Below are 72,089 nucleotides of genomic sequence, written 5' to 3'. Positions count from 1 at the left end.
GAAAACTGTTTAAAAGGCGAGTCTCTTGGACTGGAAAGCAGAGTCGACCACTGGAATGAAAGAACCGAAGAAGAGCTGGAAGAGGAGAGCTGCTGCAACTCCTGGACTGTTGGTTAGTCTGGTGAAGCCCTGCTGCAGGTCCGAATTGCCAAGTTCATCTCGACAGAGAAGCCCCTTCAAGGACGACTTCATCCTTTGAGTTGGTGGGACCAATCAACTATTAAGCCACCTGGATACCATTCTCGGAGCTGGTTAGGTTTAACCAGGGGGAAGGACACCAGCTTGTGTGCTTGACTACAGCTACTCGAACTGAAGTGACTCAATGTTTTCAGCGTTTTCCGATGATTCCGTGCAGTGCAGGAGTCCCCCGACGTCCTCCCTCTTGTCCCCATGACTGAGGCTCAGGAACAGTGAGATCTGCAGGAACTGCCAGGAGCCAACGTCTTCAGCTGCATCTTGTTCTTTATATTAAGGTACTGTGCCAACCCGATTGAGAGAACTAACCTCTTGCGGTGAAAGTTTGTGGAACTTTCCCAACTTGCAGGCCTAATCAGCTTGTGACCCAACATATGATTCTTTTTCGTACAAACTACTTCTGAGAACTTTTGCAAAGACTGTACCGTTGACTACAAGAACTTCTCTTTCTTAGCCAAGACACTATCCCATTGACTTTGGCCTAGCCCTATTGAACTGAATCTAGGCCTTTAGTGAACTGAAACTATTTGCACTGCCTAAGAAAGTATTTGTGATCTAATCTATTAACTTGTGCCTTATACCCCCCTTTAAAGTAACTGAAATGGCATTTTGCTCCTATTTCAGACGAGTCTAATTTACTCTGAAACATATTGGCTCAGTACTGAAGTCTGTTTGTGTATAATGTTAAGTTGGCGCCTTCTAGTGAATGTTTTCTAAATGATTGTGTAATACAGTAATAAGTATTTTACCAAGAAACCTTGAGCGTAAGTGTTTACTTGAACCACTATGATTGTAAGACCTCTGTGTAACATCCTTGGTCTGCTCACATACCCTCTTGAGATAAGCCTGGCTGCTCAACTCGCTACCAGAAACTGTGTAGTACAGACTTACACCAAAGGTTTGTTTTGCTTACATCTGCAGTCCGAATTTTATGTGGTGGTCTCAGAGGGTACTGCATCCAATTCTGCCTAACACTGGTGGCAAGTGATGAGGATAAAGTATAGTTGTTACATTGAGAGTGCTGCTCTTATTTGTGTTCAAATAACCTTCACAGGGCTAAGCACCACCAGAAAAGCAATTGTTGAATAATGCCAAAGATGGATAACTTCCAACAGGAAGCCCTGATCATTCTAACAGTAGATCAACTGAAAGATATGTGTAAGGTCAGGTCTCTCTCTGTTAAAGGCAAGAAAAATGAATTGATTGAGAAATTGTTGAATCATCAAAGACTGGGAGGTATAGCTATACCCCCTAGCTCCTCAGCAAATTTGGATAGTGTTGATGAGGATGATAATGATTCAGAGTCCAAATTTAATGTCATTGATGAGCTTGAAGAGTCAGAGGAGTCTCAGGATGTGAGCCCCACTGCACCTCTACCTGCTTTAGGCCCTCAAACTGTTGCCACAGGGACGCTACCAGTACCGAGTCCAGAATGTGTCTCTCTGGAGAAAATGAGACTTGAGTTAGAGTTCAAAAGAATCCAAATGCAAACTGAAAGTAAACAGTAATAAATCAGACTCAGAGAAATGGAAATGCATCATTCTCTTGAAATGAAGAAATTGTCTCTTGAAAATGGTTCTGTCCCAGAGTCTTCTAGATCTTCCAGTCCTAAGAGACCTTGCATGCCTAAAGAAGCTATGAGTATGTATGAAGTGAGACTTGATATTTTCGATTGGTTGGCTGCTTTTGAGTATAACTATGGGATGCAGGGTTTCACAGGGAATCAGTTGATTCCTTGGCTTTTGTCTAGGCTCCCCCAGGTTGCAACTGATGCTCTAATGGAGGTGGGGGAACTTGAAAGATTGGAATATGAAAATGTGAAGCTAGCTTTGATAACTAGATTTGCGGAAACTCCTTCCCAGTACCCTAAGAGGTTTAGGATCTTCAAAAAGCACAATGGTACCCCTTGGGCTACCTGTGTGTGTGAATGTTTGAAGAACTTAGATGGCTGGTTAAAGGGTTACAGAGTTAACACTTTTGAAGGAATGAGAAATCTATTTTTGTTAGAATCTATTTTTGATGCCTGCTCTCCTGAGCTGAGGCAGCACTTGGCTGACTGTAAGGAAATGGATCCAAAGTATTTAGCAAAGGCTGCTGACTCATGGGTAGCCAACAGGGCCACTCATAAGGATTCTGGGGCAACTCATAAAAAGGATGAGGGGAAGCAGCACCAAGGTGAGAATAAAGATAGCTCTAATTCCAACCAACCAGAAGAGGCGCCCTAACCACATAAGGGTAGATCCCCAGGGAAACCTGGTAGGTCTAGTGAATCCTCTGGTGTCCAACCATAGGGAGGTCAGCAGAAACCCCCATTCCAGAGAGCATTTGGTAAATGCTATGTCTGTGGGTCTGTAGACCATCTGAAAGGAGATCCCAGATGCTAGGGATCAGCACTGCCTCCTTAGCCTTCACCCCTGAGAAAGAAGTACAAATGGCTAGTGTTCACTTTCACCTATTGGATGAATAACACTTGGGTGTTCAAGCCAATGTACCCTTAGAGCCCCTAGGTCTGGGTAAGAAACAGAATATGGATGTGTATACCTCCCTTCCAGAGAACTCCAAGGGGTATTATATGGACAGGGTTCTTGTAAATGACACCCCTGCCATGAGAGACACTGAGGCCAGTAGAACAGTTGTGAATGAAAGCTTTTTGAAGCCTGAGGATGTTGCTAAGGCACCCAGAGGTCCCACTAGATTTCCTGGAGGCCATGTCCAACTGGTTACAATTCTACCAGCTCTCATTCAGTGTAACAATATGACAGTGAGAATTCATGTCTGTATTCAGAATGAGGTGCCTGGGAGAGTCCTGTTGGGGAATGACATAAATACTCTAGGTGTAGTGTCCAGTACCCCAGGCCTCCCAGTGAGAGGAAACAGAATTAAACCAAATTGGCTAGAGAGGCAACCCTAAGAGACCACTCTGAGCCTGTGGGAACCTCTACAGAGACCCCCACTGTAAGCCCTTTCATTAGTGAGTTGACCTCTAACCAAGGCAAACCTAAGGCTAGAATAGTAGAGAAATGGGAGCCGCAACCAAGCTCCATCATTGCCCATCCACTTGTTAAGTCTCTGACCACCCCCCCCTGCTTCTGAAGAAGCGTTGGATAGACAAATTAGACCCCTCTCTTGGCCTGTGAGAACTGGTAATTCTCAAAGCTGGTGGAAAATCAGGAAATATAGGTCTAAAGCTAAACACCTTAAGACTGTTGGATCTTCTACTGAAGACTCCAGTATAAATCCTAGTGTTAGGAGAGAAACCTCTAAGTCAAGTAAACTGAGATCTCAGAGGAAGTGGAAGCATGTACCTTGCTTAACCACAAACCCTCCAGCCAAGATACCTGAGACCCAACCTGCTCTTGTGAGAGAGGTGGTGAGGAACCAGGGAGGCCCCTCTACATATAAGGGATTCCTTTTTAACGACCCCTTGAAAAAGCCTGTGGTAGGTTCAGAGGTTGTCACAACTTCCGAGGGACTGTTAGATCAGATCCCCTATACCTTAAATAGGAAAGATGCACCAAACAAGGTGTGTAGGTCATATAGCTTGCAAATGAAAACACCTGATAAAAAGTGTCATAGCAAAGGGTACAAAAGGTAGCTGGTGTACTCAGCAGGCCATTCAACCAACTTGCAACAGGAGATCCATCCTGGTGGGGATTAGATCCTCCTGTCCCTTAGTCTGGTGGGGACGAGTGTTCGGGACAATTCTCATAAATCTGCTAATTCCCTCCACCTTAGAGCTCTCCAGCTCTTTTGCTAAACTTTGGGGCTTTGAAATGTTCAATTCTGTTTGTTTTCTGTGTTTATTTCTTTGCTTATGGAGTTTTAGACAACTCCATAGGCATCATCTTTTCATGTGTGTTACACAGCACCTTCAGTGCATTGACTCAGGGATGTCTTTCAGACTTCCAAAAGGTTTAAATACCTTCTCTGGGGTGAACTACTGTTCCCCAGAGAATGTAAAGTGAAATTGACTTTACTAGTCTTTCCAAATTCCTAGACCTAACACACACTATCCTACAATAGAGTGCAGAAGGGGTTACCTAGTATCCCCTGTATCTAAATACTCATGTAGCAGTCAAATGCTACGCTTTCCTATGGAAATGGCTGGTGGCAGTGGTTTTACAACAAACTACCATAATTTTCCCCGACCGCAAACACTGGTACCATGTTTTTCAAGATGGCGCCTTAAGCCCCTTTGTTTAAACAGGTCCCGGTCTTTTTTTTTTGCCGTTTCTTTTTGGAAAGGTCCTTCTAGAGTTTTGGCGGGCTTCTGGACTGAAGATTGCCTCTGGCGCCTGAGTTTCTTGGGTGGGCAGGAAGTGAGGCAGGTGTCCGAAACTCCCTGAGCTTAGTCTCCTAAGAGACCCAAATTCACTCTGGCATGATTGGCTGGCTGACTGTCTGGCAAGGACAGCCACCCTGCTGGGTGAGTGACAGGTAGGCTGGAATGAAAGGGAGAAAACTGTTTAAAAGGCGAGTCTCTTGGACTGGAAAGCAGAGTCGACCACTGGAACGAAAGAACCAAAGAAGAGCTGAAAGAGGACAGCTGCTGCAACGCCTGGACCATTGGTTTGCCCGGTGAAGCCCTGCTGCAGGTCCGAGTTGCCAAGTTCATCTCAACAGAGAAGCCCCTTCAAGGACGACTTTTTCCTTTGAGTTGGTGGGACCAATCAACTTGTAAGCCACCTGGATACCATTCTCAGAGCTGGTTAGGTTTAATCAAGGGGAAGGACACCAGCTTGTGTGCTTCACTACAGCTACTCGAACTGAAGTGACTCAATTTTGTCAGCGTTTTCCGATGATCCCGTGCAGCGCAGGAGTCCCCCAACGTCCGCCCTCTTGTCCCCACGACTGAGGCTCAGGAACAGTGAGATCTGCAGGAACTGCCAGGAACCAACGTCTTCAGCTGCATCTTGTTCTTCATAGTAAGGTACTGTGCCAACCCGATTTGGAGAACTTACCTCTCGCAGTGAAAGTTCACTGAACTTTTCCAACTTGCAGGCTTAATCAGCTTGTGACCCAACATATGATTCTTTTTCGTACAAACTACTTCTGAGTACTTTTGCAAAGACTTTACCGTGGACTACAAGAACTGCTCTTTCCTTTCCAAGACACTATCCCATTGACTTTGGCCTAGATTGAATTGAATCGAGGCCTTTAGTGAACTGAAACTATTGGTACTGCCTAAGAAAGTATTTTCCTCAGTCGGCCTCTATATAATTTACCTAAGAAGCTGTAATTTGAGGCTGTAATTTAACCTTTAATTGTAACTGTAAGAAATGCGCCCAGATGCCTTTGGGCAGGGTGTGCTATATAAATAAACAAAATACAAATACAAATACAAAATACAAATGTGTGATCTATTCTATTAACTTGTGCCTTTTACTCCCCTTTAAAGTAACTGAAATGCCATTTTGCTCCTATTTCAGGCGAGCCTAATTTACTCAGAAACGTATTGGTTCATTAATGAAGTGTGTTTGTGTATAATATTAAGTTGCCTCCTTCTAGTGAATGTTTTCGAAATGATTGCGTAATAAATTAATACGTGTTTTACCAAGAAACCTTGAGTGTAAGTGTGTACTTGAACCACTGTGATTGTAAGACCTCTGTGTAACATCTTTGATCTTTGTACTGCTCATATTCCGTCTTGAGATAAGTCTGGCTGCTCAGCTCACTACCAAAAACTGTGTAGTACAAACTTATACCAAAGGCTGGTTTTGCTTACACCTGTAGTCCTAATTGTATGTGGTGGTCCCAGAGGGTACTGCATGCAATTCTGCGTAACAGTTTTCAGTACCGAAAGACAATGAAATTAAAGAAATGGATGAGTGCTTCTCTTAATGGCCTGCAGAGCTTTCATAGAGGCCATTACTAATGTTGTGGTGATACTACGCTAAATCATGTTGTGGCTGCTTAATGGTCTTGGGGTGTGCTCAAGAATTCCTGGGAGTTGTGTCAGATAATCCAGATAAACTTATTGGACCCCCACCTGGTGAAGACCAGAGCGGGTTCTGTAGTGGTTACTGCCATTGTGATGGCCTCAAAGAACTGTGGGCTGAATGCTGCACTGGCAGACTGTAGACTGAAAAAGTATGAAAATAAAAGAGCATTTAAATACTATTCACAATGTAGGCGACTGTTCAGTAAGTAGCAGAGATAACTAGTTCGAATACATTATACTAGCCACTCAGTATGTAGTGTCCCAACGCAGGGAGGATTGCTACGTCAGTGACTACACGACAGCTGGTCCACATTTCACAGGACACTGAGCAATATACCCTGCAGCACTAAATGGGGCCAGGCAATTCTACATTAGTCTATGAATCCCAATGGCAACTGTCTCAGTTTGAGGGATCTATAATACTTTACATACAGATCATATGCACTCTAAAGAACATGTAGTTACATGCTAATTGCATGCATATTTGTGAGCTATGTTGAATATACTTTCACTGCATGTCCACCTGTCTGTAACGTCAAGTTAATGCAGTAGAACTGCTCTACATTGCATGTCGTGGGCGCTGTGGAACAAGTGAAGTCAGTAGAAATATCCTATATTGCACACACATTTATGGTTGCACTGATAAACAGAGTGTTTTTTTGGTAGTAGTACTAATAGATAGTCCTCTATAGAGAGAAGACATATCCTGCGCTACTCATGCAGGCTGAGTTCATTAGACTGTGCCAAAGTCTGTGGCAGATGTGGGACATAGCGAGAAGGTAAGGACAGAAGGTATAGATGACTGTCTTTCTGTATGCAGTGCCAGTCTGGCACCCCTCTGTTCTGTTCTGTTGCTATGCTTTGACTGGTGCCTAATTGCCACAATAAGGCATCTCACAGGAGTGAGGGGCACAGAGGGCATTTTACTGGTTGCAGGTAAACAATTTAGCGCATAGGTTTAAGCTATAGTATTATGGTTCTGCTAGTGACATCGCAGTGCAAACTGAGAGTGGTATGGCAGTGCATGACATTAGGTTGTAGCAAACATGGATTCTTAAATGTATCCTAATATGACTACGTTGCTCCTAACCAGGCCATTCTTGTAAGCTTCCCAAAGTACCGTCTTTGAGGGCTGAATAAGCGTGGAGTGTGACAATACATTTTTAGAATAGCTGAAGGAGTTTCATGATGAATGGTATATGTGGTTTATATGCTTTGATATGTAAGTGCCTTTCATTTTATAGTGAATTATACTAGGGGGGGGAAGACAAACAGTAGAACCAATGTGAAGTGGAGTAGGGTTTTCATTAGGAATGGAGCCGCAGAGCTAGGCAGGTTCAGATGTATGACTATAACATGAGATCACAACAGGGGTTTGTATATTATGAGAGAGCGAAGAAAGTGGCCAGCTACTGGCAAGGAGGAGGATTTAGGCATACATATGTTTTTATGAGACGGTGTGAATGGCGTAAATCTTTGCTTACGTTTTGGACCTCTCGAAGGACAGTGAGCAGGTTTTCATGGCTACTTTTAAATAATAACTATCTTGACAAACACCTTGTATGAGTCATTCTAACTCCGCCAGGCCTACTCATTGCATCTTGTGCCTCATAGCATGCCAAACCCACTACCCGACTCATTGCAGCATGCACCCAACATGCACACACATCCCACCATCAGACACATATATGAGTGCCAAGTCTCTTTTGATATCCAACGCATGCACTGCAAAAATACACTTTCTTGAATCAGGGTTTGTGTTGGCAGTGCAAAGTCACTTTTCAGCAGTGCAAAGTCACTTTGCACCATGGACAAAATTCCATGAATCGGGCCCCATAGTATTTCTATACGAATCATCAACATCTCAGTTGCTAGGGTGGCGCTAGACAACCCCAACACTGTTGCTTAAAAAAAGATTGTGCCCTATTCTCAAAGGGCACATGAATGTGCACATCGGTAATGTGCATGCTCAGATGCCCTTTCAACCCCAACATGAGCTGAGAAAAGGCATTTTAATGAGCACCCTAAATTCAGAAATGCAGTTGCTCAAAGACCTAATTCTGCTAAATGCCAAAGTACTTTTCATTCAGTAATACATTATGATCATTGGTTTGCAAGTGCAGGACCACCTAACTATTTCTCAACAAGGTCTAATGAACTAAATAACACTTAAGCAGAGGCCAAATGGCAGAGTGCACTACAATGACAAACGTACATGCATAGCTAGCCCATGCGCACACGCCTGGCATCCATCAGAACCCATAGCCATGCAGTCCATGCTACATACTACTGTGTTGACCAGGCAGGGTCACACACACATGCAATGGTTAAGCTTTAACAACTGTAAGGCCTACAGATAACATAGCCAGCAGATCCCACATCATTGACCTCATCACACATGAAAGGAAGAGATTTATAACACAACAGGCCCTTTGCCCATAAGGGCATGTGTATGCTCTTTTCACCCCTGAACTGATCAGTAATGACACACACTCTCATATACCACATCCACAAACCCTGGACAGACATGCAGGTGTGCTGGGCTTTCAGTAACCCCCCTACACTACTGATCACAACGCTCGCAACCGTGTCTACAGTTCTGCTCAGAAATGTAGCAAAGGGGGCACACGCAGGCAGTCGTAATTGACTCCTTCATCTGGAACCAGCTCTTGGACAGTGTTGTCGTCTACTGCTGTCAGTAGAAAAAGATCAGAAACACATCAGGACATGTAGATTCATGCAGATTACACATTTGCAATAGACATGTGAGTTTCTTACATTTCTTTAATGATAACGGCTTTGACGATGGATGAGCAAATATGTACTTAACTGAATGAAATGACACTTGTTCCGTGCAAACCCATTCAGTCACCATACAGACAGTGTCAATAGCAAGGAAGAGTGCCCAGCTGGTGGACTGCCCTTCTTCTGACGTAATCCGGACACGTTATTTTGCACATGACAATGCACACCTGCCACACAGTAAATTGCAGCAACCAGCTGTAGGCATTGTCCATGATTGCAACCTTCAAACCTACCAATTTGCTGCTGACGCCGCCCAGTTATTATTAAAAGGCCGTGGGGCTAGATATAGGTGGGGAAAATATTCTTCGAGGGGGAGCTTTATCGGCTATTCCGGGCATCTCCCTACAGACTGAACACAGGATGGTATAAAGTCCATGTCATGGAACCGCTGAGCCCTAGTACACAGAACCTAAGTACAGTTTCCATTCGTCCATCTTGAATAAATCATAGTTTGCTGCAGAAATCGAACAACGTGCAACTCCAGGTGACAGAATACATGAAGTCAGCATTCCAATCTGGTAAGGTCAAATACCTAGTATCCTCCAGCATGAGTGAGCTAGTCTTTATTGAGTAAGCCAAGTTCTGCTTTTTGTTCACATTGGGTTTCCGTAGCTAGACTTGAATCGTTAGTAATTAAGAAACATATGACGCGTGTAATAGGACAGCAGTTAAAGGTTGGGGAAGTTTACATTTATCGTTGCATTTGAAACAATTGGCATATCAGGACGTTCTTAAATAAAATAAAAGTACACAAATGAGCAGGTTGCCTTTGACAAAGGATTCTAATCATCAAACGCATTCGACAGAACAACTTTGCTTCGCGTTTGAGACCGTTTTCCCAACGTAATCGGCAGTTGCTGTGAGTCTCTGCTCATATTCCCGCTTTGTAAAAAATTTATTTTTTTTGTCTTGAAGTTCACGTATTTCCAAATCGTACACGGCAAACTCGACTGGTAGACTCAGTTACATGTGTACCTAATTTCAAACTCGGCTTGATTTCCTTCATCCTTTTGAAAATGCTGTTTTTCTCTTCATAATTGACGACACCATTTTGTTCAGTTCAGTTTACTTCGTTGTATGTCGGTGTAAACATAAATAAAATACAACATTAAGCAAACAAATGCAAAGATAAAAAAGTTTTATATATATCAAAACAGTAGTTAAAAACCGATGTATTATTAATCACAAAATGTTGTATAATTTAATTGAGAAATAATAATTTTTCAAAATCATACACACCAAAACTGGATTTAAAAGTCTGATATAGTTTAAGGCATACAGAACATTGTTACACAATTCCAACAGGCGAGAATCAATTGGAGAGGCCAGGCCCTAATTAGGCACCCTGAAATAACAAATGTCCTAAATGCTTGTACTGGTGATTTGCAAAACATTAAAGGTGCAGTCAAACTAGTTACATTGTGGGTCCTACATAGTGGGATCAGCCACTTGCAGCAGACATCATTTAGATAAGGACAACACATGGGAAACGATATTCATCTTCCTTATAATGTACACACATTGGGCAAATCATTGCATTTAAGGTATCCCGTGAGTTAGTAAAACATGCCAGAGGACTGAACCCTAGACGGAATAAAACAAGTTAAAAAAAACATTCCTCTCTCTAGGACAGGAAATCAAGGTAAGGTAAGGTTAAAACGCTACCACTGATTTTGTGAACACATATTTACAAATTATGGGTTTCACCTCTCCTGCATGCATGCACGTCAACCAGAACCCACTGCCAAGGTAACATTTTGTCTAAATTCAGGGACCAAAGTTCAATCAGGTCAGGATTAACCCAGATATTCCAAGGTTAAGCTTGACAAGAATACTCTTTATATGAGAAAACCATCCCCGCAGTTTTACGGAACAACCCTCCTAGGGGATCTTTCATTGCCTCTCCATATTCTTTTAACCCTGGAGTGGACCATAGTTTATTGAAATGAGGACATATATATTTGAGCCAAGTAATCTATCCCTTATTGACTCAACTCCAACTTCACTGAATTATTTGGGGTAGCTTTAGGCAAAGCCAATAGATGTTTATAAACATATATTCTCCCCGATATTCAGGTCATTTAAACCAAACCCTGCAATACTGCGCCATAGATAACTGAACCTGCGAGTTAAAAACAGAAATGGTGGGCTTCACTATACGATTGCCATACCACTTAGTGTCCCACCAGCTCTCCTCCTCATAACTAGAGTAGTCTTCACATAATGTGTTTGCCAGGTGCCTTTCTTATTAAATCGTAAACGCAAATAATGAAAGTGTGCAACATTTTCTATTCTAAGAGCATGTAGTTCAAGGATAACCGTAGGCATTGACATTATTTGTTTCTTTGAAGCAATAATGTCTAAGTCTTTGGTCTTACACAAGCCCACACATGCATTAAAAATATTCTTTAAGCCCATTCGAGTGGTGGATAAAATAACAGCATCCTCTGCAATAAGTAGTAGAATACGGTTTCCATTGTTTAAAGTCGATGCATCTGCGATTACTTGCAGCAGGAGATTGGCTAGATTATTAATCCAATTAGAAAAAAGAATAGGAGCCAACATGCAGCCATGGCATACTCCTTTAGAAACTGTACATTGATCTGTCCTCTGCCCACGCTGCCCCCATCTTACTATTGTGGTCTTACATGTAAAGAGAGACTTTATAGCTTTTAGAAGGGATAGATTAACCCTTGGTTTATTAAAGACTGCCAAAGAAGATCACGATTGAGGCTGTCAAAAACAGTCGTCCGGTCTATGAATAATAGACATAAAAGGAGGTCTTTCTGCAGTACATATTTCTGCATGATCAGAGATAATCTGAATACGTGTTCTATCACGTTGACTCCTGGCTTAAATCTAGTTAATGATATTCTCTTTGGCTCCCCAATTGTTTAGCCTGATTGGTAATAGTTTTGCATACACTTTGCATACACTTTGCTAAGGCTATCTAATCAAGACATTGGATGATGGTTCTGTGCATCATTTCTATCTCCCTTTTTGTAAACGGGGACCATTTCAAAATTCCTCCAGAAATGATGTGGACTATTATACAGATTGATGGAATTGAACAAATAAAAAGTTAATACTGGTCCCCAAATATATAATTCCTTTTTTAAGACAAATAATTGGTAGTAATCAGGGCAGGCACCTTTCCGCCTTTCTGAGTATTCAATGCAACACGTACTTGCTTAAAAGAAATATCAAAGGATCCCTGTTCCAATATATATATATATATATATATATATCTACTAGTGTTCTCGGGTTGCAGTGATTTCTGGTAACATGTCTTTATAGATAAATATTTTATGAAGAATAAACATATATCGAATATTTTATAACAAACATTTTTTTTTTATAGAGAATGCACTTTGTGGGGCGGGTTCCCAAACCTCTGTTTCCCACCCCTAAAATCCTACCCCAACCTATTCCAACAGTCTAGAGCCATTATATAAACTATTAAAAGGATTATACCATAAAGTCTTTAGAATTGTCATTATGGGTGCCAGAGAGAGATTGGAACTCGAGTTTGCTACAATTTTCCAGGCATTGTTACAGTTTTCTTTTTTGAAGCAAGTTTATCCTTTCTAAGCTGGTAACTTTTCTCAGACCTACCCTCTCAGGTTGATTTACTAGCTTTCAATACATGCTGTTTTGCTTTCCTACACTGCTTGTCCTGCTGTCCTTGTGAGTGAAGCTGCCACTTCGACTGCCCATGATATATATTTCTGCCCTGTCTGGAGAGAAGCTCACGCTAATTCTGCCTGCTGAGTTGTTTTGTGAGCAAAGTTTAACCTGGACTTACAATAACTCTGCAGAACACCTTTTGCAGTTGTAAAGTTGGTTTGCTCCTTTGTCTCTTATGCTGTATAATACGGTCTGCACATTTAGTAAACGTTCTATATGTGAGAGAACTCTGCACCGCTGGCCCTCTTCCAGATGGGAGGGATGCTTGCACTGCCACTGCACATTTAGTACACGTTCTATATGTGAGGGAAGTCTGCACCACTGCCCCTCTTCCAGGTTGGTGGGAAGCCTGCACTGCCACTGCCCATGCAGTACATGTTCAATGGGTGAGGTAAGTCTGCTCTGCTGTCCCACTTCTAGATAGAAGGGAAGCTTGCACTGCCACTTCTCATGCCTTATATGTTCTTTGTGTGTGGGAGCCCTGCACTGCTGTCCCTCTTTTAGACGGGTGGGACGCTTGCACTGTCACTGCAGTACATGTTCTATGTGTGAGGGAATTCTGCACTGCTGTCCCTCATCCAGATGGCAGGGAAGCGTGCACTGCCACTGCCCATGCAGTGCATGATCTAGGTGTGAGAGATGTATGCACTGCTGCCCCTCTTCCAGATGGGTGCGAAGCTTCACTGCCACTGCCCATTCATACATGTTCTATGTTTGAGGGAATTCTACACTGCTGCCCCTCTTTTATATGGAAGGGAAGCGTGCACTGCCACCTCCCATGCAGTGCATGATCTCGGTGTGAGAGATGTATGCACTGCTGCCCCTCTTTTAGATGGGTGGGAAGCTGGCACTGTCACTGCCCATTCATACATGTTCTATGTTTGAGGGAATTCTACACTGCTGCCCCTCTTTTAGATGGGTGGGAAGCTGGCACTGTCACTGCCCATGCAGTGCATGATCTATGTTTGAGGGAATTCTACACTGCTGCCCCTCTTTTATATGGAAGGGAAGCGTGCACTGCCACTGCCCATGCAGTGCATGATCTCGGTGTGAGAGATGTATGCACTGCTGCCCCTCTTTTAGATGGGTGGGAAGCTGGCACTGTCACTGCCCATTCATACATGTTCTATGTTTGAGGGAATTCTACACTGCTGCCCCTCTTTTATATGGAAGGGAAGCGTGCACTGCCACTGCCCATGCAGTGCATGATCTCGGTGTGAGAGATGTATGCACTGCTGCCCCTCTTTTAGATGGGTGGGAAGCTGGCACTGTCACTGCCCATGCAGTGCATGATCTAGGTGTGAAAGATGTATGCACTACTACCCCTCTTCCAAATGGTAGGGAAGCTTGCACTTGTACTGCCCATGCAGTACTAGTTCTAAATATGAGGTACATCTGCACTGCTTCCCCTTTTTCAGATGGTAGGGAGGCTTGCACTGCCACTACCCATGACTTGCATGTTCTATTGGTGAGGGAACTCTGCACTGCTGCCTCTCTTGCAGATGGGAGGGAACTGCACTGTTGCCACCTTTGCTCTCTTAGCCACATTTTGAACTGGACACTTTTTAGAGCACCAATCTCGAAGACGTATCTGACAAATAAAGAACATAAAAGAAAGACAAATGAAAACATATTTGAGTTAGTAAAGCAAGACAGGAATGTGGCAGTTCATTATCTGGGATACCCTCCAGTGACGTACAGCAGAAACTAGCCCTAGACGGTTGAGCCTGTGGAAAAATTCAAATTGCTTGTGAGTAGCATAGTCACCCACCTGATATTAGAAGTTTAGTTCATTGAAAGTGTATCTGCACAAGATGCTAAATTGGATGAATAGCTGAACACACAAAAGTGTAAATAAAATAAAAATGTGAACAGTGTATCCCCAGTGCCTTCTTTGTGCTCTGAGATCAAGAGGGGACCCATGTTAATGGCTAGTAAAAGGCATATCTCTTGGTGCCTCAGATTACAGAAACTTTGCACCGCTGCCACGTACAAAGTTGCACAGTGTTAGAACTAGGGCAAAGTTTGCCCTATTTTTGAAAACACTGGGAAATATTAGAAAACCATTGCAATATGACAAGTGCAGTTTGGAAAATTGTCCTAGTGCAAAAAAGATACATTTTTCTGCATTTATGCACCAAGGCAAAGTTTGCTCTAGTGCTAATACCAAAGCTCCCAGCGCCTGATTTACAAAAGCATTTTACAATGGCGCAATGCCCTTGAAAACATTTTGTTTTTAAACATAGGGCAAACCTTTCCCTAGTGCTAATACCTTGCAACTTTGCACTTGCACCGGGGCACATTTTCTGTGTTCTGTCCCCAGGAGTACTGTGTATAGCTAGGTATGGAATGCCTGTTAGAGTAAATGTCAATTGCAGCCCTTGCTATTTGTGGGGAACAAGGGACACACAGCCCAAAGAAAGTGCAACATACTTTCTAGTCAATTGTAATGTGTGTCATGGTCTGTAACTGGCCCTCTCCGTTACATTTCAAGGTATTCAGAGCATATAATGAAATGAATTGAGTGAGCTAGTGTTATAATCTTGTAACCAGTTATGGGAATGTCCGAAAGTAGTGTCATTATCAAAATCATTAGAACAAATGATTACATTTGAATTATTAAGTGGTTGTAATAGGGGAATAGTAAACTCAATAACTTGAAAACAAATCTATTATTGTATGTTTATGTTTATTATTTGATAACGCGCTCCACACCCAGGGGTAGCCGGGCGCAGCAGGTACAAGATTACTTAAGCTTAGGTTACATACAGAGGATACAAATAGCTGATGCAATACAAGTCATGTTACCATATTTACAGTACATATATACAAAAGCACAAGATAGTGGTACCTCACAACCCACAGAGGGCAGTGAGATTTCAGAAGTATCAAAGCAGTTGTATGCAGTGATCCAGGGCCTAGTGTAAGGGTTCAGTTTGTTAGTTGTCGTTAGTCCAGATCCAACATTTCACCTTACATCTAAATCTGGAGTAGGGTAGATTAGCTCTCAATGCAATAGGAAGTGCATTCCAAGCTTGGGCAGCTCTAACAGGGAAGCTAGCTCCACCCGCTTTTGTTCGCCTAAATCTAGGAGTTTCTAGTAGGAAATGGTTAGAGGCTCTGGTGTGGTGACTGGAGGATTTTCTGGTCAGTCTGGCCGAGATATAAGGAGGTGCAGTATTGTTCAGTCCTTTATGGGTGAGAGATAGCGTCTTGAGAAGAACTCTGTCACTGATTTTCAACCAATGATGGTCTTTCCTGATTTTAGAGATGTGCGCTCTGCGGGGTATGTCCAAGGCTGCTCTAAGAGCATTATTTTGCAATATTTGCATTTTGTTTATGACAGTTATATTGGCGCCCGCGTAGAGGGCGTTACAGTAGTCCAACTTAGACATTACTAATGCGTTAGCTAGTGTGATGCAATTGGTTCTGGAGAGGTAGGGTCTGCAGGCCCTGATTAATTTACAGGTGTACGCTGTAGAGGAAGCCAAGGTGTTAACTTGTTTTTTGAGAGATAAGGTGGAGTCGAGGTAGAAAGCTAGTGTTTTTACCTCAGTTGCCACCATAATGTTGAAGGCGAGATAGTTGGGACTGAGTTTTTTAAGGTTAGAGTTGGAACCCAGAATCAGTATCTTTTTGTCGTCATTTAGGCAGAGGCCGTGGGAGGCCATCCATGCCTGAATGAGGAGGTAAATCTTGTTTACTGTAGCTGTGTCTTCGACAAAGTTGCCAGATAGTGGTATGAGGATCTACATATCATCCGCGTAATTAGTATAAGTTACCCCCAGTCTGTCAAGTTTGTCGAAGAGTGGCTTAGTGAAGATATTGTACATTGTGGGGGAGACACATGAACCTTGTGGGGCACCACAGTTGATATGTATTGGGTCCGCTGAAGCTAAGGGGGAGAACACTCTCATCATACGGTTGGCTAGGAAGGATTGTACCCAGGCTATAGCTTCACTTGAGAAATGGGCGGCAGACGCTAGATGGTTGCATAACACTGCGTGATCCACCAGGTCAAAAGCCGCCGATAGGTCAAGGAGGAGGAGCATAGCTGTTTTACCTTTATCCTTCAACTCGTCGATTTGTGTCTTGAGGTCAATTAAGGCTGTTTCAGTACCATGAAGTGGTCTGAATCCAGATTGTCGTGATCCTAGTAGTTGGTTTAACTCCAGATAGTTTTGTATCTGGAGGTAGGCTACTCTGTCGATAATTTTAAGGAGAAAAATGGGACAGTGGTAATAGGCCTATAATTAGTGGGGATGGCTGGGTCAAGGGTCTGGTTTTTGAGGAGAGGCAATACCCAAGATTCTTTAAGGTTTGTGGGTACAGTACTAGAATTAAAGGAGGCATTGATTAATTTAGAGATGAAGGGTGCTAAATTTCTAGCTGCGTCCTTAATAACTTGTGCAGGGCAGCTGTCGCCTTGGCAGTTCGATGGTTTCAGGGATAATATAACCTTTTCAGTTTCCAGAATGGATATGTTGGTAAATCTGAATGGTTTGCAATTACTTTGTGTAGTTGTAATTTGTGTATCTGTCAGGAGGGTGGTCTGTGTTACAGTAGAGCTCAAGGAGGCTTTTTTCTTTGCAATTTTGGATTGTAGGGTTGTGATTTTATTTGCTAAGGCATTTTGGATGCTAGTGCACCATAGTTTGTCCTTAGGGACATTGTCTATGGGAGCAATTGGGTTTTCCATTTCTCGGAGAATGGAGAAGAGTTCTTTGGAATTGGCTATTAATTTACTAACGTATGCCTTATAATATGTATCATTTTTTTCTTTTATTTTGGCTTGTCAAACAAACCGTAAACTAAATTAATCATACAAAAAGCATAAAAGAACAATAGATAACATATACTGTAAGAGACTATTATCCACCAATTTACAAAATGCATATATATAAGCACACGTTTTTAAAACAAATGTCAGAATAGAATTTTAAAATCCATTGTAAGCGTTAGGTGCATAAGGGAAAATGTGCATTACAAATCTAATACCTGCTAGTATTAAAGAGATGTGTGTTCCTGCTAGTATCCTGTTTCAAAGGTCACATGGGGAAATAAAATGTACATTAAAAATAATGCATTTGGGCCGATTCCACACATTCGACAACCAGGTATTTTAAACGATCTTTGTGTTCTTTTTGATGTGTCCCTATGATTTCGTCCATGGTGAATAAGTTAAACCTCAAACGTTAGTACCAAGTTTTCCATTTTGCATTACGGAATCGATTACAATACATTGGTCTACATTTAAGGCTCTTTTTGTATCCGCAAAATAGGACAATAACTTGTACTTTCCCTAGTGCCAATCCAATAGGCAATCTATATTTCTTTTTTATATCTGTGGTGTTATTAACTGTGTCCTCAACAGGCATGCTCATGAAATTCAGTATGGAAGTGCAATTGGCTGCCGACGTGGTTCGTTCTCTGTTATTTGAATTGTTTAATGCTAGGTTCAAAGTACAGAATAATGAAGTGTTCCGTGTATCCAAAATGTTTCTATAAAGTGAGAAGCATTTCCATTTGATCATTATTGAAAGCCAAAGTAGCCCCATATCGTATTTATTTACTTATTTATTCGCATTTGTTGAGCGCACAGCAGAGCGAAGGCCTCGTGGTGCTTGTTACATTTGTGCTTATACTTAGTTACATACAATTCAAGTCCGTATATGTTACATTGGGCGAGATGGCTTATTTACATACATACATTGAGAGGTAGGTATCTGGGAGCGCGTAGTTAATTGAAGAGAGCACAGTTGGAACAGAGATGACGAATAGGCATTGCTAGATATTGCTTTCAGCATCGCTGCTGGCCTACTGGTGATTACCGGATTGCTGACCCCCATCTCCTGGCTTCATTGTAGTTCATGTATTTATTTATAAAATCCCAGGCACTTTCCACGCAATTTCCCCACTTGCCTGCCTCCTCCCAACCTACTTACTGCTCTTCTCCTGCCTCCCGCCTCCCATCCTGCCCACAGCACCGTGATTGGGACTCTCAGCCCATCCTAAACACTGACGAGGGTGTTGCTCCCCAAGCATATTTTATTGCTCCTGGGCTACTGTTGTGTACCGGATTGCTGACCACCCATTTCTTGGAGTGATTATAGTTTTTTCTTTTTTAATAAAATACCTGAGGCTTTCCATGTCATTTTCCCCTTGTCTGCTCTCCTCCTCCACCTACTTCACGCTCTTCCCCAGTCTGCCTCCTTCCATCCCACCCACCGTCTCATGATTGGGCCTCTCAGCCCATCCAACTGTAGATGGGGGGCCAAATCTGACCCTCCTGGCCCCCACATGACTCTCAACACGAAGGCAGAGAAACAACAGATGTGCCTCACTCTTAGGCCCATCACTGCAATCATCGATGTATCGCATATGTGAGATGCGTTATTCTCTCAGACAGATGTTTAGACCATAACCAATCGATGATTTGGATGATATGGAAATTACATTGATCGAACAAGTTGATAGACTGCAAAGCCATAAATCAATGACATCATCGCTGACATCATGACGCAGCTGCGCTTACTCATCCATTCATGAAGATTACACAAACATGCACTAGTTTCTTGCATGTAGGCATGAAGCACATGCTCATGACTCACCTAGGTAGAGCACGGACACACATACATATCTATTTATATTCACATCCTTTGCCAAAGCTGAAACCACAAGATGCAAAGTATTCATATATTCAGCTTGCACTTGCTCGACTGCTGCTAACATGGAGAAGCCATAAGGAAATATATGGAAGATATAGTTCTCTGAAATGGATGGCAAAGGAGAGACAGGGTTCAGTACATGGACATGATTGCTGCAGCCAGAGATGCGCAGACACAAGGCACCCAGCTAAGGACGAGTGGAGATGGTAAGTTCCAGTTACCAAGACAATGAGCCACCTTCAGAGAATCAGGCAAAATCCTCTTAATTACAAGCAGGACAGCTGCATTTCATGGTCTCAACACACATGACCCAGGCGAACAGGACAATCCCATTCAATCGAGGTAGACGAAGAGGACTGTTCCCATAGAACCAGAGGGGAAAAAGGTACAAGTGTTGCTCACAACTGCCAACTGAATTCACTTTCCCAGGCTTAGGTGATTAGAGATTGCAACAGTAGAGAACACCTTGAACCTCCATGTTCATTGCCTTGAAAAGGTATACTCTGATAACCGTCCAGGTTCCCAAGGATGGGAGGACATGTTCTGCCCAATTCAGATTCATCTTTCATGTGGAGATATCATTTGTTGCAAGGGCCAATGGTCTCTCTACAACCCTGCAACATTGTAGATTGATAAAAGTCAGGCTGTCCTGGTAGGAGCCACTAGATATGGCTATTCAATTGTAGAACTAAACTGTATATCTTCTATATGTATCTTATTCAAACTCAACAATGTAAATGTGTGATAGGTTTCTGGGATGCAACCTGAACTTGTGATGTCACACCGGGATAAAATCTGGTGGCACATTCTTAGAAGGTGAGAGCTCCGGAGAATACTTGTTTTCCTGGTATGATCCCTGTCATTTTTGTTTGCTAATAAAAGACAGTAATTGTGCCTCATGGCTGAGTCTTCGGTTGTTGTGGTGGCCAGTCTTTGTTGGGCCCACTTGTCTTTTCTGATAATTGGGGTGACTGCTAGAGGGCCCTGCCACACCCATACAAGGTGGTAGCAGAGGAGGGTCGCTTGGATTCTTTGTCAAGAAACCGTCTCGTCCCTCTGCATACCTGCTGGGCTGTGTGGCGACTAGCGGTAACCAATATCTAAAATCACACATGTATGAAGAGAACGTTGACAGGAGCCACCTTTAGAGGACAATTCCTTCCCACTTCCCGTGGGACCCCTATCAGACAGGATGCCAGAGTGGCAGGTTGTGGGAGAGTCGGTATCCAAAATACCGGATCAAGGAGTGTAAGTATAGACCCAGCTATAAGGCACATGGGGGAAGGATCACTTGGTGTCTTGAAGCTTTTGTTTGATGTAAGGATAGCTGTTTGTTAGGCAGGCCAAATCGTCAGCTTAGCTTGAGGATGAAAAAGTTTGGAAAACATAATAATAATAATAATATAATGGTTTCCCTGTGAGTTAGGCAATTGTAGCCTGGTTCATGGATGAATACATAATGGTTTGTGGTTAGCGGAAGAGGCTACCTTATATCACAGAAGGTGGTTTCCTGATTTACCTCTCTGGAGTGCATTTCTATAAGGTGACGCTAAAGAAAAGGGACCTAGAGATTTATTGGATTTGCGTGTTAAGAGACAGGAAGACGGCCGTATATATGTTATGTTGTGTTTGTTGAGTTTTGGGTAGTCTATAAGCAGACATATCTATGGAAATCTCGAGTTTTGAAATCTCTTCCTCTACAGTACTGGTGACGTCACTGGTGAGGTTATTTAATAGGACGTGAGATACACAAGAACATGGTAGAGCTTATTGGGTAGTTTTCTGATTGGGTGATTGAAAACCAGTGTTGTGCCATTTGGGTTGAGCTTGAGAAACTTACGAGTGGAGTTGTGATTTGAGCCTTCAGAACAGAGAGCCGCAGAGGGGCGGTGCGCGGAACACACCTGTGTTTATGGTGGTGAGCCAGAGAGGCTAAGAAAAGATTTGTTATATTGTGTTGATTAAAATTGGATGTATCCAAATCCCAATTTGGGGTCATGTAAGTATTGGTGAAGTATTATACAAAGGTAACAACATGAGCGATACACCTCTTCAGCATTTGTGCAAGTCACTCCCACGATATCAAGACAAATACGTAAGTATAGCAGGGAATGGACTTGCGACACAGAGGGCAAGTTGGCAAAGCTATGGCCCAAAGATTGACGTTTTTTTCCAAATGTGTGTAGCAACAAATTACCACTTATTTGCAGGCAGATTATAAGGGCAGTAAAATAAGTAAACAATTGGCCATATTAGAGTTATGGAAAATGTTTCAGGACAAGGAAGGGGATTCGGTTCGACAGCATCAGATGCTGAGCCAACGGGACACAGGGGATGAATAGCCCTCGGCTCTCCCTCGCCCTCCTCCTCAAAAGCAGGAGCAGACACAGCAACAGAAAGCAAGAGATTTTACCCTATGAAGGAATTAAAAGCCACGGCGGTATACACCAATCCCACTTTTGCATCTCCAGCATGTAGCAGGGAAGGCGCACCTGATGGCGCAGGGGAAGCAAGTAAAGCAGCTCACGACATTTGCGGTAAACATAGGGAGCGAAGCGATTTGCAAGTGAAACTAACAGAGAATGACATGAGGAAAACAGGGCTTAGTGAAGGCCAAGAATCGATACTACCGAACAAATGGACAGGTGGACCGATATTGCTCAAACTTGATGGGAACACAGCAAGTGAGACAGGGTATGTGGGGAAGGATTTACAGAGTAGCAAAGACGCAGAGGAGGAAGCTAAATAATGGGCAGACATAATGGAGCAAGTGCATAGGAGGGAAAGGGAATAAAAGGAGGGAGGTGAACGACTGTAAAAAGAAAGGGAGTGAGCAGAAGCACAAGAAAGAGAAGAAAGTGAGAAAAGAAAACGTAGAGAGCTAGAAGACATAGCGAGGAGGAAATCAGAAGAAGAGCAGGAAAGGCAATTGCAAATAAAGACAGAAAAGGATGTTAGAAATTGAGCGGCTTGTTAAAGAACACTGATGCAGAGAAAGAGAGGAGTGCAGAAATGAATGAGTCAGAGTCTAGAGCAGAGAAAGGTGCTCTTCGAAAGCTGTAGAGATTATGAAGAACTTGGCATGTTTAATGATGAGGATGGGGAAGGTAATACGAAGAAGGAGAGGAGAAGCAGCCAGACTGCCCGCAACAGACAGGCATTCTGAACCCTCAGTGAGGGGGAAATGCTGAAGAGATGGTCCCAGGAATGCCCCCCCTTCCCCATGAACATGACGGCTCGAGGAGTCAAGAACACACAAAGCCACTCACTATTCAGACAGCCCCCAGGAGCACCAGTGACTGACACATATGCAGAGGAGTACTCTCTCAGACAGCCATTCAAACCTTGTTCAGTGAATGTCTTTTTGGATACAGGCGCTTCAACAGTGGTCATAGATCCAAATGCCATGATGGAGGACGTTGACTAAATACAGAGAAACCACTGTGCTGATGTATTAGTGACACCACAACATAGCCACGTTAGTCATGATGTACACTCGCAAATATGCACACCGGTTAACAGATACACTGGGTACACATAGTCATTTTATTCACCTTAAAGAGGTGCATAGAGTGCTGTGAACCGAACAGGGGCCCAGGCCTGAGGAGACCAGTTCCAGCCAATCAGGGGACAGACATCCAGGGGTGTATGGCAGGGGGCAAGGGCCAATGGTAATCCCGTGACCCTGCAAAAATGTAATAGATAGTTTCATGGGGAAGGGGCAGGGCAGCCACCTGACATGGAAGAACCAATGGAGTAGGATGTAAAGGGGAAATCTATAGTGTCTATCACTCGGAGCACACAATGAATATGTGTGATAGTTTTTTTGGGGGGAGGGCCCATATTGAGGTACAATTCTGTATCAAAACGGTGTGACATGAGGTTGTGAGGAATGGTGACTGCAGAGATTTTTGAATGTCCTCTATGATCCCTGACGGTTTTTGTAATAAATGACAGTTCTAACTTGCCCTTGGCTGAGTCCACCATGTGTTCTGGGGGCATGGTTGTTGGGCCCTTGAGAGCTGAACAGGTGAGCTTGTAGTAACTCCCAGACCTCTGGCATACCAGAACCTCACCAACAAGTTGGTTGCAGAGTTATAGCTCACTACGCACGTTCAGCATAGAGCCGCCTTCTCTGCCGCAGCGCCTGGAGGGCTGTGGAGCCCCTCGCAGGGTCCGAGACAACGGGCGGTGCACTGCCGTACAACTGCCACCAGGAGCCAGCTTGGAAATATCTTGCCCATGACCCATGAGGATTCCAGCAGACCAGAAGGGTGGCGTGGCAGCTTTGGGAGAGCCGAATGCCGAACTGCATCAGTGGATCACAGAGTGTTAGTAAGGGGAGTGGGAGGGTAATGCAGGTGCCAGGGTGATATTGAGCATTGTTGAGTATCCTTAACGTATTGTTGAATATTGTCCAGTAGTCTTGAGTATTGTGAAGCATAGTAGTGTAAAGGATTGGAGGTAGATGTAGTTCGTGTGGTTAGGGCACATTCGGTCTTAAGGGAAAAGGTTCTGATCAATTACCTAGACTATTGAGTTAAGGGCACGGATGACAGAAGTTATGTGAATATTTGATTTCCCGTGGATTGTGTGTTTTAGCTTGGGCCATGGATGATGATGAAATCCCAGTGTAAGCTTTAACAAAGGGAGCTGGCCTAGATTGCGGAAGGTGTTTGTCTGGTTAAGTCTCTGAGATTTTTCATCTTCAAGGCAATGTTGTCAGTACAGATTAAACACGAGAAATATTGGCATCCCCTGTTAGGAGGCACCAAGACAGCTATGGGTTCATTTTGGTGTTGTGCGCATTCATGTGTAATGGGACATTAACATTGTGCGCATTGTAAGTGTTCTTTAGCACTACCTTGTTTAGTGAGTTGGCGATGTCACCCATTAGGTTGGTGCATAGGACTTGGAGAGCATGAGGAGTGATACAAATTGGTATTGAGAAACTTGAAATTGTCTATTCAGTGGCGGTGCATGGAAGGCACATGCCTAAGATTGGTAGGTGTGCCTGAGGTGGCTGAGAGTTGCAGAGTGGTGGTGCTCGGGTTCAAGAATAATTGTAAGAACTGTTCTTTCATTGTGCTTGTGTAATAATGCAGTGTCAAAGCCTCGATTTGAGGTCAAGTAAGTATACAAGCAATGTATCAAAGGAGGTGTGGGGGGGGGGCATGCCCCTACAGCACTTGTGTAAGACCCTACCACGCTATAAGGAAAAGATTTGTAAAAATAGCGCAAAATGGACGAAAAGTACAGAGGGTAAATTGACTAAGCCATGGCCACAATGACAGAGTTTCTCCAAACATGTGCAACCACTAATGACACACCTACAGGACACCTATAAGGGGACGAAGTTGGCCAATCGTATGGCAATATTTGAACCGTGGCAAACTTTCCAGGAGGACGAGGGGGAAGTAGCGAGGTGTCAGTGGATACTGATCCAACAGGAGACCCCGGAGCCAGTATCCCCACCCTCCGCTCCACCACCTTCTCCTGCAAACAGACAAGAAGGGGACACAGAGGGAGTGTATGGGTTATACCCTATACAGTAGATAAAGGAGGCAGAGGTGTACACAAATCCAGTATTTCAACTTCCACTGTATACCAAGGAGGAGGGGCAGAAGGGGGCTGGACAGACAGATGTTGGAAAGGGAGCACGTGGGAGACGTAGACTACCACCAAGGAGGGGCCAGAGGGCATAGCCTCGATTGAATGGGTAGGAGGGAAGATACTCCTAAAATTGAATGGGAAGGCAATGGGAGAAGCAGCAGGGGCAATCAAATAAATGGAGGGTCATAAGGGGAGCAGCAAAGCACAAGACTGGGTGGAGATAATGGGAGAAGTAGAACAAAAGGAAAAGGAAGAAGAGGAACACAAGAGAGCACGTCGAGACAAGCAAAGGGAAGAGGAGAAAGAACAGGAGCAGCGAGAGAGAAGAAGGAGGGAGCTTGAAGAGATAAAGAGATGAAGAGAGGAGGATGAGAAGGCAAAGCAGGTTTTAGTGAACAGTGACCAGAGAATGTGGGAAATAGAGCGATTCGTAAGAGAGCGCAAGCGCAAGTAGGACGAGAAGCCCGCAATAAGAGACATGAGGACAAAGTGGGCAATGGGCACGGGAGATGGCAAAATGTGAGGAAGTAGGTGAACAGAGTCAGGCAGCACTATCACACAAGTAAGACTGCCACTCTATCAGACAGGACAGACATGGGGACTTGTGGGGGAAGGGGTAGTGACGATCTGATTGACTTTGGAGGGAAGCCCAGCGAAGACACAACCTCAAGAAGGCTGAGCTTCATGGATGATTTTTGTAGTGATATGGACATCGACTCAGGCACTGACAGAGAGGGAAGTGAGGACGAGTGAAGAGGGTGACCAAAGCATTGGTCGACAGGGAAGAGCGCAGAGAGAATCATGGCATGGTAAACAGGGCAAGATACAGGGAGATTTAGGGGTGACAAAGACAATTGATCACTACGGACCAGAGATGCATCACACAGTCTGGACGACTTGCTCCCATACGTGCAGAGACTTAGGGATCTCCCAGGGTGAAAGAAGGTGGAGACGGTCAAGGCATGTACTGACATTAAAGATGTTGGAGGACCAGATAGGCAGTTCCAATTGACACGAGGAGTGAATGGGGAGATCAGCTTCACACAACTGCCCTTACTGGAAAAGGGAGTGGGGTGACCTCAGTACATAACATGGAAGAACATAGACAAGGAAAACATGAGGAGTAGATTACCCTTGTTAACTGCGGGTGCAGAGAAATGGAAAAAAGCAATGGAAAGGATGACAGTCGGACAGAATTGAGCAGTAGGATATGTAAAGAGACTGCTAGTGGCAATCCTTAGGGAGGCCACTGAAGACGTAAGTAAAAGGGTAGGATATGCAGGACATGGCACACAATGGCTTGCCATTTGCAAACTGGTGTGCCGCCATATGGAAAGCTGTAAGGACACAGTACACTTATACGTCAGACATTAGTGAGATTATGTCATGCAACATGGGGAACAACGAAGACCCCTTACACTATACTCAGATGATTTAAGAGCTTTGGAGCCTTGAAACGCAAGAACCATGGGACAAAACAGTAGCATTATTCTATCACATATTATGTCAAGGGTTGGCCGAGCAGTTGAAAAAGCTAATCAAGAAATTAGTGGGGGTGGAGGCAAAACCTTGGTCAGAAATACAGCTCACTTCAGCACACTATTGTAGGCTATTGCAAGAGAACATGAGGAAAGAAAACAGGAGTAAGAAAAGTTATTGCAAAGGATGCAATACAAATATTCCTTGGAAGGGGCAGTATTGATGAGCATGGAGGGCAAGGGGCACCACAGATAGAGCATGCGTCACTACCCGTGGGGGGGGGATTCGTGCGGTGGGGGAATGCACAATATGGGTTTCAAGGAAGGGGGACCACTTAGAGGATGCAGGTACGGGCATCAGGTACAGCAGATCCACAGGGGATTCCTGGGGGGTTTGGGGATATGGGCAACAAACACAGGAGGGCTCAGGAGGATTTTCTGGGGGATTGCAAGGGCAGGGGAGAGATCCACCCCAGTGTTGGGTGTGCCGACAGATAGGGCACATCTCAAGGGTGTACAGAAGCAGGGAAATGGCACAACAGAATGGGGGAATGCAATACCAGCCAGCATACCAGGGGGAACAAGATGAATACTAGATGCAGGACCAGACACCACAAGGACAGGCACCAAATGCATACCCACAGACACATCAGCCCATTACACAGGCACCGCAAATGCAAGTGCCTAAGCAGCAGTACTCTCAGGCACCACAGATGCCTCAGATGCAAGGCAACACTCAACACACATACACGGCACAGCAAACACTGCATATGCAGAATAGCACACAGCCAAACGACAGGACAATGGCACGCACAGACCCCATGACAACAGCTCCCATTAGGAAATTGGGGGGTCACGGCAGTGGCAGGCAACCCATTCTTGGGGAACAGGATGTCCTTATACCCTCAATAGGACAGCTTCATATGGACTTGATGTGCTCCATCCTATCATTTACAGCCAACTCTGTGGAGGACCATTGTATAGGGGGTAACAATAGGTGACAAGACTTTTTCATTTCTTGTAGATACAGGGGCGAATAAATCCTGCATCCGAGAAGGGAAATATAGTATATCAGGCAATGCCATGAATGTGTAAGGATACTCTGGAGTGATGGAAGTGGTTCCATTTATAGACAATATTGCACTTTCTATAGGGGAGCATGATCTATCCTTGTCCCTACTTTATTCCAGACAGACACCTGTAAATATACTGGGGAGAGACTTCATGAGCAGACGTAACATGACCCTTTCATTCACTGACAAGGGGATAGTGTGTTCCACACCATGGATACATTTTCTAAATGTGAGGAAAGTCATTCAAGCCTATTGTGGATGAAGGGTACAGAGGGGGGTGCCAATGGATGAGGAGCTGTTCCAATAAGGGACTGAAATCATAATAGCATGGCTTACAGGGATTCAGGGTAAATGTGGTGCCTTCCAAATAATGAGTACTTATTCAGGGCAGAGATACCATTAGATGATGAAGAAGGGACGTTAGTGCCACTAGAATTAAAGGCAGTAATCAGTGGAGATGAGTGGATACAAATGCATGGGACAGATGACAGAATGTGACATGGTGAGCAGTGATCACCATAGCTGAGGGATTCAGGTTGACCACAGTCACAGATGAAGAACTATTCAGAGATCAGATAACGAGATGGTGTTCGAAGTGACCATCACATATTGGGCGAAAATACATTACAGAGAAGTACCACCGAGAATGGCGATGACGCTGAAAGCACCACTGACTTTTCCCAAGGAGGATTTGGCAAAGGTCCCAAACATCCTATGGACCACAAGTCCCTATGATGTCGGGCTTCTAAAGGGGATAGGAGCAGTGAGAATAGAACTGAAGCCAGGAGCAATTTTGCCATGAGTTAAACAATACCCACTTTCAAGAGAGGCAGACAAGGGTATCTATGAAGTGGGGCATCCTAGTGCCATCAGAATCACCATGCAACAATGTGGTGTACCCTGTCAAAAAGGCGACAGGGGGGTCATGGTGTTTTATGCAGGACTTGTGCCCTCTTAAACATGTTGTAGAAGCAAAATATGTTTTAGTTCCGAAACCAGTGACATTTATGTGTAGCATCCCCAGAGAAGCTGCCTACTTCACGGTCATAGATTTTAAGAACTCCTTCTTTGCAAAGCATTACACCCAGACTCACAAGACTTAACTTAATTTCTATATAGAAAGAAGAAGTGGAAACATACAGGACTTCCTCAAGGGTGCTGTGAATCACATTCCATATTCAATAGTCTCCTTCATATGGACCTAAGGAACGGTTATACAGTACATAGATGACATATTGATTTGCAGTAAGACAGAAGAACAGTGTACAAATGTCTCAGTGCACATGCTGACAGTATTAGCAGACAAGGGATAAAAGGTAGACAAGGCCAAACTACAATATTGCTAGACAGAAGTGTTATACATTGGGCAGATGATCTCCCAAAATGGCTGACACCAGAGAGGGCGGAACCAATATGAAGGACAGCAAAACCCACAACCGTGGGAGAAATGCTGCAGTTTTTGGGGCTATGTAATTACTTCAGGGCATGGGTGTTTGATCACAGCACTTACACTAGGCCTTTATTAAGTGCACTAAAGGAAGCACAGACAGAGGAGAAGATAATACGATGGACCACAGAAATGACTGAAGCATTTAATGAGCTGAAGGAAGCAATGTGCACAGCTCCAGTGTTAGGGATCTCAGAATATCAAAAAGATTTTGTTCTGTTCTCAGACAGCGACTGAGTTATAATGACAGAAGTACTGACACAGAAGACCAGCTTGGGGCACACGCCACTAGCTTAATACAGTGGGAAATTACACCCAGAAATGAGAGGACACTATCCATGTGGTACAGGAGGGTCAACTAGAGAGGGGAGACTTTCTTTATATTGATGGGTCTTCAACAATTGACCAAACAAGTGGTGAAAGACATACTGGGACAGCAGTAGTGAGACTGAGAGAGAACAAGACGAGTGAGGTAGTGGTGAGTGTACGACTGCCATCTCATTATTCAGCGCAAGAAGAAGAACTGGTGGCCTTAATATTGTTAGTAGAGTGCAGCAGGGGGAAGGAAGTGACAATTTATTCAGATTCAGTTTACGTGATATCAACAGTGCATTCTGGGATGTCACTTTGGATGAGGAGGGCCTTCAGATGTGCTGGTGAGTCACCAGTACAGCACACACTGTTATTGGGAATATTGGTAAACATCATAGCTCTCCCAGAACAATTAGCAATTTTAAAATGCCAAGCACACACAAAAGGGGAGGATCCTATCGTAAGGGGAAACTAAGCAGCAGACGCGGAGGCAACATGTGCCGCTTATTTTGGGGACATTTTAGAAATGGAGGCTTCATCACACGCATGCAATTATGCAAGAATCATAATACACAAAGAGGGGTATAATATATTACCAGTGACACAAATTATGGAGCAGCACCCAGGGAGGAAACAGAACAGAAACAGAACTGTGACTCAGGAAGGGATGTACAGTATCCTCGTCCGATGGATTATGGCAGCAAAACAACACAGGGAAAGTGCTTAGGCCACTCACATTATTCCACACAGCACTTGACACAATAACATTATACAACCCATACAGGGATGGAGGTGCTTGCTGCCCATACTGGAGAAACATGGTTATGTCCTTACTTGGCCAAAACCCTGGCCAAATTCATGGTTAATTTCTTGATATGCAAACGGTTTACTGCTGGTCATACTTTGAGGGCGGTGAGAGGAGCCATACCTTGTCCAGTGGGTCCATTCCAACACCTTCACATCGACAATGTTGACATTATCCAAGTTAGCCAATGGTACCACTACATAATAGTTATGTCCATTTTCCCGTTGGATCGAAGCTGGTCCTTGTTCCCATCCTGACACCCTTAGAGATGTGAAATTCCTGGTCCAGAAAGTATTCCCACGATGGAGCATGTGTGAGGTCCTGTGGTCTGACAATGGCCCTCACTTCACCGATGAGATGTTTCCACACATTACAACTTTGCTGGTAATCCAACACAAATGTTCCTGTGTTTATCACCCACAAGCGGACGGTGTGAGTGAATGCTCAAAGGCTTGCTTAAAGACACTATAGTCAAGACCAAAAAGAGTTTGAACAGGAATTGACTGCATTGTCTACCCTTAGCCATGTTCGCACTGCGCAACAAGCCCGGGTCTGACCACCATTTAACCCTGCACCAGGTGGTGACAGAACGATGCATGCGACTTCCCCTGGCTCCTCCCACTAGAGCAGTGAAGGATGCTGAAAGTGTATCAAATGTTTTGGGTCAAGGAATGTACGATTATATGACTTCCTTGATTGCTAGTACCTCTTTTATTTCTTGACAGCAGCAAGGACACCAGGAGGGGCCTGAAGTCAGAGACCTAAACAACAATGTCCAGAAAAATGAGGACTTACTTAAGCAGCCACCTGTACACCCAGGAGACCAGGTTCTCCTCAGGAATTTCACTAGACTGTCGGACACACCCAGGTTCACGGGTCCCCACACAGTAGAAGCAGTGACTGAAAGAGCTGTCAAATTAATTGGGAAAAGCATCTGGAATCACTTAGGTGACATTAAACCCTACAAAGCTGTGGCTTCACATAGCAATGACATTGACAGGGCCAACAATCCTCGACAATAAGAGCAAAGAGACAATTTGGAAGAAGCACTTCCGCGCAGAGGACACCCAATGGTTACTCACTCACGGTCAGCAGAGTTAGGGAAAGGACTTCATACATATCCAAAGTGAGGGTACACTGTCTGGTTGTTATTTTTCTTTCTGCACACATTCATCATGAAAGTGCAACTGTTTTTATTGCATTTCTTCCATGCTTCCCACTGATCATCAACCTAATACTTTCCAAAGCTAATTTGTCCAATTCATCAGAAGATCTAACAGATTTTGAACACGTACTTCAAATGTGTACTATCATGTTTTCTTAGCATATTTGACCCAAGCTTACCCACAACTAAAGCAAGGAAACCCATCTGTCCTTGCAGTCCTCACAGACCCTAGAATTAAGGTTGCATGGGAACAACTATTCATCTTTACCATGACAGACCACATGATTAACGGGGCTTGAACTTCTACAACACTTACACACTAATGCTCATTGTTCCGCATTGCAGGCATGCAACTGATATCTTCAAGCTGCATCAGAGTCCAAACATCACAGGTAATAGAAGGGATTATTAAACATATGCTTATCTTGTCTTGTCTCTTATTTCCAAGTGGTGTTTTTGCATTACTGTTTTGGTGAGCATCCTTTGTAGCCAGTGATCCTGCTGTATCCTCTACTAAAGTTACCCCAACTTCAGCAGGCGGTATGACCATGTCAGGTGGACAAGGAAGCACTGTAAGCACAGTAAAGAGAGGTAAACTCAGTGCTGATACAGACATGGGAGGGGTGGAACTATATCTCACTGACACTGTCTGATTGTTAAACAATATGTGGTATAATCACATGACCAAAGTAGGTAAATAAACACAGCTGTGTGAGCTGCTATGTCTGCTCACTATGGCTCCAGAACATTTATATCAACTGGAATAATAGCAAGAGCACAATGCCTTATGTACCTATCCATGGTTACAACCTGCGGAAGATTCCAAGAGAAAACTGCAACATTGAGATGGATGTCTCATGCAACATTCCCCTATGAAGACAGTGATACAAAGACTCTTGACATGATGGTCAATTACTGGCAATTAGATCAAGCTATTCAATACATAATTGATGGTCCACACAAAGGAGAGAAAAAAACAATAACCCTGAAGGAATGACCATGCCCGAAGGGGTGGGGGGGTCAAGGAAATAGGCAGAGAACCAGGATGCTGGGAAAGACCACTGATGCTCATGTACGGCCAAGTATACACAGTAGAAGGATGGAAAGAGGGAGTAGGAGGAAGCAAAGAACACAGCCTAGTACTAGCACCAGTAAACACAGTCCAAGGAGAAAATGATAAGTGCCTGAAAGAATGGGATGCGAGCGCCATATTGCTCACCTAGGTAGACAATGAAGATGGAGCAATGCCCAGAATAACCACTGAAGAAACCAGCATTGTGTTACCAGAATGAAGGTGCAGTTAAAGTCGGAGAACACAGAGTTTAAGTACAGAAAAAGCATCCAGCAATGAAGGTTGGCACAGCACTATTAATGGACCACTATTGGGCGTGTGTATACAATGCATACGAGAAGCTGCCACTCAACTGGGGAGGAGTTTTCTCGTTGGTCCACATCAATATCCGAGCAGTGCTAGTGCCACAGAAGCATGTGAAGATAGACGGCTTCCCTAAAATGGATAGAAGTGTAAGAAAAGGGAAGAAAGAAATGGTCAGAAGTGAGTAGAGTGAAAAGAGACAACTATTTCTCATCAGAATCAGAAGCATCACTAGACAATGTGCCACCTGAGCATTGATTGTTCAGCAGGACAGATAAATGGTTGCAGATAACAAGATGGGAGCTGATGCAGACAATAAACTCTACATTAAATGTCTCCAAAGCGATACAAGAGCTCCAAGACATAAGGTTGATGGCACTCTAAAACAAGTATGTTCTACATTTTCTTAAATAAATGGAAGAAAGAGGTTGCACCAAGATTGGGAGTTCCTGTTACATATTTACACTGGCAAAAGACAGAGACAATGGCACACTGACAGAAGCAGTGACAAGATTATCAAAAATGCATGCGCAGATGGAGGAGGAAAACAAAGGTACAGGGAAGGACCAGAGTTGGCTGTCATACATTTGGTCATGGATGCCATCATGGTTACCAGATGGACTCAAAGTGTTAGTAGGAGCACTAATATTAGTAATCGTGGCACTGTGTGTGGTGAAGGTCTGCATTACGTAATGCCACAAAACTACTGAGAAGGCAATAGGGATGAAATTGTTATTGGATGTAAATGTGGAAGGAGACAAAGACGAGGTAATGGAAGAAAGGAATAGCCTGAGAGCAAGGACAAAGGAATGCCCAATGTTCCCGACTGAGATGATAACATTCGACAATCCATTTGACAATAACAGATACCGGGGGAAATGGGTATGGTGCAACCCAGAAGGAGAGTGCAGCTATATTACCTGGAGTTTTGTTGACCATGCACATTACTATGACAACTTGGAGGAGTAACGAAGATATGGCTACCAAGAGCAATAGTGATGAAGTATGGAGGATTGGTCGATATTTCGACCAAAGGGGGGACTGAAGAGAGTGTCCCAGGAATATGCTCCTTCATCCCCATGAACATGACGGCCCAAAGAGTCAAGAACGCACAAAGCCACTCACTATTTGGACAGCCCTCAGGAGCACCAGTGACTGTCATGCAGACAAGTACTCTCTCAGACAGCAATTCAAACCTTATCCAGTGAATGTCTTTATGGATACAAGTGCTTCAACAGTGGTCATAGAGCCAAATGACATTGACTAAATCCACGCCTGACAGGTGGTTGTTAAGCCAGAGAGGCTTGGAGTAAATTGAAAGAATTGTCATTACACTGTGTTTTCTCCCTTAACAGCGGAATATCGAAATCCTTGATTTGAGGTCAAGTAAAAGGAAAAGCATTGTATCAAGGGAAGTGCAGGGGTGACATGCCCCTACAGCACCTGTGTAAGACCCTCACACCTTATAAGGATAAGATTGTAAATATAGCATAGAATGGACTAAAAACACTAAGAGTAAATTGACCAAACCATGGCCACCTTGCGGAAGTTTCCTCAAGGATGTGCAGCAATCACTACTGACATAACTACGGGGTACATACATGGGGAAGAAACTAGTGATTTTGGCAATATTCGAGTTGTGGAGGAGGTTTCAGGAGTGTGAGGGGAGCGCAGCAAGACGTCAGTGGATACTAAGCCAGCAGGAGGTGCAGGGACCCGTGCCCCTACCCTCTGTTCCCCCAACGTCTCCTGCAAGCAAGGACACAGACAATGAACAGGGGGTGTACACATTATGGGAGCTAAAAGCAGCAGAGGGATATTCAAACCTGATATGCAAACCACCACCATATACCATGGAAGAGGAACAGAAAGGAATGGAGTAGCCGATCGGTGAAAGAGGAGTGAGCGGTGAGGTGCAGAAGAACACAAAGGAGGGGTTAGAGAGCATAGCCACAAACAAGTGGGTGGGGGTACAGATTCTTTTAAAACTGGAAGGGAAGACAAATGGAGAGGCAGAGGGAGCAACCACAGGAACAGAAGTTCTTAACGGAAGTAGAGAAGCAGGGGAGTGGGCAGAAATAGTGGACGAAGTAGACAGACAGGGGAGGGAAAGAGAAGAGAGGTTCAAGAGGGAGTGCAGAGAAAGGAAAACGGAGGAAGTGAAAGAGCAGGAGCGGCAAGCGAGGAGAAGGAAGGAGCAAGAAGAGATTGAAAAGCAGAGAGAAGCAGATGAGAAGAAAAAATGAATGTTAGTGAATAGGGAATGGAGGAAGTGGCAGTTAGAGCAGATTTTGAGAGAGTGCAAGGAGGAGCACGTGATCAAAGACATAAAAGTACGATGGGCACTGGGCATGGGAGAAGCATGAGCATGGGAGGAGGAGGTAGACGCGCAGAGCCAGACAGTACATCTCTGCCAAACAGGACCAAGACAGCAGCAGAAGGAATAGGCATGGGATCCTATGGAGATAAGGGTGGCATAGACTTGATCGATTCCAGGGGGAAGGCTGGGTAAGACATGACCTCTATGAGACGTAGCTTTGTGAACTATTTTTGCAGCTATATGGAGACAAAGTCAGACTATTATGCAGGGGGAAGTGTGGATGAGAAAAGAAGGAAGCCGAGGTATAGGTCCCCAGGGTACAGCGCGGAGAGAAGCCTGACATGTAAAGAGGTAAGAAATACAGGGATGACGAAGGACAACAGGGAAGATCAGGTACCCCAGACTAGAGCAGCATCACACAACCCTGACAGTGAGCTCCCCTACATTGAGAGACTTTGGGGATCTCCAAGGACTAAGGAAGGGGAGATGGCCATAGTATGTTTTGGTAGTAGGGACACAGGTGGGGTCAGACAACTGTGCACCAGTAACTAGAGGAGAGCCAGCAAGAGCACACACTGACCCCAGAGACACACATAAGCACTTTAAGCAGAAAGTGGGGAGGTAGGGTTCACACAACTGCTCCTACTGGAAAAGTGAGGGGGCAACCTCAATATGTACCATGGAAACAATTCAGCAAGGAAAATGTTAGATGTGGGTTACCTTTGTTAACTGCAGGAGCGGGGAAATGGATATATGACATGGAAAGAATAACTGTGGGACAGAGATTAGCAATGGGGGACGTAAAGAGATTACAAGTGGCAATTCTCAGTGTGGCTGCAGATGATGTATGGAAAAGGGCAGGGTTTCCAGGAGTGACTATCCACGACATAGCACACAATGGATCGCTGTTTGCAAACTGCTGAGCTGCCAAATGGCAAGCTTTAAGGACACAATACCCAGACACGTCAGACATTGGTGTGATTATGGCCCACAAGATGGGGAGGACAAAGACCCCTTACACTATATTCAGCTGATCCAAGAGTTTTGGTGCCTTGAAATGAGAGAACAGTGGGACAAAACAGTAGCTTTATTTGACCACATATTGTGCCAGGGACTGCCAGAGCTGATACAGAAGCATCTCAAAAGTTAGTAGGCATGGAGGCAAAAACTTGGCCAGAAATACAGCTCACGATAGTACACCATTGTAGGCTGCTGCAGGAGAAAATAAGGAAGAAGAACACAGAAAGGAGGCAAGAGGAAGCAAATCTAGTGCAATATAAATTATCAAAGTACACTTTGGAAGGGTCAGTACTGATGAGCGTAGCAGCACAGGGGACACCACAGCAACAGTATGTACCACTGCCCATGGGGCAAGTATGATATGATATGATAGGTTATTTATAACACGCTTAATGCCCAGAGGTTTTTAAGTGCGGACCTGGGGATCGAACATGTGTTGCTCCATGTTGTCTTGCTTCCAAAGTGAGCATGTTGCCCCTGAGCTATCCTCCTGAGACATTAATGGGGCTGCCTTGGTTGTGAGGAAGATGGGGGCCACCCAGGGGATGGGGGTATGGGACAGAGATACATTACAACCAAGGGCGTTTCCCAGGAGGGTTCTGATGATATGGCCAACAGATACAGCAAGGCCCAGGGGATTATGAAAGGGGTTTCCAAGGGCAAGGGAGGGAGCCACCACAGTGCTGGTTGTGTGGGTAGATAGGGCACATTTCGAGCATGTGCAGAAGCAGGGGGTACAATAGAATGGGGGAGCATATCAAGGGGAACAAGACAAGTATTACACACAAGACCAAGCACAACAACAAGGGCAGACACTGAATGTGTGCCCACAGAAACACTAGCCCATGAAACAGATACCACTGATGCAAGCTCCTATACCGTAGTATCTGCAGGCACCACAGGTGCCTCTGACTCAGGGTAACACAAAGTATGTGTAGACGGCACAACAGATGCCACAGTTATGGAACAGCATGCAACCAAATGATGAGACAGTGGCATGCACAGACCCTGTGGCAATGGCCCCCATTAGGAGCCTGGAAGGGGTCACCATGGTGGCAAACAATCCATTTTGTGGGAATGGGATGTCCTTATACCCTCAATAGGACAGCCCACAGACAGGCTTGATGTGTTCCATCCTGTTGATCACACCCAACCCTGTGGAGGAACCACGCATAGGTGACAACAGGGGACAAGATGTTTTCTTCTCTTGTAGACACTGGGGTGACTAAGTCCTGCATTCCGGAGGGGAACTATAGGTTGTCAGGTGATGCCATGACTACTCAAGGATTCACTGGGGCTATGGAAGTGGTTCCATTCACAGACAATGTTTTCCTTTCTATAGGGGAACACGATTTATCATTTCCTTTACTTTACTCTCGACAGACACATGTGAGCATACGCAGGGGAGACATTATGAGAAGACTTAACATGACAATCTCATTCACGTACAAGGGCACAGTTTGCTCTACACCAGGGATTCACATTCTGAATGTAAGGAAAATCATTCAAGCATATTGTGGACGGAAAGTACAGAGGGGGGTGCCAGTGGATGAGGAGATGTTCCAATATGGGGCTGAGATTGCAAGTGCATGTCTCCCAGGGATTCAAGGGAAAATGTGGTGCATTCCAAATGAGTATTTGTTCAGACCAGAGATACCATTGGATGAGGCAGAAGGGATAATAATACCACTGGAGATCAAGGCAGTGATTGTGGGAGACGAGTGGATGGGACAGATGGGATGGACAACACAGGATGATCATGGAGAGCATTGATCACCATAGCTGAAGGATATAGATTGACCACAGTGACAGGCGAAGAAATATTCAGAGACAACAGATCAGACCATAATATGGTGTTCAAAATGGGTGTGACTTATTGGATAAAGATACATTACAGAGAGGTACCACAGAGGATGGCGATGACACTCAAAGCACCACTGTCTTTCTTTACTTTACTTTATAACATTTGTATAGCGTAGCCATGGACACTAGGGCGTGAGGGCGCTGCAAGACATAAACAACACATAACAGAAAACATAAAAAAAATCACAATTGAGTACCAGAAGTGAGGACTAAAATCCTCAGGTAAAAGACTATGAATAAAATTAATTAAAAAGGTGAGTCTTCAACCTTTTCTTAAAAATCTCTGGTGACCCAATGCATCTCATATCCATTGGGAGAGCATTCCAAACCTTAGGCCCAATGGAGAAGAAGGCTGAGTTGGCCCGCTTAACTTTTTCGGCATTTCGGTACAAATAGCAAATGCTGGTTATTTGATCTTAGGGCTCTAGTATTCTAGTAATCTGTTGTAAGTAGTCGGGCATGTTGCCTAGTCTGCATTTTTGTATTAGGGTTAGAGTCCTAAACAAAATTCTGGACTCTATGAGCAGCCAGCGGAGGGCACGTCTTGCAGTCATGACATGATCTCTACGTTTCAGTTTCATTACAATTCTGACTTTCCCGTTCCGGCACACTTGCAGATTGTTACAATCAGTCTTATTTAGTCCCATTAAAAGACTTGAGCAGTAGTCAATTTTAGACCCTATTATCGCTCTAGTAATGGTCTCTGCATTATCTTGAGATATCAGTGGCCTTAGCTGAGCTAGTAGTTTAATATAATAGGCACATGGATATTTGCTTCATAGTTAGTCGTTGGTCGAAGGTCACACCCAAGGTTTTCACCTTTTTTTAGCAGAGTGATAGTTTGTTCTCCTATCATAGCGTGGCCCAAGTTTGTTTAATATATGGGAGGATCCTATAACAAGGAGCTCAGACTTTGATTTATTCAGGGCCAGATTGTTATGGACCATCCATGTTTCAATTATAGTGAAGACTTTTTTGATGGCAAGTTCATCTGAGCTATGTGAGCCAGGCAGCGGGTTGACACATTGAGTGTCATCCGTGTAGTTAGTAAATATTACGTTCTCATGGTCTAGCATAGCAAATAAGGGGGCTGTGAAGATGTTATGAAAGCAGGGGGAGGTGCAGGCTCCCTGAGGTACTCTGCTGGTAATAGTAGTACGTTCAGACTGTGCCATGCCACAAAAAACCTTGCTATCACGATTGTTAAGAAATGATGAAACCCACTTAGATGCAAGGGGGGAGAAGTTTGCAAATTTGTGCAACCTGGTGGTCATGATATCGTGATCCACCAGGATGAAAGCAGCGTAAAGATCAAGTAGCATGAGTAATGAAGCCTCTACAAGGAGGATCTGGCCAAGGTACCCAGCTTCCTATGGACCACTTGTCCCTATGATGTGAGGATTTTGATGGGAGTGGAAGGGGTGAAAAAGCTGAAGCCAGGAGCAATTTTACCCAGAGTTAAACAATACCCACTCTCAAGGGAGGCAGACAAGGGCATTTATGAGACAATTGCAGCAATACTGAAGTGGGGTGTTCTAGTACCATCAGAATCACCATGCAACACTGTTGTGTACACAGCCAAGAAAGCAAAAGGGGGGTCATGACATTTCATACAGGACTTGCATCCTCATAATCAAATTGTAGAATCAAAGTAAACTTTGGTTCCTAATCCAACAACAATCTTGTGCAGCATTCCAGCAGAAGCTGACTATTTCATGGTCATGGACTTGATAAAAAGCCGTCTTCGCTATACCACTTTCCTTTATGTAAAGAAACTAGAAGTGGAAACATACAAGACTTCCTCAAGAGAACTGTGAGTCATGCTCCATATTCAATAGGGTGCTCCAGATGGACCTGGTCAATGTACAGATGGAAACCATGGTCATACAGTATGCAGATGACATTTTGATTTGCAGCGTGATGAAAGGACAGTGTAGAAATGAGTGTAGTACATTGGGCAGGTGATCTCCCAAAATGTCCAACAGGTGACTCCAGAGAGGGCAGAGAGAATAGGCAGCAATACTTGGGGTTATGCAATTACTGCAGGGCATGGGTCATTAACTACAGCACTTACACTAGATCTCTACTGAGTGCTCTGAAGGAAGCACAGAAGGCACCCAAGATAATACGATGGACAACAGAAATGAATGAGGCATTTGATGAGCTGAAGGAAGAGATATGCACAGTGTTAGGGATCCCAGGCTACAAAAGGAATTATTTTTGTTCTCACACTCAGATGGGGTTGTGATGACAACAGTTCTGACAGAGACAAGCTTGGGGCACAAGCCACTAGCATACTACAGTGGGAAGCTCGAACCAGTAATGAGAGGACACTATCCATGCAAACAAGCTTTGGCTGCTGCCGCATTCGGAGTGGACAAATCAGCAAGTGTTACCATGGGGTACAGGACCTCTCTTTACATGGAGCATGACCTCTTCACCATACTGGAGAAACCAAAGAACACACTGACAACACAGATAGCATCAGGGTATGAGGTGTTACTATCAAAACCATCACTTAAGGGAGTGAGGTGAAGACTTGTTAACCCAGTGGATTTTCTCACCAACGTCTTACAGGAAGGTGACTACGTACATGACTGCACAGAAAACACACAGGAATTCAGTGACACCCAGAAGGTACATGAGGATGCACTTGAGGGGAGAGATGTGCTTTACATTGATGGGTCATCAACAATCAACCAAACTGATGGGGTCAGGCATACAGGAATGGCAGGAACCAGTGAGGGAGTGGTCAGTGCGTGATTGCCATCACATTATTTAGCACAGGCAGCAACATTTCTGTCCTTAATATTGGCACTGGAGCACAGCAGAACAAAGGATGTGACAATTTACTCAGACTCAGCATATGTGTGACATCCATAGTACACTCAGGACTGTCACAGTGGATGAAGAGAGGGTTCAGGAGGGCTGACAGGTCACCAGTACAGCACACACTTCTATTGGGCAGGATGATAGAAGTTAAACATTAACCCGAGCAGACAGCCATAGTGAAATGTCAAGCACACATGTGAGGGGAAATGAAGTAGCAGAAGGGGAAGCAAAGTGTGCCGCATATTTTGGGGAGCTCCTGGAAATGGAGGCTTTGTCACATGCCCGTGACTCTGCAAGAAAAATGATACTAAAAGAGGGTAACAATATATTGCCAGCAACACAAATAATGGATCTGCAGAGGGCTGCACCCATGGGGGGGGGAAGACCTGTGGACTAGGAGGGGATGTACAGTATCTCCAATAGATGCCCTATGGCAGCAGTATAACACAGGGAAAGTGGTTATGCCACTCGCATTGTTTCACAGAGCAGTGGCACAGTTACATTATCCAAAACATACAGGGAAGGAGGTGCTTGTCGCCCATATTGGAGAAACATGTTTCTTTCCTAATGTGCATAACACATGGCTGAATTTAGGACCAAATGCCTAGTTTGCAAACAGTTTACAGCAAGACATACATTGGGAGTTGTGAGAGGAGCCATGCCTCGCCTACTTGTTCCAGTTCAACACCTACACGTCGACATGAACAGAATCTTCCAAGGATACCGCTACATGATAGTGGTTGAATGCTCATTATCTCAGTGGATTTAGGCAGGACCCTGTTCCCACCCTGACGCCCTCAGGGCTGCAAAATTTCTGGTCTGGGAAGTGTTCCCACAATGGGGCGTGTGTGACGTCCTGCGGTCTGACATTGGCCCTCACTTTGCCAACGAGATGTTCAAGCACATTACAACGTTGCTGGGCATTCAACACAAATTCACCTGTGCTTATCACCTGCAAGCAAACAAGGTGTGTGAACACCTCAATCGCCTTTTGAAGGAAAGCATTGCCAAAACTAAAAAGAGTACAAACAAAAACTGGCTCCACTGCTTACCCTTAGCATTATTTGAATTGTGCAAAAAGCCCAGGTTGACCACCATTTAAGCCCGCACGAGGTGGTGACAGGACAGCACATGCATCTTTCCCTGGCTCCTCCCACTAGGGCACTAAAAGATGCAGAGAGTAGTGCGACTATTTCAGGTCAGGAAATGTGTGATTATTTAATTCCTTGATTGGTAGTACCTCTTTTATCTCTCGCCAGAAATAACAACACCAGGTAGGCCCTGAAGCCAAAGGAGAAAACAGCAGTGTCAACAGTCCAAGTCCTCTTATGGAATTTTGCCCATCGGTGAGACACACCCAGATTCACTGGCCCTTACACTGTCAAAGCCGTGACTGAATTAGTGGTGAGACTGGAGAGGAGGACTGTGTGGAATCACCTTGCAGACAATAAGCCCTACAAAGCTGTGGCTTCACCTGGCAATTAGATCGACTGGGCCAACCATCATCAGCAAGAGAAACAACAAATTTATTCAGAGCTTACACTGCCGAAACCCGATGGTCACTCGATCAAGGGCAGCAGATTTAGGGCAAGGACTTCCTACACATCCAGAGTGAGGATACACTGTCTGTTTGGTATTTTATTCTCTACATACATTCGTCGAGAAAGTGTGACTGTGATATTTTATGACTGTTCATGTTGCCCAATGATTTACAACCTGATACCTTTTCGGGCCAATTTGCACACTTCATTAGAAGGTCCACCAGATTTCTAGCACGTCCTACTGGTATATGTTACCATGTCTTTCTAGCATATTCGGCCCAAGCTTACCCACAACGTGAACGAGGAAACACATCAGTACTCACTGTACTTCAAGACCATAGAATTAGAACTGTGTGGGAACAGCTATTCTTGTATATGATATGATATGGCATTTATGATTCACGGGGCTTAAGACCAATCTAACACTAACAAAATAACGTGCAATCTTTGCACATTTCAGGCGGGCAACTGATATTTTCAAGCTGCACATGGATCCAGCAGCACAGGTGATGGGTGAAATAATACAAAATATTCTTATTTTGTCATGTCTCTCATTCCTGAGTGGGGTCTTTGCAGTTATCTGTTAGCGAATATCGCTTGTGTCTAGTGAAACTGCTGTATCCTCTACTAACATTACCTCAATCCCAGCAGGTAGAATGACCATATCAGGTAGACAGGAGAGCACTGACAGCACAGTAAGGAGAGGTAAGTGCAGTGCTGACACAGACATGAGGGGAGTCGGCTTATATCTCACTGACACTGCTTGAGAGTCTAATTATATGTGGTACAAACACATACCAAAGTAGGTAAGAAAACCACCTGGGAGAGCTGTTATGTCCGCTCATTAATCCCCTATGCCATGAGGGCCTCCAGAACATTCATATCAACTGAAGTACCAGCAGCAAGAGCCCAATGCCTTATGTATTTGTCCATGGTTACCACTCAAGGAATATTTCAAGGGAAAATGGCAACATTGAGATGGATGTCTCAGGCGACATTCACCTACAAAGATAGTTACATAAAGACTCTTGACATGATCAACAATTATTGGCATTTAGGTACAGTGTATATATACCTGATGGGCTGCAGAAAGGCGACATGAAAACGATAACACTGAAGGAGCTGCTCTGTCCGAAGAGGAGGGGTGAAAGAAATAGGAGAACCAGGATGCTGGGAAAGACTGCAGATGCTTATATATGGCTAAGTATACACAGAAGAAGGATGGAAAGATGGAGTCGTAGGAAGTAAAGCACACAATCGCCATTGAATACAGTACAAGGTGAGAATGACAAGTGCCTGAAAGAATGGGATGCAAGTGCCAAACTGCTCACCTGGGTAGACAATGGAGCTGGACCGAAGCCTATAATACCTTTGAAGAAACAAGCATTGTGCTTTAAGAATGAGGGAGAATTGGAAGTTGGAGATAACACAGAATGTAGGTATACAGAAAAGCATCCAGCAAAGAAGATTGGCACCGCAGAACTGATGGATCATTACTGGCCATGTGAGTCCAAGGCATGTGAGAAGCTGCCACCTAACTGGTGAGGAGTTTGCTCATTCATACACATCCATATGCCATCACTGGTAGTGCCCCAGAATGATATCGATATAAAGCTTGATGACTTCCTGAAGATGGACACTAACATGAAAAAGAAAAGGTGAGTGGGAGTAGGAGAAAAAGGAAGGACGAAGCGGTCCGTGGAAGTGAGTAGCATACCATCTGAACATAGGTTATTCAGCAGAACAGGAATGTTTTTTAAGTCAGTGGTTCCATCACTACAGACATATGCAAATGCAAAATGGCTCCAGATTACCAGGTGGGAGTTGATGCTGACAATAAATTCTACAGTGAATGGATTCAACCCAATAAAGGAGGAGCTCAGAGCAGTAATGTTGATGGTGCTCCAGAATAGATATGTTCTGGACCTTCTCACAGCAATGGAAGGAGGAGTTTGCGCAAGAATTGGGGGTTACTGTTGAACGTTTGTACCTGCCAGTGATGGAGAAAATGGCACACTGACAGAAGCAATGGCACAACTGTTGAAAATGCATGCTAAAATGGATGAAGAAGCAAAGGGGACCGGAAAAGACCAAAGCTAGATAGCAAACCTCTGGTCATGGATGCCTTCATGGCTGGTGTTAGGGAGAATTCTCCAGAATGGCTAATTTCCCTTACCTAATGAGTCCCTCAGCAGCTTTGCTGGATTTCTAGGATTTTTTTCTTTCACCTGGTAAGAGTGTGAGCCCTTTTCCCACTCTTAAATGTGTTTTGCTGTGTGTGTTTAACATTTTCTTGTGTTCATAGACTGATGAGCCTCACCTACTCCATAGGCATCATCTTTTTACTGTGTATTACACAGCACCTTCAGTGCAGTGACACAGGGTTGTCTTTTAGACTTCCCAACTCAGACACCATTTTCTAGGACTGTCTACTGTCTCCCAGAACATGTAAAGTTGACATTAACTTTATTAGTCTTTTAAAAATCCACAGACCCAGTACCAAGTATCTTACATAGAGTACTGGAAAGGGTTAATCCTTATCCCTTTTTGTCTGTTTCTCTTGCAGCATTGTTTCACTCCCTTTTCATCAAGACTTAGCTGGTGGCAGTGGTAACTACCCTATTTATCCTACCGCAGTTATCTTAAATAACCTTGGTATTGTTTTAGGCTATCTTGGTAGCCTTGAACTTCAACCCACTAGACCATATAGGTTTTTATAAGGTTCCGGCTGGGTTTATTCATCATTTATTTTTGAAAATGTCATCTCGTGTTTTACACTGCGCGCCAAACCAGGTTTGGTTCCTTTGTTCACTGTCTTTTCGCAGGCTTCTTCACAGAAGCCCTCCTTAGGCGCCTGAAAGTCTGGGTAGGCAGGATGAGAGGGAAGGGTTTTAGAACCCCTGCCCTGGGTTCCCTTGGTAACCTGAGTCGCACTCCTGTTTGATTGGCTAGGTGACTGTCCCGGCGGGACAGCCACCCTGCTATGTGATTGACAGCCAGACTGTGTGAATGGGGGAAAACTGCATAACAAGCAGATCTCTGGGTCTGGAAAGGCAGAGTCACAACTGGAACGAAAGAACCGACGAGGAGCTGACAGAAGAGGACCCCTACAACGACTGAACCGCCTGATGAAGCCCTGCTGCTGGTCCGAATCTTCAAGCTCCAATGACAGAGAAGATCTACCAGGAATCTTCTTCCCCTGAGCTGGTGGGACCAACCAGTTTGCCCAAACTGCATGCCAGGACTCCCTCCTTTGGTCAAATTTGCTGTACAGAGCTACAGTGACCCGGATAGCCAGGAAGGTCGGACCCTGCTTGGGTTTTAAGGAGTGCACCTTTTATTTGTTGCTTTGCTCGGCTTCTGGTTTCTTCCCTGGGCAGTGCAGGACCCTCCAGTCTTCCTACTTCATGTCAGTCTGACAGTCGCTTCAGGAACCATGAGCCTGCAGGAACTGCCAGGAACGTCCGCCTCAGCTACAGCTTCTTCTCCATTTAAAGGTACTGTGCAAATCCGGTTGTTCGTTTCGTCAAGCGGCGGTGAAGGTGTATGCAACCTTTCGCCAATCCGAGAGCTTGTCCGTCTCTACTCTTTAAACTAACTTTTCTGCCCACCAACTTCATCCGGAACTCTTGGCAAAGACTTAACCGCGAACTACCCTGAACTGAGTGATCATGAGCAAAAGACTTTTGTCCTATTGACTTTGGCCCTAAGCCTTTCTGATTTGATTCTATAACTGTAGTTCCTCTTTCTAGATTGCCCTACCTACTTACCTGTTGGTGCTGCTCAATTTTTACCTAACTTTGTCTTTACCTCCCTTTTTAAATTACTGGAGTGCCATTTTGCTCATACTTCATTTTGAGTTTAACTTGTCCAGAATCTATTGGGAGTGGTGTGGTGTATAAAGAGTGTGATTTTTCAACTACTTTACTTTAGTTAAATGTTTTACAACTGATGTGTTAATAAATGCATATTCTTTTACTCAGAAACATTGAGTCAGTGTTTGTTTGAATCATAGTAATTGCTGTCCTTTGTGTAACTATTGATACTGTTCACTTGCTCTTGAGATAAGTCTGGCTGCTCAGCCATCGCTACCACTTTACGGTGTAGTACAGGCTTGTACCAAAGGTGAATGTGTACTGTCACTTATAGTCTTAATTGTGTGTTGTGTTCCCAAAGGGTACTGCATATAATTCTGCCTAACACTGGTATACAACAGTGAGGATCAAGTACAGTAATTATACTTAGAGTGCTGCTATTACCTTGGATCAACTAACCACAAGGCTAAACATCTCTAAAAGGCAATATTAATCATGTCTGATATGGAAAGCTACAGTCAGGAGAGCCTCATTAGTTACACTGTGGAATATTTAAAATATCTGTGTATAGAAAGGAACCTCTCTGCCAAAGGCAAAAAGTCTGAATTGATTGAAAAGTTGCTAAAGAACCAAAATCTGGGGAGTGGGTCTGAAATTCCTGACTCTCCATCAAATGTGGAAAATAATGAGTAGGTTAATGTGTCTTTTATTTATGAGTTATAGGAAGTAGATGTGTCTCCTAATGTAGGCCTCACTACTCCCTTACTTGCTCAACAACCTCAAGCTTTGTACACTAGGACCCCATCAGGTCCTACACTCAGTCCTGAATCCATTGCTCTAAAAAGGATGAGACTTGAACTGGAATTCAAACGTTTAAATGCTAAAACTGAACAAAAGCACCAAGAACGTAAGCTCAGAGAAATGGAGTTGAATCATGAACTAGAAATGAAAAAGTAATCTCTTGAAAATGCTCCTCTCCCAGAGTCTTCTAGGTCTTCCAGTCCTAAGAGACCCAGTATGCCTAAAGAAATTGTGGGTATGTATGAGGTTAAGCTTGATATTTTGGATTGGTTGGCAATGTTTGAATATAACCATGGGATTCAAGGTTTTACAGGGAATCAGTTGCTTCCCTGGCTCTACTCTAGGCTACCCATTGTTGCATCTGATGTTGTAATGGAGTTGGGGTAGGTAGATAGGATGGATTATGAGTGTGTGAAGCTAGATTTAATTGCTAGATTTGGCAAGACCCCGTCCAAGTACCTTAAGAGGTTTAGGACCCTCAAAAAGCATGATGGTACCCTTTGGGCTACCTGGGTATGTGAATGTTTGAAACATTCAGATGGTTGGGTTAAGGGTTACAGAGTGAACACTTATGAAGGTATGAGGAATCTTGTTATGTTAAAGTCAATTTATGATGCCTTCTCTCCTGAGCTCAGGCAGCACTTTTCTGATTCTAAGGAGATAGATCCAAAGAAGCTACCTAAGGCTGCTGACTTGTGGGTTGCCAACAGGGCTACTTACAAGGATTCTGGGGAAACTCAGAAGAAGGATGAGGGGAAGCAGACAAAGAAAGATAACACGGAGAATTATAATACCTCCAATCCAAAAGAGGGCCACAAACATCAACATAATAGTAAACCACAAGGGAACCGAATCAGGCAGTGCACCACCTGGACCCAAACCAGATGGAGGTCAGAACAAACCCCCATTCATCAAGACATTTGGGAAATGTTATTTTTGTGGGTCAATTGACCATGTGAAAGTGGATCCCAGATGTAAGGGTAAAACCTTCAGGGATCCACACTGTCTCCTTAGCCTTCTCCCCAAAGGAAGAAGTACCTTTGGCAAGTGGAAACTTTCACCTACTAGCTGATGAACCCATGAGAGTCTCAGCTAGTGTTTCTTTAGTGTCCTTGGGCTTGTGGGAACAACAGAATTTAGATGTCTATAATTCCATCCCAGATAATACTAAAGAGTACTACAAAAATAGTGTTTTTATGAATGGACAGGAGACCCCTGCCATCAGAGACACTGGAGCCAGCATAACAGTGGTGGATGAATCATTTTTCAAGGTTGAGGATGTTGCTAAGGCACCCAAATGCCTCACCAAGTTAGCTGGAGGCCCTGTGCAAATGCTTCCCCAGTTACCAGCTCTCATCCAGTATAATGATATGACTGTCAAGATACATGTTAGTGTGCAGAGTGAAGTCCCTCGGAGAGTTCTGTTATGTAATGACCAGAAAACTCTTGGAGTTGTGCCAAGTACCCCCAGGCCTCCCAGTATGAGGAGACAGGAGCTAACTAGGCCTGCAAGGGAGAGAACCTTAAGAGGCTCTCCAGAGGAGTGGATAGAGGAAACTATCACTCCCACTCCACAGGAGTTGCTCACTGTAATTTTGAGAAAGACAGAGGGAAAGGGGAAAGCCAGGATCTCAAAGAAAAAGTCAGACAGCACCCCTGTGCTACCAACAAGGGCATCCCCAAGATTGTCCAAGATCACACCTGTGATCCCTCCACCTGCTGAAGCAGAGTGTGAGGTACCACCCTGTGTTGTTGAGCCAGTTTCTGAAGAATCAGATCTGGAAGAAGACACTGTTTTAGTTGGAGATCTTGACCCTGTTGACCATCCTGAGCTGCAGTCCTTACTGGCAGAAGGTGGACCCAACAGGGCAGACTTCAGAAGAGAACAAAAAGAGTGTCCTACTCTCAAAGGTCTTTGACAACAGGCTGCTAACCAACTTGATGGTCAAGAAGTTGGAAAGCACAGGTTAAGCTGGGAAGATTGCCTCTTCTACAGTGAACCAACTGAGTCTATCCCGGGGGACTGCAAAAGAATTGTAATGCCCCTTTCCAACAGACTCCAGTTTCTACAGTTGGCCCATGATATAACTTTGGCTGGTCATTTGAGTTTTAAAAAGACCAAGGAAAGGCTCTCATTATACTTCTACTGGCCTAAGATGGGTTCAGAAATTGGCAAATTCTGTAGGAGCTGCCACACTTGCCAAACCTCTGGCAAGAGTGGAACCAATAATGTGGCACCCCTGGTGCCTCTCCCAATGGTGGGTGTTCCTTTTGAGAGGGTGGGCATCAACATTGTTGGTCCCCTTGACCCTCCTACATCTTCAGGTAACAGGTTTATCCTTGTTGTAGTAAACCATGATACAAGATACCCAGAAGCCATACCTATGAGAACTGTTACGGCCCAGGCTGTGGCTAAAGCTCTACTTGGTATTTTTAACATAGTAGGATTTCCTAAGGAAGTGATATCCGACAGGGGATCCAATTTTATGTCCCACTACATGCAAGACATGTGGAAACACTGTGGTGCTACTTACAAGTTCTCTACAGCCTACCATCCACAAATAAATGGACTGGTAGAAAGGTTTAATCGTACTATGAAGAGCATGATAGGTTCTTTAGAAGAACCCATTAAAAGAAAGTGGGACCTTCTACTGCCATGCCTTCTCTTTGATTATAGAAAAGTCCCTCAAGAGGGAGTTGGTTACAGTCCCTTTGAACTACTCTATGGCCATCCAGTCAGAGGTACATTGGCCGTGAACAAGGAGGCGTTGGAGAGTGATCCTTCCCCCAAGCCAGTCAGAGTGACTATGTGATAGGTGTCCGGAGGGGAATGTCACACATGATGGCAGAAGCTAGTGATAACATAAAAGCAGGGCAGGCTCTGGTCAAACATTGGCATGACCAGAAGGCCAGCATGGTTGAGTTTACTCAAGACCAGCTTGTATTTGTTATGGTGCCAACAAGGCAGAGGGCCTTGCAGGACAAATGGATAGGACCCTTTAAGGTTGTGGGCAAACTTGGAGAGGTGAACAATACGGTGGACTTAGGCAGACCTAAGGAGGCTCCCAGAGTCTTTCACACCAACCGTTTGAAGGCATATGTCTCAAGACCAGAAGTGGGAGCTTTGCTTCTAGCTTCAGCTCAAGAGGAGGAGGAGAGGCCAACCTTTGGATGAAAAAATAGAAGGAGTAAATCTCTCTTCTCAACTGACTTATGAACAACAGTAGGAGTGCAAAGTTCTGTTAAATCAGTTTGCCTCCCTGTTTTCACTATCACCAGGCTTGACCCCTAGGGGCCAGCATGATATACTCAATGGTTACTGTTTACCTGTGAAAAGCAGAGGTTGCAGGATGTCAGAACATGTGAGATACCACATCAAAGGAGAGGTCAACAAGATGCTTGATCTCAGGGTTATAGAACCCTCTGTAAGTCCATGGTCTAGTCCAGTTGTTCTAGTTCCAAAGGCAGGATCCAAGGAGGTGAGATTCTGTGTGGACTATAGAGCTCTGAATGCAGTCACTAAGACTGATGCCCATCCTTTGCCAAGGACAGATGTGCTGTTGGATAGACTTGGTTCAGCCAAGTACCTCAGTACATTTGACCTAACGTCAGGCTAATACCATATAGCCCTGACAGACCATACCAAGGAGAAAACTGCATTCTCCACGCCAGCAGGTCTCTAAGAGTTTAAGGTTATGCCTTTTGGATTAAAGAATGCACCTGCTACATTCCAAAGGATGGTCAAACAAGTTCCGAATGGGATGGAAGACTTCTGCATGGCATACTTGGATGACATTGCAGTGTTCAGTTCTACATGGAAAGAACATATTGATCACTTAGGATATGTTTTGCAGGCTCTTGAGCAGGCCCATCTGACCATAAAGGCAAGCAAATGTCAAATTGGTCAGAGCAAACTGGTCTACCTTGGTCATGAGGTAGGAGGAGGTGAAATAAGGCCATAGCCCAGCAAAGTACAAGCTGTGCAAAACTGGGCCACGCCTACTACTCAAACCCAACTGAAAGCTTTCCTAGGTCTCACCGGGTACTACAGCAATTTCATAGAGAACTATGGGACCATAGGTTCTCCCTTGAATGTGATCTCCTCTCCAAAATTCCCTAAAAAGTTTAGATGGAATGAGGAGTGCACTCAAGCCTTTGAAAACCTGAAGAAACCCTTTGTCAAGCTCCAGTCCTAAGAGTTCCTAATTATCACCAACCCTTCATTTTACAGACAAATGCCTCCAATACAGGTATAGGTGCAGTCCTTAGTCAACTGGATGAGAAAGGTAGGGAGCACGGCATTTGCTTCATCAGTAGGAAACTGAGGAAACCAGAAACAAGGTGGGCAACCATAGAGTGTGAATGTTTTGCCATTGTTTGGTCTATGAAGAAGTTTAGACCATACTTGTATGGATCTACTTTTGTGATTCAGACAGACCACCAACCATTGAGATGGTTAATGCAAATGAAAGCGGAAAACCCAAAAAATCTGAGATGGTCAATCTGCCTGCAAGGGTTTGATTTTACCATTGAGCACAGAGCAGGATGTCACCACCAAAATGCTGATGGTCTCTCTAGGATGTTTTTAACCGACTAGAGGTAGAGATTCATCCTGAAGTGGATTACATCCTCCTGTCGCTTAGTCTGGGAGGAGGGGGGGCGAGTGTTTGGGAGAATTCTCCAGAATGGCTAATTTCCCTTACCTACTGAGTCCCTCAGCAGATTTGCTGGATTTCTAGGATTTATTTCTGTAAGAGTGTGAGCCCTTTTTCCCACTCTTACATGTGTTTTGCTGTGTGTATTTAACATTTTCTTGTGTTCATAGATGGTGGAGCCTCACCTCCTCCATAGACATCGGGCCTCATTAGGACCCAGGCGGTAAGGGGTTTACGGCGGCGTAAACAGCGCCGACCCTTACCGCCTGATTCCGAGGTCCCTTAGCGCCATGGAGGATTTAACACCTGCTTTTAGCAGGTGTTAAAATCCATGGCGCTAAGGGACCTTGTTGTTAATTATGCCACCGTAATTTATGGTGGCGTAATTAACGCCTTCCCCACTCCCATTATGCCCTATGGGGCAAAAATGGGAATGGGGAAGGGTAAATGGGGATTGGGGACTTACCGCCCCGCCAACCTCGGAATGGGGTGGTAAGTCCGCCAACCACCATGGCGTAAACATAGTTTACGCCATGGTGGTAAAGGTACGACCCAGGCGGTAACTTACCGCCTGGGTCGTAATGAGGCCCATCATCTTTTTACTGTGTGTTACACAGCACTTTCAGTGCAGCGACCCAGGGTTGTCTTTTAGACTTCCCAACTCACACTCCATTTTCTGGGTCTGACTACTGTCTCCCAGAACATGTAAAGTTGCCATTGACTTTATTAGTCTTTTACAAATCTACACACCCAGTACCAACTATCTTACATAGAGTACTGGAAAGGGTTCATTCATATCCCTTTTTGTTTGTTTCTCTTGGAGCATTGTTTTGCTCCCTTTTCATCAAGACTTGGCTGGTGGCAGTGGTAACAACCCTATTTTTCCTACCGCAGTTATCTTAAAAAACCTTGATATTGTTTTAGGCTATCTTGGTAGCCTCGAACTTAAACCTGCTAGACCATATAGGTCTTTATACGGTTCCGGCTGGGTTTATTCGCCATTTCTTTTTGAAAATGTCTTTCTCGTGTTTTACTCTGTGCGCCAAACCAGGTTTGGCTCCTTTTTTCACCATCTTTTCAGAGACATCTACGCAGAAGCCCTCCTTAGGCACCTGAAAGTCTGGGTAGGCAAGATGTGAGGGAGGGGTTTTAGGACCCCTGCCATGGGTTCCCTTGGTAACCCAAGTCGCACTCCTGTTTGATTAGCAGGTGACTAACCCAACAGGACAGCCACCCTGCTGTGTGATTGACAGCCAGGCTGTGTGAATGGGGGAAAACTGCATAAAAAGCAGGTCTCTGGGTCTGGAAAGGCAGAATCGCCACTGGAACAAAAGAACCGATGAGGAGCTGACAGAAGAGGACCCCTACAATGACTGAACCGCCCGGTGAAGGTCTGCTGCAGGTCCGAATCTTCAAGCTCCAACGACAGAGAAGATCTACCAGGAAACTTCTTCCCCTGAGCTAGTGGGACCAACCAGTTCACCCACACTGCTAGCCAGGACTCCCTTCTCTGTTTGAATTTGCTGTACAGAGCTACAGTGAACCGGAGAGCCAGTAAGGTCGGACCCTGCTTGGGTTTTAAGGAGCACACCTTTTATTTGTTGCTTTGCTCTGCAGCTGGTTTCTTCCCTGGACAGTGCAGGACCCTCCAGTCTTCCTACTTCATGTCAGTCCGACAGTCGCTTCAGGAACTGTGAGCCTGCAGGAACTGCCAGGAACGTCCGCCTCAGCTACAGCTTCTTCTCCATTTAAAGGTACTGTGCGAATCCGGTTGTTCGTTTCGTCCAGCCGCGCTGAAGGTGTGTGAAACCTTTCTGCAATCCGAGGGCTTTTCCTTCTCTACTCTTTAAACTAACTTTTCTGCCCACCAACATCGTCCGGAACTCTTCGCAAAGCCTTATCCGCAAACTACCCTGACCTGTGTGATCTTGAGCAAAAGACTTTTATCCTATTGACTTTGGCCCTAAGCCTTTCTGATTTAATTCTATCACTGTAGTTCCTCTTTCTAGATTGCCCTGCTTACTTACCTGTTGGTGCTGCTCAATTTTTACCTAATTTTGTCTTTCCCTCCCTTTTTAAATTACTGGAGTGTCATTTTGCTCATACTTAATTTTGAGTTTAACTTGTCCAGAATCTATTGGGAGTGGTGTGGTGTATTAAGCGTGTGATTTTTCAACTGCTTTACTTTAGTAAAATGTTTTACCACTGATGTGTAAATAAATGTATATTCTTTTACTCATAAAACCTTTAGTCAGTGTTTGTTTGAATCATAGTAATTGCTGTCCTTTGAGTAACTATTGATACTGCTCACTTGCTTTTGAGATAAGTCTGGCTGCTCAGCCATTGCTACCACTTTACTGTTTAGTGCAAGCTTGTACCAAATGTGAATTTGTACTGTCACTTGTAGTCTTAATTGTGTGTGGTGTTCCCAAAGAAGGGTACTGCATATAATTCTGCCTAACAGCTGGCAGACAGGTTTAAAAAATGATTAGGGGCACTAATATTGGTACTAGTGGGACTATTTGTGATAAAGATCTGCATCAATCAATGTTGCAAGACGACAGAGAAATCGATAGGGATGAAGGTAATGATGGATGTAAATGTAGTAGGTGAAAAGGACAAGATAGTGGAAGAAAGAGATAAGCTGAGAGCAAGGATAACGGAATGCCCACTATTCCCACAGTAGACAATGAAGTTGGATAATCCACATGACAACAAGAATTATGGAGGAATATGGGTGTGCTGCATCCCAGAAGGAGAGTGTAAGTACATGTCCTGAAATGTTGATGATCATACCAACATTTACAGGCACCTTGGAGGGCTGACCAAAATATGGCTTCCCAGGATAAAGGTAGTACCATATATTTGAGTGGTTGAAAGGTCAACCAGAGAGGAGACTGAAGAGAGGGTCCCAGGAATGCCCCTCCTCACCCTCATGTACATAACAGGATAAAGAACCAGCAAGGCTCAAAGCCACCCATCATATTTTGGATGAATCCCAAGTGCACCACTGGCTGACATGTACACGGAAAGGTATCCCTGCAGCCAGCCCTACAGACCTAATCCAGTACATATCTTTACAGGTAGAGGGCACTCAACAGAGATTGTGGATGGAAATACCCTAAGCACCAGTAAGTCATCATTCTGACATCATTAGATACACCACGTCATAGCAGCGTTAGTCATGAAGCACACATGCAGCCATGCACAGCAGTACACAAACACACATTTGCATACATGAGAACATTACACAGTTTTATAGTTAGAGGACGGATACATATACATACTGTCAAAGCTTCATTATTGTTTCACTAGGCAAATGCAGTATTGCAGAAATGCAAGCAACAAGGGATCCTGAGCAAGCTTGCAAATGCTTATGACGAATAACCCTATGGAACTACAGGAGTATACATGGAGCCTGGTAGGATCGTGTGTGACTAACCTATAGGTTACTTAGTATAACACCAGCATGTACATTCTAAGGAAAATTATGGCAGGCTTCAAGCCACAGAGCATGAGACAAGAAGAGCTGATTCAGGCTGCACATAATGCAAAGCAAGCTCACAGTCAAGGTTAGAGATAACCGGTCACATTCCAAACTCTAGACGACAAGGGACCAGCTACAGACAAATTGAATAAATCCTCATAAATGCAGACTCAAGAGCTTGATTATGTGGTTTACAAGCAAGTGATGCAGCCTAGCCAGACAATGGGCATTCACCCATGGTGGGAAAGGAGAGCCCAGGCAACCCAGACGAAGAGTGAAACAAGAGTTGCAACGTGGATAAGCACTTTCATAGGAAAAGGTGGTACACTACCAGATACAATACAGACACATAATCGTTTCACATTAGCTTGACGAGGTGCACAGACAGCTAAGAACCAAATCGAGTACCTTGCCTGGCGAGATAAGCTCTAGCCAATCACAAAATAGAAATTCAGAGGTGGATGGCAAGGGGCAAGAGCCAATGGTAAGCCCACTAGTCTGCAACAATGTAACAGGAGAAGGACCCAGCTGATGACACAATGTCACAACAAAACTGGGGAGCATGCATTGTAAAGTTGAGATGTACTGGAGAATCTTGATTGTCTTGCATGATCCCTGTTGGTTTTTTCTAATAAACCACAATTCTAACTTGCTGTTGGCTGTGTCCTCTGTTTTTGATGAGGAAGGGTGTTAGGCCCTTGAGAGTCGAATGGACCCCCAGATGACCTCTGGCATACTGGGGAACCATCCCAAAATTGTCAAAAGATTTTATTATTTTCCTCACTAGACAAATGCAGAAATGCTGAATGCAAGGCAACGAAGAGATGCAGAGCAAGCTTGTAGATGGTTATGGCAACTAACCCTATGGAACTACAGGATCGTATAAAGAGCCTGGCAGGACCAAATATAACTAACCAATCGGAAATATAGTATGATATAAGTATGCAATAATGTTATAAGCATAATGAAAATCACATACGGCCTCAAACTGCAGGACGAGAGACGAGAGAAAAGCAGAACCAGGCTGCACATAGCGGGAAGGGCAGAGCTCACAGCCAAGGTCAGATACAAGCAGCACATTCCAAACTTAAGATGACAATTTGCCATCTGCATAAAAACAGAATAAAACATCATAATTGCAGACCAGAAGAGCTTGATTTTGTGGTCCTCAACTGCGTGATGCGGCTGAGTTAGACAATGTTTAATCAGCCACGTTGGGAAGACGAGCTGTTCTCAGCACAGCAGACACAAACTAAAGTATGAATAAGTTAACAACTTTGCAACATGAGTACTCTCTCAGGAAAAAGTGGTATGGTTAACAGATACACTGGGTACATATAGTCATTCTTGTCACCTTGAAGAGCTGCACAGATCACTGAGAAGCAAACTGGGTCACAGGCCTGGGGAGACCAGTTCCAGGTAATCAAGGAACAAAAATCCAGGGGTAGATGGCAGGAGGTAAGGTAATCCTGCGACCCTGCAACAATGTAATAGATAGTTTCATGGGGAAGTGGAAGGCCAGCCACCTGACATGTAAGGACCAATGGAGTAGGATGTATAAGGGCAATATATAGTCTCTACCACGCCAAGCACCCAATGAATACATGTGGTAGGTTTCCTTGGAGAGGTCCCAGATTGTGAGGAAATTCTGTATCAAAACAGGGTGACATGAGGCTGGGAATGGTGACTGCAGAGATTTTTGAATGTCCTGTATGATCCCTGTCGGTTTTTGTGATAAAGGACAGTTATAACTTGCCCTTCGCTGAGTCCTCCATTTATTCTGGCGGCAGGGATGTTGGGCCCTAGGGAGCTGAACGGGCGATCTTGTAGTAGACTTCTGTAGTAGACTTTTGGCATACTAGAACCTCACCAACAATGCAGAGTTACAGAACTAGCAAGGGAAAATTAGTGGGAAGACACCAAATTAAGAAGACTTAGTTTTGATGAAGACAGAGAAGGGGACAGTGACAGTAGTATTAGGACAATGGCGTCATCAGATGAGGATTCACAGGGGAGGGAGGATGTTGAGGAGAGAAGACACTCTCAAGGAAGTAAGCTCAGACAGAGACACCATATGGGGAGGTGAATACAATATTGGGAGAGGAGAGGTATAGTAGAGGAGGACATTGAAGGGTGTCTACCGCATCCCGAGGGTGGGTCGCAGAGCGCAGACAATATCACTCCATATGTGCAGAGGCTCAGGGCTCTGTCAGGATGGAGAAGGACAGAGATGGCAACAGCATTCACCACTACTAAAGACCTCTTCCATTGTACATGGCTAAGGATTGAGAAGTGAACTATGTGTAGAATCTAATATACATTCATGTATTGAACTGTACTCACTCCATATTCGCTGGATTTGAAGAATCATTGATTAATTCTTTGTGTGAATGTTTTTAAATGTAATGCTATGATTTACTTATGTACATGATTAAATGTTTTTTAAAAAAATAATATACACTTCACCTGTCAGAATAGTCTCTATCTCACTATTTAAAGCAACCTAAATATATACCATGACAGCAAATTGACAAAAACAATTAAGATGCAAGCTACATTTGTTAACTGCGGAGCTGACAAGTGGATTCATGAGATCGAAAGACTGACAGCAGGGATGACATTAGCTGTAGGAGACATGAAGAGTCTACTCTCAGCCGATGATGGAACGTCATGTAATAACTGCTGAGCGGCCGTATGGCAAGCTCTAAAGGTGCAATACCCAGATCTTTCGGACATGCGCTCAATCATGGTGCGCAAAATGTGTGAGGATGAAGTCATGCTTCGATATATTCAACAGACCCTAGAGAAATGCTGTCTCAAGACGAGTGGTCAAACAGTTGGGTTATTGTATCACATATTATGTCAAGTGTTACCTGACAAGTGAAAAAGCAGCTTAAGACGCTGGTGGGGATGGAGGCTAAGCCATGGTCAGAAATCCAGCTAACCATAGTGCACTATTGCAGGTTAATGCAAGAGAATGTGAGAAAGAAGCATGAGGAGAGGAAACAAGAAGAAGTGCAGTTAGTGCAAAATAAATGATCTAACTATACACTGGTAGGGGCTATGTTAAAAAACAGAAAAGTAGTAGTTGCTCAGCATGCACAAAACAGACCACAGATGCCAGGGAGAGGTTTTTCAGAGGGCGTGGTTATGAATCAGTGGCCAATGGGACAGGGAGGGATACCTCGGGGAAGAGCGTTCAGACACCCAATGCAGCAGAACGCAGAAGTGTTTCATGTGGCACAGCAAAGATTGATGGGGTTCCGTACAATGTTGGGTGTACAGACACATTTTCAACATATCACAAGTATTCAGATACAGGGCGGGATGCCTCAGAATGGGGGAATGCAGCAACAACCCACATACCAGACAGAGCAGACTAACTATGATGCTCAAGATCACCCAAGACATGCAAACGCAGCAGTAACAGTCCATGACACAGGCATTAGAGATGCAGGGACACATGAAGCCATCACAATTAGTGCTGCAGGCACTGGCCCAATAGAACATCATGACCATGACGCATGCAGGCTCCACTATGCCAACTCCCATGCGAAAGCTGGGAGGAGCGACTGTTGTAGGGGGCAATCCATTCAACGGTACAGTGCTGTCATTATATCCACAATAGGATAGCCCACAGACAGACCTGTTGTGTTCAGTCCTATCTATTACACCCAATCCAGAAGAAGAACCATGTATAGGGGTGACTATAGATGGCAATATATCTTCCTTTCTTGTGGATACGGGGGCAAATAGGTCCTTATTAGTGAGGGGAGATACCTAATGTCAGGTATTGCCTTGAATATGCAGGGATTCTCTGGGGCCACGTATGTGGTTCCTTTTACTGATGAATTACCACTTTCTGTGAGAGAACACGACTTGACCATGCACGCACTGTTATATTCCCAACAGATACCAGTGAATATAATGGATAGAGACATGATGAGCCGACTCAACATGAACATTTAATTCACAGATAAAGGGATAGTTTGCTCAATGCAAGGGTTTCATTACATGAATGTGAGGGAACTCATCCAAGCTCATTGTGGCCAGACAGTACAGAGGGGGCTGCCAGTGGACATTGAACTGTCATCATATGGGGTGGACGTATTAATTCCATGGCTCCCAGAGTTACAGGGTATGCTGTCAATCGTACCCGATGAGTTCCTATTTAGACCAGAGATTCTCTTAGATGATAAAAAAGGAAAGGTGATCCCAATAGAACTTGAGGCAGTTTTAGTGAGAGCCCAGAGAATAGTTTTGCATGGGACTGACACTACAGGACGATCATGGAGGACTGTAATTGCAGTGGGGGAAGGATACAGGTTGACTGACATGGCAGATGAGGAGTTATTCCAAGACAATCAATCAGATAGGAAGGTGGTGTTTAATATCAACATAACACACTGAGTGGAAATGCATTACATGTAAGTGCCGCAGAAAATGGCTTAGTTGTGAAAACTGCCACCACCTTTTCTTAAGGAAGACTTAGGGTGGATGCACAGTGTCTTATGGACCAATAGTCCCTATGACTTGGGTCTGTTAAAAGCGATGGGAGTGGGCAAGATAAAGCTTAAACCAGGGGCTATTTTACCATGGGCGAGATAGTATCCCCTATGGAGGGAAGGAGATGAGGGCACGTAAGAGGTGATCGCCACAATAGTGAAGAAGGGCATTCTAGTGCCTTCAGGATCGCAGTGTAACACTGCAGTGTATCCGGTGATAAAGGCGAGAGGGGAATGATGTTGTTTCATTCAGGATTTGCGTCCTTTGAACAAACGTGTTGAAGCAGAAATCCCATCAGTTCCAAATCCAGCGACAATAATGTGCAGTATTCCAATGGAAGCTGCACATTTCACGGTAATAGATTTGAAGAACACCTTCTTTTCTATACCACTTCATGAAGAGTCACAGGATTTAACCTTATTTCTATATAGAAACCGGAAGTGGAAACACACAAGACTCCATCATTAATAGGGTCCTTCAGATGGCTCTGGGAAACATACAGATAGCAAGTATGGTCATACAATATGTAGAAAACATTTTAAGTCAGAAGAACAGTGTCAAAATGACTCGGTATATTTGTTGACAGTGTTAGCAGAAAATGGTTACAAGATTGACAAGGCAAAATGACAATATTGACAAAGGGAAGTGCTATATAGAGGGCAGTTGATATCCCAAGAAGGATGAAAAGTGACATGAGAAAGGGCTGAGGCAATCCGTACAATGCTGATGCCAAAGAGATTGAGAGAGATGCAGCAGTTTCTGGGCCTTTGTAGTTATTGCAGAGCCTGGGTGTTTGACTATAGCACACACATGAGACCCTTGTTGAGTGAGCTTGGGGAGGCATAGAGAGGAAACAGTAAGTTGGTATTGATGCATGAAATGACTGAAGCCTTCAAGGAGCTGAAGAACGCAATATGCGCAGCTCTAGTAGTAGAGATCACAGACTACCACAATTAATTTTATTTGTTCTCAAACTTGAATGGAGTAGTGATGACTGTGGTATTCACACAGAAGACTACCCTAGGGCACAGGCCATTGGCTTATTATAGTGGGAGCTTAGAATGAGTTGACATTACCCCTGTGAGTAAGCTCTGGCTGCTGCCGAATTTGCAGTAGAGAACTCAGCGAGTATTACCATGGGGCGTAGCACCCTGCTTTACATGGAGCACACCCTCTTTGGAATTCTTGAAAGACCCAAGAGTACCTTGACCACACAGAGAGCTTCTGGATATGAGGTAATTATCTCAAATTCAGTAATCAAGGTAGTGAGGTGAAGGACTTAAAATTCTGCAACGTTTTTAGCTGAAACATTAGAAAAGGGAGACTATGTACACAACTGCACTACATGCATGGAACCGTATGATGACCTTCCCCAGGTGGAGGAAAAGCCACTTGAGGGGGGGAGAAGTGCTCTATATTGATGTGTCATCAGCAATAGACCAGACAACAGGGGAAAGACATATGGGAATGTCAGTGGTGAGACTAAAAGCAGATGGTACAGCAGAAGTAATAGCAAGCACGAGATTGCCTTCACATTTTTCAGTACAAGCAACAGAATTGGTGGCTCTCATAATGGCATAATAAGAGTGCAGGAACCAGGTAATTACAGTGTATTCAGATTTGGCCTATGTGACATCTACAGGACACTTTGGGCTGTCACATTGGCAGAGGAGGGGCTTCCGACATGCTGATGGCAAACAGGTGCAGCACGCACCCCTATTGGGCAGGCTCATGGATGCACTTCAACTCCCAGTTGCAATAGCGGTCATAAAATGCCAAGCCCACATGATGGAGGAGGATGCAGTCTCCCAGGGCAAAGAAGCAGCAGATGCATAAGCAAGGCATGCAGCATATTTTTCAATAATAGCAGACTTCGATACCCCATACACACATGTATCCATGGGTGCAAAATGATTCTAGGGGAAGGCAATAATACGTTACCAGCCATGCAGATAATGGAGTTTCAGGGAAGGGCTCTGACAGAGGAGAAAGAATTATGGATGAGAAGGGGGTGTTCAATATCCCCTACAGATGATTTGTTGTGACAGGAAAGCACAGGAAAGCTGGTACTCCCAACAGCATTGTTGCAGATTGTACTTACGCAACTGCATTATCCTACTCATATGGGTAAAGAGGTACTTGCTGCTCACTTTTGGGAAGATTGGTTCTGTCCCATTATGGTGGAGCATATAGCCGCATTTAAGGAAAACTGTGTTACCTTTAAAAGGTTCACTGCAGGACATACTTTACGTGTAGTGAGAGGAACCATACGCCCCAAACAAGACCTTTTCAGCATCTTCACATCAACTATGTCGATAGGATCCAGGTGTGCAGGGGCTACAAGCTACATGACAGTGGTTTTGTTTGCCTGTTCTCCCAATGGATTGAAGCTGGTCTCTGTTCACACCCCGATACCGAGGTCCTGTAGTCAGACAATGGGCCTCATTTCGTGAATGAGACTTTTGGACACATCAAAACCCTACTGTGGATACAGCACAAATTCTTGTGTGCCTATCACCTGCACGCAAATGGGGTGTGTGAGCAGCTCAATGGCCTGCTCAAAGTAAAGATTGTGAAAATAAAAGCCAAAAGGATAAAAGGGATGTCTTCACTGTTTGCCCTTAGCACTGCTCACATTGCGCAATCAGTCCAGTTCTGACCACCACTTAACTCCCGATGAGGTGGTAACAGGACGGCACATGTGACTACTCCTGGATCCTCCTACTAGGGTATTGACAGATGCAAATGTAGCCTCTGCTGTTTTTGGAAATGAAATGTGGCTTCTTTGATGGCTAGTGCGTCTTTTATTTCTTGTCAACTGTGCATGGGGAGAGGTCGAAGAACAGTGAGGAAGAGGTCATCCCAGCTGCAAGTGAAAGACTCCTCAAGCAACCACTACTTTATCCGGGGGACATAGTCCTGCTGCAGAATTGTGTAAGGCCCTGGTCCAGTAGCTTACCGGCACCATTGTTACCAGACTGGCATACTCATAATGAGGCTCAGTAACTTTGCCCCATGGCTGATCCTTCTGTTCTTGTAGTGAGGAGTCTTTGGTGGGCCCAAGTGCCTCTGCTGATGATTGGGGTGGCCGTTACAGAGCACCTGCCACACCTATAAACAACACAGCAACAAAGGTTTAGTTCTAGTGTCAGCTATCCGAGGGCATTTTACCGCTCTTCCCCTGCCTCCAGCCTCCAGTCCTGTCCACCGCCCTGCGATTGGGCCTCTCAGCCCATCCAAAACACTGATCATGGGCCAGCTTCAGTGTTTGCTCCTTGAACACATTTTATTGCTGGTGTGCTACTGATAAGTACTGGATTGCTGATTGAAGTTCAGTTTTTAAAAATAAAATCACCTTCACTTTTCATGCCATCTCCTCGCATGCCTGCCCCATCTACCCCCTGATCTTCCCCTGTCTCCTGCCTTCCATCTCGCCCACCACCCCATGATTGGGCCTCACAGCCCATCCAAAACACAGATGAGTGTGTACCTCTAGTGTGCTCTCCCCAAGCACATTTTACTGCTGCTGAGCTACTGGTGAGTACCAGATTGCTGACCCCATCTCCTGTCTTGATTATATCTTTTTTTTAAAATAAAATCCCTTGCACTTTCCATGCCATCTCCCTGCTTGCCTGCCTTCCTCCCCACCTACTTTCTGCTCTTCCCCTGACACCCGCCTACCATCCCACCCACAACCCTTGATTGGGTCTCTGATCCCATTCAAAACGCTGATGAGTGTTTAGCTCTAGTGTGCGCTCCACAAGCACATTTTACTGCTGCTGGGCTACTGGTGAGTACCGGATTGCTGACCACCCCATCTCCTGGCTTGACGATAGTTAAAAAAATAATAGAAATTCTGCTGCTTCCCACACAATCTCTCCACTTGCGTGTGCCCCGCCAACTTTCTGCTCTTCCCCTGTCTCCATCCCTCCCACTGCCCCGTTATTGGGCCTCTCAGCCCATCCAAAACACAGACAAGTTTGTATCTCTAGTGTGCTCTTCCCAAGTGCATTTTACTGCTGCTGGGCTACTGTTGAGTACCGGATTGCTGACCCCTCATCTCCTGCCTTGAGTATGTATATATATTTACATTTTTAAAAAATCCCTGGTGCTTTCATGCCATCTCACCGCTTGCCAGCGCTGACTCCCCACCTACTTTCTGCTCTTCCCCTGTCTCCTGCCTCCCATCCCGCCCCAGGATTTGGCCTCTGAGCCTATCAAAAACACTGACCAGGGTGTAGGTCTAGTGTGCACACCCGAGGGCATTTTACTGCTGCTGGGCTACTGGTGAGTACCGGATTGCTGACCCCCCAGCTCCTTGCTTGCATAAAGTGATTTTTTTTAAATTATAAAATCCCCAGCACTTTCCACAGCATCTCCCTGCTTGCCTGCCCGCTTCCCACCTTCTTTCTGCTCTTCCCATGCCTCCTGCTTCCCACCCAACCCACTGCTATGTGATTGTTCCTCTCAGCCCATCCAAAATGCACACAAGGGTATAGCTCTAGTGTATGCTCCTTGCTGCTGGGCTACTGGTGAGTACCAGATGTCTGACCCCCATCTCCTGGCTTGATTACAGATTTCATTTTTATAAAATCCCTGGCAATTGCTATGTCGTCTCCCTGCTTGCACACTCACCCTTGGCCAAAATTCTGGACTCTGCAGACCATACAACCATCACCCACATACCTTTGGCAGCCCCCATCAGCTCAGATACAGAAGACCCTCTGCCCACAACTGCCACCAGTGACACTCCTGCCCCCTCTTCCCCTGCAACCTCTTTCATTCCCACTCTGATACACATGGAGCCCCTGCTACTGTGTCCATTCTCTTGTCCCCTCCCCTCTTTCTCCACCCCTTTCTTACTTCTCACTTGCCACCCCAGCCCCACCTGCAGCTTCTCCCTCCTTTACCCCACCCAATCCCTGCTCAGGACATAGCCCCCCTTGTCCTTTCTCTTGCATCCTCATCAATGCCAGATCAGTCACCTGAAGAAAACGCATAATTTATGACCTCATCTCTGACGAAAACCCTGACCTCCTTTTCATCAATGAAACCCGGTTCTCTGACCACTTCCTCAACTCTGCACACAATGCCTTCCTCCCAGGCTATTCCCTGATCACCCACAACAGAGACAGCAGAGCAGGTGGTATAGACATCCTCCACAAACCTCACCTCAAAGGTCGATTTTACAGGTTGAGAAACACACCTGGAATGGGAATTGGAAATCCCTGCTAGTTAAGTACCAACCCTCTCCTTCTTTCTCCGTCAAATGCCTCCTTCTCTACAGAATGTTAGGCTATGAAGGGACCTTTGCAGACTCCCTGAGTGACTCTGTATCAGCCATTCTAATATCTCACCGACTCTCACTGTTCTTTGGGATCTAAACATCTGGTTCGACACACCCACTAGCCCCATGACCTGCCACCTCATTGACAACATGGAAGCCCTTAATCTGACCCAACTCATATCAGTACCCACCCACATAGCAGGTCACACCTTAGGTGTAGCGTTCAGCTGCTCATCCAACCTGATCTCCTCTGCCTTCCTCTGCTATCTTCTTCTCAGCCCTGATTCCCGCAACCCATCTACCTCCCCACCTCCCGAATCCTGCCACCTCCCCTGGATCATGTTCTGGAACAAGGTAATCATCTGCCCTGATCTCCCCCCACTATCCTCCCTTCCCAACCTCCCCCTCCAGGTAGGAATCCCCTCCCCAGATCCTTTCAACCAATGGCTCTCTGACACTCTGTTACCCTTAACACTCACAAAACCCCCATCCCAACACACAGATCCTTCCCCAAGGTGGTTCAACCATCGCCTCAAACTCCTCAAAACCCTCAACCATCACCTAGAATAACACTGGTGGGCCAACCCCTCTGCCCAAAGCAAAGCCCATCTGGCTAGACAGATGGGAGCCTACAGATTTGAAATTAGGAAAGCAAAATATGGCTTCTGCACCTCCTGCATCGCCAGTTCAAACAACCTATGCAAATAACTCCACAAGATCATCTCTGAGTTCAAGTCCCTCCACTGCTTATCTTCTCCACTCATCGTCTCACAGGCACTGTGTAACACCATCTCCGACCATTACTTCAACATAGCCATCGAGAGGAACCTCGCCATCCATGCTAAACTAGCAACCCCTTCCCTCCTATAGCGACAAACCCCTTTTGATGCCAGCAACTCTGACCCTATGAGCTCCTTCGCTGTAATCTTACATCCTGGGTTCTCAAGGCTTCTCTCTAAAAGCCGCCCCTCAAATTCCCCTGGAGAACCATGCCTACATGCCCTCCTCAAAAACATCCTCTCTTCTACCTTTGCACGCAGCCTCGCCAGATCCTTAGTCAACAACTTACTAACAGCAGGCATCTTCCCACCTGAATAGAAAACCTCTCACATCAAACTACTCTTAAAAAGCCCTTTCTTGACCCCCTCATCCCCTCCAATTACTGCACATCTCCAACAACCACTTCATAGCCAAATTACTAGAATGCACTGCCTATTCCCAGCTAAGCCTCTTTCCTGAGGCCCACAGCCTTCTTGACCTTGTACAGTCTGGCTTCAGACCCCTCCATTCAATTGACTCCTCCTAGGTCTCTATCTGGGATGACCTGAAAAGAACAGCAGACTGAGGGTTGTGCTGCTCTCATCCTCCTTGACCTCTCAGCAGCCTTCGACATGGTTAACAACTCCATCCTCAGGAACAGACTCTATAATCTTGGCAGAAGGGACAATGCCCTCAGATGGATTTCCTCTTTCCTCTCCAACCCCTCCCAAATTATCTGTCTCCATCCTTTCTCCTCTGTGCCCCACCAGCTCTGCACAGAATACCCCAGGGAGCCTACCTCTCCCCCACCTTTTCAACCTCTACCTTTCACCCCTGCCAAAGCGTATCCCTAACCACAATCTCACCTGTTACAACTATGTCACCAGCACCAGATCATATATAAGATTTACAATTCCCCTCCTAACCTGACCCAGACCTCACATCCTGCCTCTCAGACATTGACCTCTGGATGATGAACAATCGCCTACTTCTCAACCCTGGAAAAACGAAATCCTAATCTACGGAAAAACAGCTCTCTTTTCACCAACCTATCCATTGGCCGCAGTCATTAGGACCCACCCCCACCGCATTACCCTCAGTCAAAAGCCTTGGATGGACTTTTATCTCAGACCTGACCTTTTCCCATTGTTAGGCAGAATCATATGCAGTACCCTTTGGGAACAACACACACAATTAAGACTACATGTGACAGTACAAATTCACCTTTGGTACAAGCCTGTACTAGACAGGAAAGTGGTAGCGATGGCTGGGCAGCCAAACCTATCTCAAGAGCAAGTGAGCAGTATCAATAGTTACACAAAGGACATCAATTAATATGATTCAAACAAACAACGACTCAAGGTTTCTGAGTCAAAGAATATACATTTATTTACACATCAGTTATAATAAAACATTTCACTATAGTAAAGCAGTTGAAAAATCACACTCTTAATACACTACACCACACCCAATAGATTCTGAACAAGTTAGGCTAAAAATGAAGTGTGAGCAAAATGGCACTCCAGCAATTTAAAAGGGAGGGAAAGACAAAGTTAGGCAAAAATAGAGCAGCACCAACAGGTCAGTAAGCAGGGCAATATAGGAAGAGGAAATAGATACAGTCATGGAATCAAATTAAAAAGGCTTAGGGCCAAAGTCAATAGGACAAAAGTCTTTTGCGCAAGATCACACAGTTCAGGGTAGTTCGCGGTTAGGTCTTTGCCAAGAGTTCCGGACCAAGTTGGTCAGCAGAAAAGTTAGTTTAAAGAGTAGAGAAGGACACGCCCTCGGATTGGCGAAAGGTTTCACATACCTTCACCACGGCTGGACGAAACGAACAACTGGATTTGCACAGTACCTTTAAATGGAGAAGAAGCTGTAGCTGAGGCGGACGTTCCTGGCAGGTCCTGCAGGCTCACGGTTCCTGAAGCGACTGTCGGACTGACATGAAGTAGGAAGACTGGAGGGTCCTGCACTGCCCAGGGAAGAAACCAGCAGCAGAGCAAAGCAACGAATAAAAGGTGTGCTCCTTAAAACCCATGCTGGGTCCGACCTTCCTGGCTCTCTGGTTCACTGTAGCTCAGTACAGCAAATTCAACCAGAGGAGGGAGTCCTGGCTTGCAGTTTAGGTGAACTGGCTGGTCCCACCAGCTCAGGGGAAGAAGATTCCTGGTAGATCTTCTCTGTCGTTGGAGTCTGAAGATTCTGACCTGCAGCAGGGCTTCACCGGGTGGTTCAGTAGTTGTAGGGGTCCTCTTCTGTCAACTCCTCGTCGGTTCTTTTGTTCCAGTGGTGACTCTGCCTTTCCAGAACCAGAGACCCGCTTTCTATGCAGTTTTCCCCCATTCACACAGCCTGGCTGTCAATAACACAGCAGGTTGGCTGTCTCGCCGAGACAGTCACCCCAGCCAATCAGATCAGAGTGCGACATTGGTCTCCAAGGAGACCCTGTGCAGGGATTCCTAAACCCCTCCCTCACATCCTGTCCCCGCCAGACATACAGGCGCCTAAGGAGGGCTTCTGTGTAGAAGGCCACAAAAGGACGGTGAACAAATGAACCAAACCTGGTTTGGCGTTCAGAGAAAAACACAAAAAAGATTTTTACAAAATGAAATGGCGAATAAACCCAGCCGGAACTGTATAAAAACATATATTGTCTATCGGGTTGAAGTTTGAGGCTACCAAGATAGCCTAAAACAATACCAAGGTTATTTAAGATAACCGCGGTAGGAAAAATAGGGTAGTTACCCCTGTCACCAGCCAAGTCTTAATGAAAAGGGAGCAAAACAATGCTCCAAGAGAAACAGACAAAAAGGGTAAGTATTAACCCTTTCCAGTACTATATGTAAGATAGTTTGTACTGGGTCTGTGGATTTAAAAGACTAATAAAGTCAATGGAAACTTAACATGTTTCTGTGAGACAGCAGTCAGTCTCAGAAAATGGAGTCGGAGTTGGGAAATCACTGCACTGAAGGAGCTGCGTAACACACAGTAAAAAGATGATGCCTATGGAGTAGGTCATGCTCCATAGTCCATGAACACAAGAAAATGTTAAATACACATAGCAAAACACATGTAAGAGTGGGAAAAAAGGCTCACACTCTTACCAGGTGAAAAAAATAATAATCCCAGAAATCCAGCAAAGCTGATGAGGGTCTCTCAGTAGGTAAGGGAAATTAGCCATTCTGGAGAATTCTCCCTAAAATTCGCCCCCCCCAGACTAAGGGACAGGAGTATTTAATACACTCCTTGATGAATCTCTAACTCTAGTCGGTTAAAAACATCCTAGAGAGACCATAAGCATTTTGGTGGTGACATCCTGCTTTATGCTCAATGGTGAAATCAAACCCTTGCCAGCAGATTGACCATCTCAGAAGTTTTGGGTTCTCCCCTTTCATTTGCAGAAACCATCACAAGGGTTGGTGGTCTGTCTGAATCACAAAAGTAAATACATACAAGTATGGTCTAAACTTCTTCAGAGACCACACAATTGCAAAACATTCATGCTCTATGGTTGCCCACCTTGTTTCTGGCTCCTTCAGTTTCCTACTGATGAAGCAAATGGGGTGCTCCCTACCTTTCTCATCCAGTTGACTAAGGACTGCAACTATACCTGTATTTGGGGCATCTGTCTGCACAATGAAGGGTTGGTGATAATCAGGAGCTCTTAGGACTGGAGCTTTACAAAGAGCTTTCTTTAGGTTTTCAAAGGCTTGAGTGCACTCCTCATTCCATCTAACCTTTTTAAGGAATTTTGAAGAGGAGATCACATTCAAGGGAGAAGCTATGGTCCCATAGTTCTCTATGAAATTCCTGTAGTACTGAGTGAGACCTAGGAAAGCTCTCACTTGGGTTTGAGTAGTAGGGGTGGCCCAGTTTTGTACAGCTTGTACTTTGCTAGGAAATGGCCTTTCTTCACCTCGTCCTACCTCGTGACCAAGGTAGACCTCTTTGCTCTGACCAATTTGACATTTGTATTCCTATATGGTCAGATGGGCCTGCTCAAGAGCCTGCAAAACATATCCTAAGTGATCAATATGTTCTTTCCATGTAGGGCTGAACACTGCAATGTCATCCTGTTTTGCCTGCAGAAGTCCCCCATTCCATTCATAATTTGATTGACCATCCTTTGGAATGTAGCAGGTGCCTTAGTTAATCCAGAAGGCATAACTGGAATTGGTAGAGGTCTGCTGAGGTTGAGAATGCAGTTTTCTCCTTGGCATGGTCTGTCAGGGCTATTTGCCAATAGCCTGATGTCAGATCAAATGTACTGAGGTACTTGGCTGAACCAAGTCTATCCACAAGTTCATCTGTCCTTGGCAAAGGATGGGCATCAGTCTAAGTGACTGCATTTAGAGCTCTATAATCCACCCAGAATCTCAACTCCTTGGATCCTGCGATTGGTACTAGAACAACTGGATTAGACCATGGACTTGTAGAGGGCTCTATAACCTCGAGATCAAACATCTTGTTGACCTCTCCTTTGATGTGGGACCTCACATGTTCTGACATTCTGTAACCTCTGCTTTTCACAGGTAGACAGTCACCAGTGAGAATATCATGCCAGCCCCAAGAAGTCAAGCCTGGTGATAGTGAAAACAGGGAAGCAAACTGATTTAACAGAACTTTGCACTCCTCCTGTTGTTCAGAAGTCAGTTGAAAAGAGATATTAACTCCGTCTATTTTCTCATCCAAAGGTTGGCCTCTGAGGAGGTCAGGTAGAGGTTCACTGTCCTCCTTCTCTTGAGCTGAAGCTACAAGCAAAGCTCCTATTTCTGGTCTCGAGACATATGCCTTCAAACGGTTGGTGTGAAAGACTCTGGGAGCTTCCTTAGGTCTGTAAAGTCCACCAAATAGTTCACCTCTCCAGGATTTCCCACAACCTTGAAGGGTCCTATCCTTTTGTCCTGTGAGGCCCTCTGCCTTGTTGGCACCATAATTAATACAAGCTGGTCTTGAGTAAACTCAACCATGCTGGCCTTCTGGTCATGCCAATGTTTGACCAGAGCCTGACCTGCTTTTAAGTTATCACTAGCTTCTGCCATCATGTGTGACATTCTCCTCCAGAGACCTATCACATAGTCATTCTGACTGGCTTGGGGGAAGGAGAACTCTCCAATCCCTCCTTAATCAGGGCATATGGACCGCTGACTGGATGGCCATAGAGAAGTTCAATGGGACTGTATTGTATGCCACATTCTTGGCTCCACTCTTGCCAGAGGTTTGGCAAGTGTGACAGCTACTACAGAATTTGTCAACTTCTGAACCCATCTTAGGCCAGTAGAAGTATAAGGCGAGCCTTTCCTCAGTCTTTTTGAAACGCAAATGACCAGCCAAAGGTATCTCATGGGCTAACTGTAGGAACTGGAGTCTATTGGCAAGGGGTACTACGATTCTTCTGCAGTCCCCAGGGATAGACTCAGTCGGTTCACTGTAGAAGAGGCCATCTTCCCAGCTTAACCTGTGCTTTCCAACGTCTTGCCCATCAAGGTAGTTAGCAGCCTGTTGTCGAAGACCCTTGAGAGTAGGACATTCTCGTTGTCCTCTGCTGAAGTCTGCCCTGTTGGGTCCACCTTCTGCCAGTAAAGACTGCAGCTCAGGATGGTCAACAGGGTCAAGATCTCCAACCAAAACAGTTTCTTCTTCCAGATCTGAGTCTTCAGAAACTGGCTCAACCACACATGGTTGTACCTCGCACTCTGCCTCAGCAGGTGGAGGAGTCACATGTGTGACTTTAGAAAACCTTGGGGATGTCCTTGTTGGTAGCACAGGGGTGCTGTCTGACTTATTCCTTGAGGTCTTGGGTTTCTCCTTTGTCTCTTTCTCTCCAGAAATAACACTGAGCAACTTCTGTGGAGTGGGAGTTTATAGTTTCCTCTATCAACCCCTCTGGAGATCCCCTCAAGGTCCTCTCCCTTGCAGGCCTAGTGAGCTCCTGTCTCCTCTTACTGGGAGGTGTGGGGGTACTTGACACCACTCCAAGAGTTTTCATGTTATTACCCAACAAGTCTCTCCCAGGCACTTAATTCTGCACACTAACAGGTATCTTGACAGTCGTATCATTACACTGGATGAGAGCTAGTAACTGTGAAGCATTTGCACAGGGCCTCCAGCTAACTTTGTGATGCGTTTGGGTGCCTAAGCAACATCCTCCACCTTGAAAAATGATTCATCCACCACAATTATGCTGGCTTCAGTGTCTTTGATGGCAGGGGTCTACTGCCCATTCACAAGAACACTATCTTTATAATACTCTTTAGTATTATCTGGGATGGAATTATACACATCTAAATTCTGTTGTTCCCTCAAGCCCAGAGACACTAACGAAACACTAGCTGAGACTCTCTTGGGTTAATCAGCCAGTAGGTGAACGTTTCCACTTGCCATAGGTACTTCTTCCTCTGGGGAGAAGGCTAAGGAGACAGTATGGACCCCTGAAAGTTTACCCTTACATCTGGGATCCCCTTTCACATGGTCAGTTGACCCACAAACATAACATTTCCCAAATGTCTTGATGAAGGGGGCTTTGTTCTGGCATCCATCTGGTTTGGGTCCAGATGGTGCACTAGTCTGATTTGGTTTCCCTTGTGGTTTACCCTTATGTTGCTGTTTGTGGCCCTCTTTTGGATTGGAGGTATT

This window comes from Ambystoma mexicanum, chromosome 2q (genome assembly GCF_040938575.1).
Source record: "Ambystoma mexicanum isolate Mex_15411 chromosome 2q, UKY_AmexF1_1, whole genome shotgun sequence".
NCBI classification, from domain to species: Eukaryota; Metazoa; Chordata; class Amphibia; order Caudata; family Ambystomatidae; genus Ambystoma; species Ambystoma mexicanum.
The sequence above is the reverse complement of the archived record's forward strand: the minus strand, read 5'-3'. Positions refer to the sequence as shown.